The sequence below is a fragment of the Nanorana parkeri genome, unplaced genomic scaffold, assembly GCF_000935625.1.
Source record: "Nanorana parkeri isolate BGI_ZX_2015 unplaced genomic scaffold, ASM93562v1 scaffold66, whole genome shotgun sequence".
Taxonomy (NCBI): domain Eukaryota; kingdom Metazoa; phylum Chordata; class Amphibia; order Anura; family Dicroglossidae; genus Nanorana; species Nanorana parkeri.
This window is the reverse complement of record NW_017306334.1, coordinates 1,070,459-1,134,937: the sequence shown is the minus strand read 5'-3', so window position 1 is coordinate 1,134,937 and position 64,479 is coordinate 1,070,459. Positions and strand designations below refer to the sequence as shown.

The 64,479-nt window shown below is 40.9% G+C and overlaps 1 protein-coding gene across 2 annotated transcripts; it reads left to right on the top strand.

The window, feature by feature from the left end:
• The first annotated feature begins 31,764 nt into the window (after positions 1-31,764).
• Positions 31,765-58,920, top strand: CLDN16 (claudin 16). Of its 2 annotated transcripts, none has more exons than XM_018576396.1 (5): positions 31,765-32,158; positions 40,408-40,510; positions 46,280-46,444; positions 54,776-54,967; positions 58,610-58,920. In XM_018576396.1, the coding sequence occupies exons 1-5, from the start codon at positions 32,000-32,002 to the stop codon at positions 58,735-58,737; spliced, it is 747 nt and encodes a 248-aa protein (XP_018431898.1). In that variant the 5' UTR covers positions 31,765-31,999; the 3' UTR covers positions 58,738-58,920. The 2 variants fall into 2 exon arrangements, with proteins under 2 accessions (XP_018431898.1, XP_018431897.1); XM_018576395.1 differs by having other exon boundaries at positions 58,604-58,920.
• Positions 58,921-64,479: the final 5,559 nt, after the last annotated feature.

Genomic DNA, 64,479 nt, shown 5'->3' with positions numbered 1-64,479 from the left:
GGGGGGGTGGGTATCGGTGGGGGAGACTAGGATGGCATAGAAGAGCGAGATAAGTCCAGGGCTGTGCGGGTCGTCTCGGCAAATTTTTTCGAAGGGGATAGTGATCGGGTGTCCGTCTGTTTCGGGAAGGATGTAGTTATATAATTTTTGATTTGAAGATATTGCAATATCTCTGTGTTTGGTAATTGTTTGTGTTCCTGCAAGTACGGGAAGGATTTCACTCCCGAGTCAGATTGTAGTTGCCAGAAGTGGATAAGGTCTCGTTCAGTCCATGCCTTGAAACTTGATGGGGTAGTCAAGGCAGGGGTAAAGGAGGGATTGTCAAGAATGGACATGAGCGGTAGATGAGGTGAAAGAAGACCATATTGGCTTTTGATGGAGTCCCACAGTCTAAGAGAGTGTAAGGTTATGGGGTTAGTGATGGGAGGTCTGTGTCGTGGAGCCAGCCATAGTAAGTTAGCCACAGATGTTGGTTTCACTAAAGTGGTTTCTAAGGCTACCCATGCCGGGGCTTCATATTGTGAGTGGTATTTCACTAATTGACCTACTTGTGCCGCCAGGAAATATTTTGATAAATGTGGGACTGCTAGTCCACCCTTCGATTTTAGGAAATACATCGTACGTCTAGGGATTCTAGGTCTTTTATCTCCCCAGATGAATGCAAATATGTGGTTTTGAAGTTTCTTAAGCGCAGGAGCTGGGACCGCTACTGGCAGGACTCTAAATAAGTATAAAAGCTTGGGTAAAAGAGTCATCTTGACCGCTGCTATTCTACCTAGCCAGGACAAGTGGTATTGGGACCATGTTTTTAACATGGCTGATAATTTCGTTAGCACATCTGGGTAGTTCACAGAATATAGAGTTTGATAAGAGCGTCCCAGTTTGATACCCAAATATGGGAGGTGATCCGTTCGCCACGAGTATTGATAAGTATCTCGTAGGGAGTCGACTAACATTGGAGGTAAGGAGATATTTAAGGCTATTGATTTAGAGGGGTTGACACATAGGCCAGATATTGAGGCGAAGCCCGCTAGGATTTTAGTGAGGTTAGGTAGAGTCACTATGGGGTTTGTCACAAATAGTAATGCGTCATCTGCAAACATGCACAGCTTATGTGACATTCCCTCGTGTTCTATACCCGCGATATCAGGTGAGCAGCGTATTTTCTGGGCTAAGGGTTCTAACGCTAGGGCAAAGAGGAGAGGAGACAGTGGGCACCCTTGTCTGGTGCCTCTCAGGGTTGGGAACAATAATCTGCATACTTCACCTTTGCTGTTGGTTTGTTGTATAAGGAGGACACCCATGTTAGAAAGAAGTTACCAAAGCCCCAGTGACGTAGTGTATGAAAAAGGTAGGGCCATGAGACACTGTCAAATGCTTTTTTGATATCTAGGGATAGGAACACGGCTGGGATATTTTTGGTCTTGGCTATGTGGGATAATAGAGAGATTCTACGGACATTATCACTAGCCTGTCTAGTAGGGATGAATCCAACTTGGTCATTTCAGACCAGCTGGCCTATTACACAATTAAACCTGTTGGCCAACACCTTAGCTAAAATTTTAATATCTACATTAGGTAGGGAGATTGGTCGGTAGTTGGAGGGGTTAGTGTGGTCAGAGGAAGGTTTAGGTATCATGCAGATCAGAGCCTAAGGGTCTGCCTCCTCGAATGGAGTTGAATGTCTCAGTCATCAGGGGAACTAGAAGGTCCTTGAAGGCCACATAGTAGCCTGCTGTGAAACTGTCTACCCCCGGCCTCTTGCCCCTGGGCAGCGATTTGATCGCCCGGAGAACTTCTTGCTCCGTGATAGGTTCCTCGAAGGAGGCTATTTGGGATGTCGTGAGAGAGGGGAGGTTTAAGTCTGCAAAAAAGCAGTCTGCTTGGTCAGCAGAGAAAGTATCTTAGGAGGCGTATAGAGCTGAAAGGTGTTGTTGAAAGATGTCAAGGACCTTGGTCGGTGTACTTGTAGGTGGTCCTGCGGGTGTACGTAGTCGGACAGGTTTGAATGTTGAATCTAGGCGTCGAAGTCTGGTAGCTAGTAGGGAATCAGCTTTGTTGCTCTTAAGATAGAATTTGTGGGCTGTGCGGTGGAGTTGTTTGGCGGCATGGTTCGTGAGTAGTAGGTTTAAGGCTTGTCGGGCCGATTCAAGTGCAGTTTTGTGGGCCGGGGAGGGGTCTAGGGAGAAGGCTTGGGAGCTTTCATTGAATTTCCGTTCAAGAGAGTGCAAGGCACGCAGCCTTTCCCTCTTGAGCTGGGAGGATAGTTGTATGATTCGACCCCTGATGACCGGTTTATGTGCCTCCCAGAGGGTGATGGGGGAAATTTCTGGTGTACGATTAATTTGGATGTAATCAGCGATGTAAGATTCTAAGAGAATCTTAGTAGCAGGGTCTGCGAGGAGGGAATCGTTCAGTGTCCAATTTGGGGAGGTGAGGGTGGGCTGTAAGGCAGAAAGGATCATTGTGACAGCCGAGTGATATGACCATGGAACCGGTAGTATGCGGGAGTGCAGAATCTGGGATGTCAGGGTGGTAGAGGCAAAGATGTGGTCAATTCTAGAGTGTTTTAATTTCCTTTCAAGAGATTGCAAGGCACGCATCCTTTCCCTCTTGAGCTGGGAGGATAGTTGTATGATTCGACCCCTGATGACCGGTTTATGTGCCTCCCAGAGGGTGATGGGAGAAATTTCTGGTGTACGATTAATTTGGATGTAATCAGCGATGTAAGATTCTAAGAGAATCTTAGTAGCAGGGTCTGCGAGGAGGGAATCGTTCAGTGTCCAATTTGGGGAGGTGAGGGTGGGCTGTAAGGCAGAAAGGATCATTGTGACAGCCGAGTGATATGACCATGGAACCGGTAGTATGCGGGAGTGCAGAATCTGGGATGTCAGGGTGGTAGAGGCAAAGATGTGGTCAATTCTAGAGTGGACAGCATGGGGGTGGGAGTAATGGGTGTAGTCAGTTTTAGTGGGGTTAAGTTCTCTCCAGCAATCTACCAGTGAGTAGGAGGACATCAAGTCCCTAAAGGGTCTCGCCATGTTTAAGCATGCTGTTGAAGTTTTTGACTTATCTCGATGTGGGTACAGTACCATATTGGAATCCCCACACATGATTACCGGCCCCGTCGATCGGGTATGTATCTTATCCAGGAGTTCTCGAAAGAAGGCTAGCTGATCCACATTTGGGGCATAGTAGGAAATGAGTGTAATTTCCTGATCATCCAGAAGACCAGTGAGGATCAGGTAGCGACCACGAGGGTCACGGGTCTCTGAGTGACACGTAAAGTTGGCCGACTTGCGGAAACCAATAAGGACTCCCTTTCTTTTGCACGAGTCATTGGCCATGTATATTTGAGGGAATTGGGCGCTGAAGTATTTAGGACAAGATGTCCTGGAGAAGTGGGTTTCCTGCAGAAATACGATATTCGCGTGGGAGGATTGGATGAATCTAAAGGCTCGCGTCCGCTTATTAGGGGAGTTGATACCTTGCACGTTTAGACTTAATATTTTAAGGGACATACGGTAATGAGTGGTGGTCTATCTTATGGTACTCACCAAACCTGGATGAAGGACGAGCTACAGACTTCACCGTGGTCACCATTGCACTGCCCGATGCAGAAATAGACATCCAAACTAAAAAGGGGAAGAAGAGGGGGGGAAAGACGGGGAGACAAGGAGGATAAGGGCTCACAAGACATGACATACATTAGCCTAACATTGTAGAGTCTGGTCGAGAAAGATATAAAATGAAGAAATCAACAGATCCCGTGGATATGTAGAACGAGGAGCCGATGAGCAATTTCAAATCAGGAGATCAGCTGGTAGAAACTTCGAGGTGTTAAAGTTGAGCTGATCTATGTTGTGATGTGAGTGGATGTGGAGAGAGGTATTTCTTCGGGCAGTGTCAGACGTCGAAGCATCTTGCCCTGAGGGCCAAAAATGTGTCATGGTGACCCGGAAGTCCTGGACCTAGAATGCAAAGTCCCGCACTTGAAGCAGTGCTTGTATCGGTCTCCTGGAGACTAAAAGAAAGGGATCTCCACGGGGTTAACTTCTGAATAGGGTCACAACCTTCTCTTGGCTCATCTCGCGGCGAACGACAGCGGACAGCCGGGCATCAGGTACCGCAACCAGCGGTAAAGGGAAATAGAATTACCCCAACGGGGTTGTATGATAAATCAGCGTGTCGAGGGGTTTTTGGCAGACATCTTGACCGCAGGGCGGCGTGACTCTCCAGAGTGATTTTGGTCTGAGTCACTTCTGGACCGCTTGGAGGAGAGAGCGGGGGAGTGTTGGGGGTCTAGATGCATAGACTGTGGATCTTCTAGGCCTAGTTCGGCCAATTTGTGTTGAGTCTCTTCCAATGTGGTGCAGGAGTGGTGTTTACCCCCATGGGAGAATAGCAGACGGAAGGGAAATCCTCATTTGTATGGGATGTGATGTTTGGAGAGAACATCAAGGCAGGGGCGTAAGGACCTTCTTTTGGTTATAGTTGAAGGAGCCAGGTCCGCAAACACCTGGTATTCGTGGTTCTGGAATGACAGTGGGCCTTGTTGCGCTTTGGCCCTGGCAGCCGTAGCTAGGGCCTCTTTAGTACGGTAATAGTGTAGTTTGACCAGAATGTCTCTGGGTGGTCCATCTGGGCGTCTGCGTGTCAGAGTTCGGTGGGTCCTCTCTATCTCCAATCGCTCCATAGGTATGTCAGGGGCCAGCTCCTGAAAGAGCGCTGTAACTGTGGAGTGCAGATCCACTATATGTTCTGTCAGCCCGCGGATGCGAAGGTTAGAGCGTCTGGACCTGTTTTCTAAATCCTCAAGCTTGGATGTGAGTTGTAAATTTTCCTCACGGAGGGACTCTATGTCCCCATTAAATGTGGATAATTCTGTTTTAAATTCATCACACTTGTCTTCCAACGCTGCTGTGCGGTGGCCTATGTCTCTGATCTCCTTAAGCAGCCTGTCAGTGATTTGTTTTGAGGTGGATTGAAGTGCTTTCTGTAGCATAGTGTCGCATCTTTGTAAAAGGGCCGTCTGAGATCTTTTGCGGGGTCTATCCCCTTCATGTAGATCAAGATCCCCCTCGTCCATGTCACTGCTGGACACTGAGGCTGTTCGGTTTACCTCATGAGAGCGGGCCGCGGGCGCCATCTTGGCTGCAGCTCTTGCCATCGCCTCTGTTATCGGCTGTTGTTTCCCCTTCTGTGAGGATTTGGTCGCCGAGGACGACATGTTCCGATGCCGGGAGGATTCCGATCGTCAGCTGGAGTAAAATTGCGGGTGTGTAGGGCGGACTTCCGTATTACGAGCAGGATTGCCTGGGTGAGTTGCGGAGCCATCTCAGAAGGCTACCTCCGTCATCAGCCGCTCGCATGCGCCCCCTGATGAGAGTCTTCTTAAGGAAGAATCCTCCAAACAAAAGACCCCTATAGACACTTATTTATATCTCAACAGGGGCACGGTCTCACATAATTTGACTGTATGGGAGGCACACAAAGCAACTATATGGGGTCACTGTATTGCTTTAGCATCTAAACTTAGAAAAGACTGACAAGCTACCACATTACGTTTGAAAGAGGAGATAGTTGGGTTGGAACAGCGGCTGGCTACTAACCCTTCCAAATCTCTTCTTCGTCAATTGATCAAAACCAGAGCGCACCTATGCCATTTACAGCTTCATAAAGTAGAAATATCAATGACATATCTCAAACAGCGCTATTAAGAGAAGGGAGACAAGGCCACACACTCTACTAGCCCGTAAATTACAGGCAAACTCTACTATGGGGAGGTTGACTTCCTTAAGAGATAGTGGGGGTACGCTAGAAATACCACCCTTAGGTGATGGCTAATGTATTCCGAGACTATTATAAGGACCTCTATAACCTATCTGAATCTGCGTTCACTACTACCGATGGGCAGTTGGCATCCCGAATTCAAAACTATTTAGACAAAAGTGATATGCCACGTATCTCAAAGGGAGCCCTAATGGAATTGAATGCTTATATTACCCAAGAGGAAGTGCGTGACATTATTCGTGCTCTCCCGACGGGTAAATCGCCGGGTCCAGATGGTTTTACCTATCTGTACTACAAGACTTTTGTAGAGACCCTTCTTCCCCATATGACCATTTTCTACATGGTGCTACCATACCACAAACGTTTTTTGTCGTCACATATAACAGTATTCCCAAAACCGGATAAAGATAATAGGTTATGCTCAAATTATAGACCCATCGCTCTTCTCAATTCGGACATTAAGAATTTCACCAAACTTCTAGCTAACAGACTTGCCGCTCATTTAACTGCAATTGTTAAAAATGATCAAGTTGGCTTTGTTCTTAATCGTCAAGCAGGGGATAACACACGCAGAATTATAAACATAATTGATATAGTAAATGCTGAAAAAATGGAAGCCTTACTCATTAGTTTAGAAGCCGAGAAGGCATTTGATAGACTAGGCTGACCCTTTCTTCATGTGACATTGGCTCATGTAGGGATTAGCGGCCCCTTTGCACAGGCAGCGGGGGCCTTATACACCACCCCCTCGGCCTCTATGAAATTTCAATCGGCTACGTCAGCGCCCTTCCAGATACACATTATCCCCCCTCCTGTTCACCTTATGCATTGAACCTCTCACGGCCCACATACGTAAGTCACGGGACATAGCGGGGATAACGATAGGCATGCAGGAGTTTCAAATAGCACTTTTTGCAGATGATGTCATTCTTACAGTGACTAAACAGTTATTGTCATTACCAAATTTGCAGGAAGCACTCCATCGTTACTCGATGGTTTCTGGCTATAAACTAAATGCAAGCAAAACTGAAGTACTACCATTAAACATGTCCCCCGTGGCCCTGGCCTCGCTGCAGGCTTCTTTCTCGTATACCTGGAAGGGAGACACCTTGAAATATCAAGGCATCCACCTCACTACTAAATCAACATCCCTCTATGCAGCCAACAATAAGCCGCTGTTTCAATCCTTACGGTCTCAGATGAAAAGATGGCAAACACTAAAGTTGTCCTTTACGGATAGGCTTACATCGATAAAAATTACCTTATTGCCGAAGCTGTTGTACTATTTTAGCACACTACCGGTAAGAATATCGGCCTCGGATTTGAGGTATTTTCAAAGTGATGTGTTAAATTTTGTCTGGGGGGGTAAGAGACATCGGGTAGCACAGCGAATACTCTATGCTTTGACAGCAAGAGGGGGACAGGAACTACCACATCTGTTACATTATTACCACGCAGCTCAACTACGCACTATACCTGTCCTAGCTAGATATGATCCTTCTACTAGCTGGACAGAAATAGAGGGGTTATGGCTTCGGCCAATACATCCTAACGCTTTGTTATGGTCATGTCCAATACAAATACCTTGTGGTAAACTATTATCCTCCATGGCTCTCCTGATAGAAATATGGAACAAAGTTAAGATCTCCCTAGGTCTGACGACAGCCCAATCGTCCCTAACCTCCTTCTTACTGAATCCCAAATTACCGTCTGGTATGGGAATGGCTGGAGATGTGGCAAACTAAAGGCATGTTTCATATTAGGGATCTATTAGACAAGGTGTCAAACAAACTGTTACCTTTTGAACAGCTTCAGGGAAAGGCACAACCTTCCTTCACGTGCGCTCTACTCCTACTTACAGATCAAGCACTTTGTGCAATCAATCATGCCCAATCTAACATTCCTACGGCGAACACAATTTGAAGCCGTATGTTCCACTACTCACTCCTCGAAGGGGCTGATTTCATTAATTTACAGGTTATTGAATGATGGTGGTCAGAATAGTTTTACTAAATTTCCCTATATGTTAAAGTGGGAAAGAGACCTAGGGATCACGATTACCCCACAGCAATGGGAACTTATCTGGCGAACTGCAGCCAAGACCTCGATATGTTCAATATATAGAGAAAATTATAGAGAAAATTTAACGGGTGACTCGCTTCCCCTGACTCCTCTACATTATTTGTTGAATTTACCATTCCCACATGTATCGAAGTCTGATAAAAAAGCTAGCCATGCATGTATTGACAGCAGCTAGATGTATAATATCTTTACAATGGAAAAGAAAACTACCACCTTCTAGAACGGACCTATATGCCCGTATCAAAGAAGTTCAGTCAATGGAGTACCTAACAGCGAGGCTTAACAACACTTTGCTGGCGCATGAGAAGGTTTGGGGGGCCTGGACCAATAGAGAAGACCAGGTAGGAAGTACACAAATACACGACTGAGTGCATACTGGAATAATACGAGGGTCGTAGCACGACCACAGGTAGAATGGGATGCAGCAGGTTCCAACGGAAAGCAGACAGGGAACAACCGGGTCCGAATCACCACTGCGTAGGAATACTGCGGAGGAATATCTCATTTTATTCTTGTCTCTTCTTCTCCTTTTCATACTTTCCATATCTTTCCTGATATTAAGTTAAGACATGATAAGATTCCAAAGCTAGACGGATCTGGGTCCTTACAAATAATGTATGGCCATGGCAGACATGTTATTACTTGGTTTAGTCTATTAGCATTACATATGTTGATATATTAGCAGAGATTCAAGACGAAATTACCGTGATGTCATGCTTGTATACTATCAATGTTTTACCCTTTTGTTTTTAGACCCATTGCTGGTTTAGCTCTCTATATTGCTATATTGTCATAAAGATGTCTGTCTTGCTTTTATTTGAAAAACTTCAATAAAAATTGTCAATTTAAAAAAAAAAAGTATTGAATAAAAAAAAAAATTGTATCCACACAGGACCTTTTACCATTTAGAGATTGTATCGTCAGATTCTAACATGTATGTTACATACATCATTTTAGTGGCATATTTTCAGCATAATACCAAATAGATGAAATAGTATTATTTTAGTTTAATCATCTCATTTTCTGGTTTGTGTACCTTTGATATTCACTGTTTTCCATTGAATTTAGAAAGAACCTCGTTCAGCAGGGTGTGTTTGTAGCCTCCAGCTGATCATGTCATATCCTGTGTGTTTCAGCTAGACTGCAACTCAATGTGCTCATCAGACTTTCAGAAAGATCCTTTAGGGAACATAGGATTTATAATACTGTTTATAGCAAACTGGGTAAAGGCTGGAGAACCTTTGCTGTCTGGGGTAAATAGGTGCAGTGGTAATTTATCTATTCATTGTTCCATTGATCTTTTTAAACATCTATTCATTTGTATTTTGGTAGAAGAAAGGAACCTATTGAATGAGGAAATACATATCTGTAGCATGTTAATACTAAAAATTTAGGGAAATGTTGTGTCTTGAGAAAAAAATACTGTGCTGTACTGTAATATATACAGTATCTCAGTGAGTACACCCCTCACATTTTTGTAAACATTTTATTATATCATGTCATGTGACGGCACAGAAGAAAGAGGACTCCAGTGGCAACCTGTGAAGCTCTGGTGAACTCCATGCTCAAGAGGGTTAAGGCAATGCTGTAAAATAATGGTGGCCACACAAAATATTGACACTTTGGGCCCAATTTGGACATTTTCACTTAGGGGTGTACTCACCTTTGTTGCCAGCGGTTTAGACATTAATGTCTGTGTGTTGAGTTATTTTGAGGGGACAGCAAATGTACACTGATATACAAGCTGTACATTCACTACTTTACATTGTAGCAAAGTGTCGTCACATGAAATTATATAATAAACTATTTACAAAAATGTGAGGGGTGTACTCACTTCTGTGGGATACTGTATATATATATATTAGGAATGTCCCAAGGGACATGTGACATTTTTTCTAAAACAATACGGACTAATGATTTTAGGGCAGTTTCTCACCAGGCTGCATCCAGATCTCACCAGAGTGGCATCCAGATCTCACCAGGGCTGCGTACAGATCTCACCAGAGCTGAATATAGATCTCACCAGAGCTGCGTCCAGATGTCACCAGGCTGCATCCAGATGTCACCAGGCTGTGCACAGATGTCACCGGGGCTGCCTATAAGTCTCTCCAGGGCTACGTACAGATGTCACCAGGGCTGCCTATTGATCTCTCCAGGGCTGCGTACAGATGTCACCAGGGCTGTCTATGGGTCTCTCAACAGCTCTGCGGACATTTGCTAAGCTGAATAGGCACAAGGTGAGCTGAACAGGGCGGGTGCCGGTCTTATGCCCGCTCCAAGGCTGTATTTGCAGTGTGGGGCTACCTCGAGCTGTGCTTGCGCCTGTAAGGTTTAACTATTAACAAAACTGTAGTTTGTGTATCACTCGTCTGTAGATCCTCAAATCATCTCTGATACTGCGTTCTGATACTGTCCTTCCTTCTGGAGGGTGGCTACTTTTGTTCCCCATGGTCACTGTGTGTTTTGTAAAATAGTCACGGGTCCAAGCTCGCTCCTATGATGGACTACAATCTCACATTTAGTTTACTGATTGGTATTGAGATTGTAGTCCATCAAAACAGCGAGCTTGGATCGGTGGCTCCTTTTCAACACACACAGGGACCATGGGGAAAAAAGTATCCACCCTCCAGAAGGATGGCCAGGCCATTTTTCAGTATTCAGCGCTGCGGAACTTTGACTGATGTTTATTCCGTCATGCAACGCTGTACGGAAATGAATTGTATACCATTTTTGGGGGACAGATAGAGCTTTCTTTTGGTGGTATTTAATCACCACTACGAGTTTTATTTTTTACTATAATTAGGAGAAATGACTGAATTTTTTTTTACATTGTTACATTGTTAGGAAACATTTATTATTACCCAGTTTTTTGGTAAAATATAAAAGAGGGGGTCACGTTGGGTAAATAGACACCAAACATGTCAAGCTTTAAAATTGTGCGCACCCGCAAAATCGCAGAAAACTACCATACCCAAAATTGGCCATAGGCGACGCTTTAAAAGCGGGGACTTTAAAAAAAAATGTTTTTTTATTCTTTTTTATGTGTAACGTTAAAATTTTTGGGGGGGGAACTTTATTTTTTCCCCTATTTTTTGTGTTCCACTAAACTTTATTGCTATCACATACGGGGGCTAATAAAACCCCCCTATGTGATAGCAAAATATGTGACAGGTCCTCTTTATGGAGACATCAGGGGTCTCCAAGACCCCTAATGTCACCTAGGACCTCCCAAAAGAAGCTGATGAAGCACAGATCTGCCCCATCAGCTTCTTTGCAGCTTCTGAAGCTGGAGAGTGACACAAGAATGCGGAAGTGATGTAATATACAACACTTCCGCATTCTTGCAGAGGAGAGGGGACCGGAGGGAGCTCGTGTAACGATCTCCCTCTGATCCCCTGTGACACAGGCGACATGCTGATCCCTGGCTCGCACCGGGCACATCGAAGCCCAGGATCAGCGGGACAACGGCGGGGGGGACCACGGGGGGGGGGGGCACCGATCGTTACCACATACAAGCGATCCGCCAGCAGATCTCTTGTATGTTAACAGGCATTGTTGCCTGTTTTTAAATATCCGGCATTTCTCGCTCACGCGTGCCCAGCGGCGCGCGCGAGGGGGCGTGTAGTTAAAGGAATCAAGAAATAAAATGTGTGGCCAATAACATGGGTGTCACTTCACAGGGTATGGCTTGTAGTGTGAAATGTTTCTTCACTTTGCTTTCCTATGTTTTAAATAAAATAAGCCCCATCTTTGCTGACAGATATTATACCCTTGGTGTTAGTCTCAGTGTATGCAGTAACGACCCCAGCATTGTTTTCCATGATTGCAGTTGTAAACAGCAGCTTTGGTGTCAGCATAGGCGATAATACCCATCAGCATTAGTGTTCGTGGCCACATTAATAACCTACAACATTGGTGTCAGGGGACACAATAATAACACCACATTGGGAGCAAAAAAAATTGGCAGTAATATTAATCCCCCTTTCATTGGTGGACAGTATCAGTAATATTAGGTCACCTCTTCATTGGTGAACAGTGGCAGTAATATTAATCCCCCTTTCATTGGCGGCCGTTGGCAGTAATTTTAATCCCCTTTCATTGGTGCATGGTTGCAGTAATAATTTTAATCCCCTTTCATTGGTGCATGGTTGCAGTAATATTATTCCCCCATTCATTGGTAAACAGTGACAGTAATATTAATCCCCCCTTTCATTGGTGGTCAGTGGCAGTAATATTAATCCTCGTTTCATTAGTGAGCAATGGCAGTAATATTAATCCCCCATTCATTGGTGAACGGTGGCAGTAATATTAATCCCCCTTTCATTGGTGAACAATGGCAGTAATATTAGTCCCCCATTCATTGGTGAACAGTGACAGTAATATTAGTCCCCCATTCATTGGTGAACAGTGGCAGTAATATTAATCCCCCATTCATTGGTGAACAGTGGCAGTTATATTATTCCCCCATGCATTGGTGAACAGTGGCAGTAATATTAATCCTCCTTTCATTAGTGAACAATGGCAGTAATATTAATCCCCCATTCATTGGTGAACAGAGGCAGTAATATTAATCCCCCTTTGAATGGTGGACAGTGACAGTAATATTAATGCCTCTTTCCTTGGTGGACAATGGCAGTAATATTAAGTCTCCCCTTTCATTGGTGGTCAGTGGCAGTAATATTAATCCTCTTTTCATTAGTGAGCAATGGCAGTAATATTAATCCCCCATTCATTGGTGAACAGAGGCAGTAATATTAATCCCCCTTTGAATGGTGGACAGTGACAGTAATATTAATGCCTCTTTCCTTGGTGGACAATGGCAGTAATATTAAGTCTCCCCTTTCATTGGTGGTCAGTGGCAGTAATATTAATCCTCTTTTCATTAGTGAGCAATGGCAGTAATATTAATCCCCCATTCATTGGTGAACGGTGGTAGTAATATTAATCCCCCTTTCATTGGTGAACAGTGGCAGTAATATTAATCCCACTTTGATTGGTGGACAGTGGCAGTAATATTAATGCCCCTTTCCTTGGTGGACAATGGCAGTAATATTAAGTCTCCCCTTTCATTGGTGGTCAGTGGCAGTAATATTAATCCTCTTTTCATTAGTGAGCAATGGCAGTAATATTAATCCCCCATTCATTGGTGAACGGTGGTAGTAATATTAATCCCCCTTTCATTGGTGAACAGTGGCAGTAATATTAATCCCACTTTGATTGGTGGACAGTGGCAGTAATATTAATGCCCCTTTCCTTGGTGGACAATGGCAGTAATATTAAGTCTCCCCTTTCATTGGTGGTCAGTGGCAGTAATATTAATCCTCTTTTCATTAGTGAGCAATGGCAGTAATATTAATCCCCCATTCATTGGTGAACGGTGGTAGTAATATTAATCCCCCTTTCATTGGTGAACAGTGGCAGTAATATTAATCCCACTTTGATTGGTGGACAGTGGCAGTAATATTAATGCCCCTTTCCTTGGTGGACAATGGCAGTAATATTAAGTCTCCCCTTTCATTGGTGGTCAGTGGCAGTAATATTAATCCTCTTTTCATTAGTGAGCAATGGCAGTAATATTAATCCCCCATTCATTGGTGAACGGTGGTAGTAATATTAATCCCCCTTTCATTGGTGAACAGTGGCAGTAATATTAATCCCACTTTGATTGGTGGACAGTGGCAGTAATATTAATGCCCCTTTCCTTGGTGGACAATGGCAGTAATATTAAGTCTCCCCTTTCATTGGTGGTCAGTGGCAGTAATATTAATCCTCTTTTCATTAGTGAGCAATGGCAGTAATATTAATCCCCCATTCATTGGTGAACGGTGGTAGTAATATTAATCCCCCTTTCATTGGTGAACAGTGGCAGTAATATTAATCCCACTTTGATTGGTGGACAGTGGCAGTAATATTAATGCCCCTTTCCTTGGTGGACAATGGCAGTAATATTAAGTCTCCCCTTTCATTGGTGGTCAGTGGCAGTAATATTAATCCTCTTTTCATTAGTGAGCAATGGCAGTAATATTAATCCCCCATTCATTGGTGAACGGTGGTAGTAATATTAATCCCCCTTTCATTGGTGAACAGTGGCAGTAATATTAATCCCACTTTGATTGGTGGACAGTGGCAGTAATATTAATGCCCCTTTCCTTGGTGGACAATGGCAGTAATATTAAGTCTCCCCTTTCATTGGTGGTCAGTGGCAGTAATATTAATCCTCTTTTCATTAGTGAGCAATGGCAGTAATATTAATCCCCCATTCATTGGTGAACGGTGGTAGTAATATTAATCCCCCTTTCATTGGTGAACAGTGGCAGTAATATTAATCCCACTTTGATTGGTGGACAGTGGCAGTAATATTAATGCCCCTTTCCTTGGTGGACAATGGCAGTAATATTAAGTCTCCCCTTTCATTGGTGGTCAGTGGCAGTAATATTAATCCTCTTTTCATTAGTGAGCAATGGCAGTAATATTAATCCCCCATTCATTGGTGAACGGTGGTAGTAATATTAATCCCCCTTTCATTGGTGAACAGTGGCAGTAATATTAATCCCACTTTGATTGGTGGACAGTGGCAGTAATATTAATGCCCCTTTCCTTGGTGGACAATGGCAGTAATATTAAGTCTCCCCTTTCATTGGTGGTCAGTGGCAGTAATATTAATCCTCTTTTCATTAGTGAGCAATGGCAGTAATATTAATCCCCCATTCATTGGTGAACGGTGGTAGTAATATTAATCCCCCTTTCATTGGTGAACAGTGGCAGTAATATTAATCCCACTTTGATTGGTGGACAGTGGCAGTAATATTAATGCCCCTTTCCTTGGTGGACAATGGCAGTAATATTAAGTCTCCCCTTTCATTGGTGGTCAGTGGCAGTAATATTAATCCTCTTTTCATTAGTGAGCAATGGCAGTAATATTAATCCCCCATTCATTGGTGAACGGTGGTAGTAATATTAATCCCCCTTTCATTGGTGAACAGTGGCAGTAATATTAATCCCACTTTGATTGGTGGACAGTGGCAGTAATATTAATGCCCCTTTCCTTGGTGGACAATGGCAGTAATATTAAGTCTCCCCTTTCATTGGTGGTCAGTGGCAGTAATATTAATCCTCTTTTCATTAGTGAGCAATGGCAGTAATATTAATCCCCCATTCATTGGTGAACGGTGGTAGTAATATTAATCCCCCTTTCATTGGTGAACAGTGGCAGTAATATTAATCCCACTTTGATTGGTGGACAGTGGCAGTAATATTAATGCCCCTTTCCTTGGTGGACAATGGCAGTAATATTAAGTCTCCCCTTTCATTGGTGGTCAGTGGCAGTAATATTAATCCTCTTTTCATTAGTGAGCAATGGCAGTAATATTAATCCCCCATTCATTGGTGAACGGTGGTAGTAATATTAATCCCCCTTTCATTGGTGAACAGTGGCAGTAATATTAATCCCACTTTGATTGGTGGACAGTGGCAGTAATATTAATGCCCCTTTCCTTGGTGGACAATGGCAGTAATATTAAGTCTCCCCTTTCATTGGTGGTCAGTGGCAGTAATATTAATCCTCTTTTCATTAGTGAGCAATGGCAGTAATATTAATCCCCCATTCATTGGTGAACGGTGGTAGTAATATTAATCCCCCTTTCATTGGTGAACAGTGGCAGTAATATTAATCCCACTTTGATTGGTGGACAGTGGCAGTAATATTAATGCCCCTTTCCTTGGTGGACAATGGCAGTAATATTAAGTCTCCCCTTTCATTGGTGGTCAGTGGCAGTAATATTAATCCTCTTTTCATTAGTGAGCAATGGCAGTAATATTAATCCCCCATTCATTGGTGAACGGTGGTAGTAATATTAATCCCCCTTTCATTGGTGAACAGTGGCAGTAATATTAATTCCCCTTTCATTGGTGCACTGTGGCAGTAATATTAATCCCCTTTTCATTGGTGTAAAGTGGCAGTGATATTAATCCCCTTTCGTTGGTGGACAGTGGCAGCAATATTAATCCCCTTTTCATTGGTGGTCTGTTGTAGCGATATTAATCTTTGTACCTGGGTGTTGCTTTGCTAGCTATAAGAAGTGCAGGGACGTCACTGCATGTAATTCTGTAGAGGTTTGCTCTGTTCTGGAATTAGTAAAACTTCCAAAAGTTAGAAAGCGGCAGCCTCCAGTACTGAAGAGAACCTCTGTGACAAGCTGTTACAGGTAAAAGCTCTCATGACAGGCTGCCCTTACATAGCAATAGAGAGCAGAGTACTCTGAGAGTTAATACAGTCTAACAATCTGTTCTTTTGTTACCTTGTTCATAGTCTTTGCACTTTCCGTATCATCCGCTATTTTCAGAAAGTGCATCGCTGTACAAATACAGTTAGGAAAAGGTACCAGACTGATGACTTCAATAACAGGTCATGTAACTAATGTTCTTTTAGAACACGACATTCACTTGTGCATTTTCTATTGTTGCTGCTTTCAAATTTGTCATTATTCTTAAGGGCCTCGTGGAAATAGACTGTCAACTGAGTCTGATGTAAGAGCTTTGTCTAGGGACAGAAATTTAGGTATAACTGGCTTATTGGCTTTCTGTCACTAAAAAGTTATCTGGAGACTTAGCTTGGTCAGGTTCACAAGTCTTTCAACACAACTGCAAAAAAACAGTTCAGTAAAAAAATATAAATATCCCCAAAATCACCCTGAATTAGCAAAGTGACAGATTCTATTTCAGTGGCAAGATTCTAGTATTTACAACTAGTTAAATAAGCAGAGTATTACCCTAGTATATATAGACTCCAGTTTCAGGGCAAATTCACACCAGTAGCTGTGCTAAACGCACAGTGGCTGTTGTGCGTTGCCCAACACAGTGCCATTGCGCAGATCCAATGCGCATTGCACTGTGTACTTTTTTGGTAGAAGTTTATTGTCAAGTGACATTTCATTCAGTTCTTTGGGCACAGCGGGGAGCAAGGTGGTTGTATTGCGTTGCATCCTGCTGTGCTGAAAAAAAGTACAGCATGCTGTACTTTTTTTAGCACACACCACCAGGATTTTGAACTAAGGTGTGAGAGAGACTAACATTGCAACAGGGATAAAAGGAAGCCCTATAAAAAGGCAATAGGAAAGGTTTGCTCCAAAACCTTCAAATACACTGCTACCATGGGTTCAAGGTGAATCTTGCAGGTTTGAGAGCCCTGGTGAATTTTTGTGCAGGGAAAGGTTTTTTTGTTTTATTAATCATTAAGCACTGAATGAACTATGGCCATCAGGCTTAGAAGGGCCAATATGAAGGCTTTTGGATTATGCCAGCCCCATCACTGTAAAAGGGGGAAGCACAGAGCAGCCATAGTGTTAGTGAACTGGAAGCTGTTGTAGAGAAAGCATAGCAAAAGCTGATTTATCAAAAAATTTTGTTTTGCTGCAAGGCTTCCCTTAAAAAAATAGGCTTTTGTCTCGAGGGTTTTATGTTAGGGTTATCATTTATTTTGGGGGTATATTTCTTATTATTTTATGTTAATACAACCTTTTGTTTAGGTTAAACTGCTTTTGGGGTGCTTAAAACAGAGCATTTAACTTGTCGTAAACATCTGTTGTTTAAACGGCTCTCTGTTCACAGCACGCCAGTCCATCATTGGAAATGAAAAAAAGCTAAGTGCAAATCCGTGTGCACCTAAACCCTTCACATGATATCACTCACATTTATCACACCCTCTATCCCCATAGTTAAATAAAAGTTAGACATACACCAGTTAGGCCTAGTATCTCTAAATAAAATTGCCCAGCTGCTGGCCAATTTTACAATGCTATATCCTCAGTAATATCTTAATCTTATAGTAAAATCCCAGACAGTGCTCTTTGTCTCTAGTGAATTGTGCCTAGCCTTGTTCATTAAAAATGCCCTGCTGCTGGCCAGTTTTTCACTGTTGTATCATCTGTGGTCTCTTAATTCTTTGCAAGAGTTTAATACAAACTGTCCAGCAGCGGGACAATTTTACATCAGAGAGTACAATGACAGCTACACTGAACTACTGGCCAATTTCTATCTGCCAATCAAAGAGGGGCTATTTTCGTTTTTGAAAAAAAGCATGTGTCGCTTCTAAAACTAATCTTTAAATCATATTGGGGTGTTGCTGCTGTATGTAAGCTAAGGTTATTGTACAGTCAAATGTGACTTGCCAATGCTGTCTGTTAGACTGTAAGTGAAATCGTACTGTTCTATAAAACAAGGTATAACTTTAAGCCACCCCCCAAGCATTTTATTTAAAGGATTTGTATATTTTCAATGTTGCTCTTGAAGTCGCATGAAAAGACCCTCTCCCTTCTGTGCAGTCATTTTAATTTTTTGCATTGGTACATGTTCTATATGGCAGTGCACAGCTTCCCATGGATTTTCCCAGTAGTTTGCCTTCTATTAGTCCTAAAAATGAACAACAAGATGTCCCCCCTCCCTTCACACACTTCAATGGTATTTGGCTCTAAGTTTGGGTTTGCCAATTTGGACAGGATTTGCCAAACAAATTGAATCTGCGTAGATTCAGCCATCACTAATGTTCACTGGCCTTACAGGTGGAGATGATTTATTCTATCTCTACCAGAAGGTGACATAGGAGCATACTTAAGCATAGTTATAAAGCAGTAAATATGATGTTTACCAAATATTCATTGCTGCACGTGTTTTAAGTGATCGATACATCAACAGTGAATGTTTGGTGAAATATGACCTTAAGTGTATTTTGGGGCAAAAGAAAAACAAATATTTAATACATCTGTGCAATACATGCACATTTTCCCATGTTAAAAAATGCATGTCACGTGTGCACAATTTATGTAAACAGATAAGGCTTTATAACGTGCTGTAAACATCACTTTGCCAACCCCTTATGATGGCCTATTGGCTGAAATGCGTTGGTCAGGCTTGGCGACTTCACACGCTATTCATGCTGGTTGTTTGCTACTATTATGGTAACTTATTTAACTTTTTCTAGAATAAACTCCATTGATATGCACAACTGGAGTGCCTCTTTTTTTCTTTCTGGTTGTGGTGTGAGGCAAAGGTCCCGAATGTGCCTCTACTAACTAGGATAGTATGCAGTAAGAAGAGTAAAGAAAACTTAGTGAGGGAGTATTATCGGTGGGTCCTGTGATACCCTGACATACTTATAGCTCAAGCGCTAATTTACCTCATTGTTTATATTTACTTATGATCTGGTTAGCTGCACAGTGTGACATTCGATGAAGGTGAAGGCACAGGGGTTACATGATATTCCAATTAGGAGCTGAGATGCACACACTGTGTTGTGGGAGCTTTGGCTTTGAACTTACCAGGACACAATACAATATATGTTTTATATTTGTTTTATTTTGGAAGTTTGTATAATAAGTGTCTTATTAGTGTACAGTATAGTGATACTATCTTATGTTTACAGTGCAGAAAATACCCGTTAATCTGCCAGAAATCTAGTGTGGTCCTAACACCCCATTTGGGCTGATAACAGAGTGCCTTTGCTGCTGTGAAATCCCAAGCAGTGTTGTCAGCCTTGTTGGCTGGACAACAGTACCTTGCCTACCCATAACCCCACTCTGTGCCACTCTACAAGCATGCATTGATTTATTTCCCAGCAATACAATGCTGTTGCCTTGACACCCACGAGCCTGCACACACACTGTATGTAGGGAAAGGACTCTTGGGAGATGTAGTTCTGGTGGGTATGCCTACATCAATAGGAAATGTGCTTTAAGCAATTGCCCCTGCAAGAACTTTACAAGCCAGGTGATTATTTCACAAGGAGCAATAAAAGCGGTTTCTTGCTATAGTGGCAAGGTAGAAGAAAAACATAATGCTTGATGGTAACATTGTATAATGCCCAGACTTGCACTTTAAGCCTACACAGTTATAAGATTACACCTGGGTATGCTATGACAACTACAAAAACTCTGTGAGTGCTAAGATATCAGGCCAAGATGTTAGATCAGGTGGTAGGTTTTCAAGTCTCTTATCTAAAATACATTGAGGGCTCATGTCGATGATCCTTGACAAACATTTTCCATTCAAGCATTTGCATCTGCATTACAATGGAAAATACAGCATTTAACAATGACCGAATGACCTTCTTTACCTACAGTTGCAATGCACCTCAATAGGACATGCTGGATCCAAAGAAACACAGTGCAATCCAAAGCAGGTCAAATGCAGCCTCTGAATTGCCATGGGTACTGCTCCATTAAGGTCAATGGGATTTTGTTGGTTTGCATTTGACGCGTGTTCCATGTCTTGCTGTGAGTTTTTATCCACTTTGCAACCATAAATGTAGAGGTTAGACATATTTATCCTTTTACTGGCCATCACTACTTGTATTTTCACCCTTGGCTGCATCACACCTCTACAATGGTACACATAATGATATCCTCTCATGCAAATTTCATGTGAATAATTTTTACAGACCAGTATAGGCCCATTTTCCATTGTGTCTTCATTGCTGCTACTGTATTGCTAATGATTGGGAACTCTTATATTCCCTGCAAATGACCCTATTTTTCAATTTCCCTTAGTCAAAAGATGTAAGCATATGAAAAGATCAAGCAATTTGCACCCTACAAGTCCTGCTTGATACAGTAAACAATGTATTGCCCTGTTTCCCCAAAAATAAGACCTACCCCGAAATTAAGACCTAGCACCATTTTTGGGAATTGCTAAAATATTAGACCTACCCCGAAAATAAGACCTAGTTGTGACCACTTCCAGGGCCGGTGGTGGCATAAGGGGGAACTTGAAGAGCCGCGGGAGAGAATCAGCGCTGCCAATGAAGCCAGCGCTAGAGGAAGCGAGGCGGCAGCGCAGGGAGCAGAGCCGCATAAGCCGATGTTTCCTCTATAGCGCCGGCTCCTGTCACAGGCGGAGTGATACCAAATGCACCCTGCCTGTGAGGAATCTATAGGGAAAGTGAGCTATATGGTTACCAAATAGCTTTTGGAAAGGTATGACATCCCTGATCACCCTATTCTTGACTTTGCCATTTTGGCTTATTTAATTTGGATTTGCATTTCTTTTGGATTGTTATACATACAAAAAAAAAATAAGACCTACCCCAAAAATAAGAACTAGTGTGTTTTTTTTAGCTCAAAAAAATATAAGACAGTGTCTTATTTTCGGTGGGAAACACAGTATATTTCTAAATACTTTGTTCAAAATATTAAGTGTCATCATTGTACTATTAATCTATCCAAATCCATGACAATTAGAAAATGTGCATTGCATCCTTTCTAAATGTGCATGATAATGAAACCTATTGAGTCAGGTTGGGTGAAGGCCAGGGAAACTATTACTGATGAAAGTTGATGATAGATGCAGTTTATAATTATGTACAGGGATTATTAGGCCTTTATCACCTTATTCAGTAAAGAGTTCTTATTCTTAAAAGGAAGCATGTGCTAAAAGAAATATTGATATTACCAATGCTGACCTCTCCTTCCATAAATAATCATTGCCGGGTTATTATGCTAATCCGATGGCTTCAATTCCAACTCCAGCCAATACATTTACTTTTTTAGTTTTGGATTGTAAATCATTTTGTCAAGTTTTTTTTTGCTCTCTGTTACTCTGTTTGGGAAATTTTGCCTCTCTTGCTGTCCCCAAGTTGAGCAATGGACTGGTTGTCACTGGGAAAGAAAGACACTTAAAATAATAATAACCTGACAGAGGTTCTAAACCTTCCTCAGTATAATAAAAGATGTTTTTTTTCTAGACTGTCTAACCACTAGAAATATTTTCAATGGGGTCACTGCCCTCTGTAAAAACAATGAATGAGGCTCTGGATACAGATTTTCAGAGAGTCAATCAAATTGTCACTGGGCATAGCACTTGGCAGCACTCCACAAAACAGGGACACCCCCTAAAAATGTAAGGGAAACCAAGAGTTGAGAATCCATGTATATACAGTCTAATGAGAGTGCCAAAAAAATCCAGGAATCAAACGTTTTCTTGCTGCCGACTCTTTAAAAGAACCCTAATTATAGGGGACATGTAAGAACACCATATTGCCCCCCCCCCCCCTATATATGTACTGTATGTAATGCTGGTCTGCAAGTAGCTAATGATAAAATTGGTTCACAGCAGAAATGCGTTTCTGGCAGTACACAAACTCCCTTTTCATCAGGGATCAGGAATTTTGACAGTGCTTAAAAAGGACTCTGATAAGCATATGTTGGCCATAGTGGGGCTTTAAAGTGACACTTAACTCATGAATTAAATATTAAAAATACATTGAAGTACCATAACTATTTACAAAAATGTATCACTCAGCTGCAGATCCTCAAACCATCTCTGAATTCATGATGAAACTGTCCTTCCTTCTGGAGGGTGGCTACTTTTGTTTCCCATAGTCCCTGTGTGTGTTGTAAAGTAGCCACCAATCCAAGCTCCCTCCCGTGATGGACTACAATCTCAATACAAATTAGGGAACTAGATGTGAGATTGTGTCCATCACAGGAGCGAGCTTGGAGTAGTGGATGGGAAGGGGGTTTAACACCGCGGATGTCAACTGGTTAATCTGAACATATACACGGCCCTGCATGCAGTCTGTCCACGTCTGTTCTCATCACATGATTGTCTCAATTGTTGTATGCCTCATGGTTGCTTTTTATTCATTTTCTGTGTTACAAATATATGCAACGAAATACTTCAGAAATTACTCAGAAATTACTCACAGCCACAATGCTATACTAAAACTACACCCACTTCAGACAGGTGGGTCATGGGAGAGTGGGTGCTGGCAGCTAAAATGATTAGATTGTGAGTTTTACAATCCTACTATAGAACATTTTGTAGCACATGCTTTATTCTTACAAGGAAAATCTGAAAGACACCTCTTTGACATCATTGGGACCCTCTATATGCTTCAGTGTTTTTTGAAAGAGGGTGAAGCTGAAGGTGATTGTCATGAGAATGACAAAAGAACATTGAAAGGTTACATTATATAATTTGTATGGGAACCGATCATTTCTGCAGTGTTAAAATGGATTTTGATTGGGCAACAATTTCCTTGCTAGCATACTTTTCATACAGACTCTTCATAGAATTTTAATACTGGATAAAAACGGTCTCACATTGCCTTTTCCGGAAACCCAATGGCGAGAATACCTTAATTATAGCACCTTTCCCATAATAACCTTTTTCCCATAAAGGGATGATAATTATTACTTTTGTATGCATGGTAAAGTTCTGTAAAGCTCTTGCAGGAACCAGCTTCTTTATCTCTAAATATCATTATATTAGGTAGAAGAATTGTAGGAGGTTAAACATTCTACGTTATGGATTTTCAGTTGTCAATTAACTGATCTCTTCAGTGACAAGTGACACTTGTAGAAGATTTTGAATTTAATTAGCCACTTACTGTATAATAGAAGGAGAGCAAACAGTCTAATCATGGCCTTACCTCCAGCCATGCCTGATTGATATTAGAATGCAAATGAGACAGACAGACAGAGAGACGTGCAGTATCATCAGACGATCACAAGGCCAGATGCCTCTAAAAAAGCAGGCCTTCTTTAAACTGCAATTCTTAACATAAAGATGCCAGCACTTCCTGGAAATATTTGTTGAGGGATGCTTTATCACTTTATATATTGAACTTGTGAGTCATCCCTCTAGTTTTGCTTTAGTTATTCACAGATCATAGTCACAGGAAAATAAGCATCTAGGATATGTTCATGCATGTTGTGTTTTCTGAAAGGCCAACATTTTTACTTTAAAACCAGTATGTGGGTTTGGTTATATTCCCTAACAGCAGCAGGTATGTAAGCACATTCTGTATTTAGCTGTAACAGTGTTCATGAACCTTAGAGCACCGGTAGACAATCTGTTATAACATATTATAGCTGCCCACACACATAAAGTGGCAAGTTTAAAGGTCTAACAGCCCAATCATCATTTTGTGGTATAAACAAACACTATCACTGGCTAAAGGCTTATAGAGTAAACAGACACCCTTTGGCGCTTTACATTTTTTAATTGAAGCGGCTGCTGTGAGGTTCTACGTTTGCTAGGGACCTCATGTCAGCCCTCTGGGGAACCACGTGGTACCTGTTTACAGCTCTGGCCCACACATCTCCCCCCTCCTGAAACCATACGCACCCTTCCTGGGACACTCCACAGCTGTTCTGAGACCCTCCAGACCCCTCCTAAGACCCCCTGCACCCCTCCTGAGACCCTCAACAGCCCTCCTGAGATCCTCCACAGGCCTCCTAAGACCCTCCAAAGCCCTCCTGAAATCCTCTGCACGAGATATCAGGCCGGCATCCAAGAGCAGCAGCACAGATTATTTAGAAAATGTATAAACTAATATTCTGCATTGCTGTATAATGTATTGCTGGGATTTGTAGTGCTCTATAGCTGGTGGTACTCTGCATTGCTGTATAATGTATTGCTATGATTTGTAGTCCTCCATAGCTAGTGGTATTCTGCATTGCTATATAATGTATTGTTGAGATTTGTAGTCCCTCTTGGTGAGATTTGTAGTCCCCCCACTATGTCCTTTAATCTAAAGAAATAGGTTTATAGAAGCATCATATATTCTGCACGAACAGAATATTAGCATTACTTATTTGTGTGTGTGATATTAGCATGTTATTCACACACAGTGCTAAACTTATCTTAGGCATTTTTTTTTTTGTGTGGTAGACATGTGTCCGGGAGCTACAGGTGTCAACATGCAGGCGTGGCCGGCAGCCTGCACAAATTAATGACAGGTTGACAGACGCCATGGCTATATGTAGGTTACCACACTTCCAAACAGTACACGAATGGATGCATGGACTTGGACGCAGGCATTCTTTATCCAGGGCCACTCATCCATCCCTGTGTGCCTGTAATTGCTCTGTTGTGTATGTAACTGTGTACAACCACAGCATCTGTCAGCCTGTTAGTGTGGATTGGAGAATTGAGAGTTGTTTCTTATCCGGACCCGTTAGAAAAAAATAACAGTATATGGCAGGCTTAATGTAGAACTGAAGTCTAAACGTTTTTTAGTTTTGGATAGCGTAAAGGAGTGTTATAACCCATGTCAGCTTTTTTTGCCTTCTGTGTCCCTAGGATTTTTCTTCACTTCCTCTCTGATAGCCACATCAGGAAGTAAGAGAAAATCCCTTGAAAGAGAGGGAAGTTTCATGGAGGTCCATAGAGTCTCCAGAACTAGTATCCCCATTTGAACATTTCCCATCTATTCCCATTCTGGTAACAACCCTAAATTTGGGATTTTCTTTCAGTGATAAAGGCCACCAGAACAAATAGAGAGGATAAATCTCCCTAGCAGGGGCACAGACAGCAATAAAACCCTGACAGGAATTCTAATCCCTCCCCACTTTATCCCAAACTAAACAAAAGGTTTTGGCTTCAGTTGCAATTTAGGATATGCTGAACAGACAAAGGTTGTGTCCTGTGTTTTCACAGAAAAGGTTGCATTTTTGGTACAACTATATTGGAGCTATGTCATGTGGTCAGAAAACCAACACTACTATAGTCTGAAGCATTCTGTTATTGCTTGCACTAAATCAAGCATGCATTTAGGAAGTTGATTTCGAGGTTTGTTTTACCAGAGCATCTCTGATTGCTGATTTGATTGATTGCTGCTTGTTTGAATACTGACCATTAAACTGCTTAGCAATGATGAACTATGGAGTGTGTAAATAAGCAGTAAATTGAATGTCATTATGTTTCACTTCATATTTGGAGAAATGTAAACAGAAAACAAATTATGTGAAAGGAAAATGTTCCTTTTATATTATGCATATTACACATGTACAACCTTATTCAATAATGAGTTTGCATTCTCAAAGTGTATTTCCACTTTAGCAGTTAAATTGAATAACACCTATTTTAGATGTGTTACATGTTCCCATTCACATTGCATTAAAAAAAAATGTAAATTGTTGCTTACCATTTCACTTGCTCGGTTTTGGAAACGCCAAAATGGAAGCTTTGCCATGTAATGTTTGCCAAAATTAACCCTGTCTGTACTATGATGGCAGATCTCTTTATCAGTTGCAAAAAGCGTTATCACTTGTCCCGGATTCACCTGGACAGTCCGGGTTTTGAATCCTGTATGTGCAGACACAGCACATACAGGACTCAAAATCCAGACTGTCCAGGTGAATCCGGGACAGGTGGCAACCCTAGAAGAAGCTTGGCTTCTTCCATTGTATGTTAATGAGATTAAATGCCATCTATTCCCCTTTTGTCTTGGGACAGACTCACTCACAAGCTGTTCACAAAGTGTGCTGCAAAGAAACATCTTAATGGCAACAGAGTGGCTTAGTGGTTAGCACTTCTGCCTTGCAGCACTGGAGGTCCCTCGTTTGTATCCCACTCAGGACACTATCTGCAAGGAGTATGTATGTCCTCCCTGTGCTTGCATGGGTTTCCTCTCACACTCCAAAGACATGCTGGTAGGTTAATTGGCTACTGTCTAAATTATGCCTAGTATGAGTGTACAATAGGGATCTTTGATTGTAAGCTTCTTGAAGGCAAGGAGTAATGTGAATGTGCAGTATGCAAAGTGCTGTGCACATTGCCAGTCCTCTATAAATACCTGTGATAAAAAAAGGTAAGAAATATTTAAAAATGTTGTTGAGTATGCTGTGTGAATAGGAGCACATAACAAACATAGTGGTTTTTTTTTAATTGTAATTGCAGAAGTGGAAATACATTTTTGGGCTGATTTATTAACCAATCGTACACCTCCTACCTGTTCGAATGTGAAATCCACAGTACTGTATGGCCACTAGATGGAACTGAGGAGCATAGGAAAGTCATATGTTCTTTGGCTCCATGCAACTGTGCGAATGATTTATAAATCAGCCCCTTTAAGTGCAGTAGACCACAGCAACCAATCAGAATTCACTCTGCTGAAGTAGATCATTACAAGATGAATTTGCATTAGTTACTATAGGTCACTGCACTTAAGAATTAGCACAAATAACATTTCCTTACTAACTTACATAATATGTTTACTAAGCAAGGAAGTGTAATAAACAGTGATAGTAAACAATTAAAGTAGATGATAAAGAATCATCTTACATGATCTTACTCCAGTAAAGTAAAATCTGATTGGTTACTATGATTACTGGAGTTCGCATTGCACAGTGAATAGGTCTATAAGCATCAAAAGAAAACATAATTTTGATGAGACGGTCTATAAAAAAGTTGCTGTGCTTGTTATTTTGTGCTGTCTTGATAAAAGCTGGTTTACAGTGGTTCTTAACATGGAATTTGGCTGTTGGAACTTGTTCCTCATACAGACTCACCTCTCCCACTGCTGTTATGTGGGAGCTGTCACACCCAGCTATGCAATGCAGCTCCAGGGTGTGTAAAACAGCAGGAGCGTTTTCTTTGTCTAGTATCTGCATTTCTCATCACTGAACACAAGAGAGCCCCTTACATTCCAGACCCTCACTAAACACTGTTCTCTGATACAATATCGATTTGGTTACAGCTACAGTGCATATATTTGTAGAACAGTTCAAGAAAACTCCAATTGCAAGAAAACATTAATAAAACATAAACTGTTGGTCCTAAAAAAAAGTCACACACTCTAATATTTCATTGGACTGCCTTTACCTTTGATTACAGCACACATTCACTGTGACATGGTTTCAATAGCCTTATGAAATGTTACAACATTTACAGTATTCCCATTGAGAGTTTCATTCATTTTTCACCAAGATCTTGTAGTGTTGATGGGAGAGTGGGAGCAAGGCATAAAGTCATCTTCAGCAGATACCAAATATTCTATATGGGGTTATGGTCTGGACTCCGTGGTGGCCAATCCATGTGTGAAATATATGTCTTATGCTCCCTGAACCACTCTTTCAAAATGTGTGCCCCATGAATGCTGGCGTTGTCATCTTGGAGTATTCTTGTACCATTACTGTGCATTGTGGTGTGCTGCATAGAAACAAATGCTGCATTTTAAATTTTTGGTCTGTTCCTCTATGTTGGCAGACCATTCAAAATAAATCAATTGCCCCTGATGCAACGCATGTTAATGAAACACAGATGGACATAGGATGGTAAATGGGCCCAAATGAGGAATGCAGAGCATAAACCCCCAAACTAGCAGGCAGCCCCATGCATTTTCTCCATGCTGCTAAAGAACTTCTAACCATTTAAGAAGTACCATAAATAGTGTATAGGATGTGAGGATGCCGAGAGACATATCATAGCTGGAGCAGAGGAATAGACAGGCTGGAGGGAGCGCTGGTACAGTCCGTCGGCTCCGAGGTTCAGGGGAGTGTATTTGCTCCTAGACAAACACAAGCACTTCACCCTTGCAGTGTGGAGGTAGACCCACTTCAAGGGTTAAGAACATTTTTACTTTTTTTAGTTCTGCTTTAAAGGTGATGGAAGAGGCAGAAGTGTCAAAGAGGTAGCATAGCACACTTAGTGTGACGTTTCGGGATCACACAGGATCCCCTTCATCAGGCAGAACAAGTGTTCTGCCTGATGAAGGGGATTCTGTGTGACCCCTAAATGTCGCACTTAGTGTGCTGTGCTATCTTTTTGCATGTACGTCAATAATTAGACATATTATATCTGCTATTGGGGTGCCGGTGTCTATATTCTTTTGCATCACTGTGATGCTGGCAATCCGTCGACTACCGAGCACCCATGTTATTCTAATGGATATGCGGTCAGGAGTGCAATGGGTACATGGACTGTAAAGTGAGAAGTGTCAAAGGAGAATCCAGGGACAAGCAGAAGTTGGAGGCAGGCGGTAATCAGGCAAGGTCAAGGAATCCGGTCGAAGATGATATGGCAACAGGCAAGATACAGGAATACACACTAAAGCTGAAAGACCACTCAGCAAAGATCCTGGGAGTTGGGCCAGCTTAAATAGGATAATTCCCAGACAGAGCAAGTCACTTCCTGTGCGCCATGTGCCGTTTGCGCATGCGCAGTAGCTGCCGTTTGCGCATGCACAGTAGCTGCCGTATGCGCAGTAGCCGCTGCTTCCCGGGCAAGGGTCTCAGGATGCTCTAGAAAAAATTTCCGGATGAGCCGTGGGGTATGCAAATTAGACTCCGGCTCACAGGAGTTCTCTTCCGGCCCATAGCCTTACCATTTGACAAGGAATTGCAAACGCCCCCCCCTCCTTCGACACTCAAGGAGGGCCTCAACCTCGTATTCCTCACCACCATCAATGATGGTAGGGGCCGGGGGCCCAGGATCCCGATTGGGAAAAGGGTCCACCACGGCCGGTTTGAGCAGGGAAACGTGAAACACGGGGTGGATCCGGTAGGAAGCTGGTAAGGTAAGTTCATAGGCCACAGGATTGATCCTCCGCTTGACAGGAAATGGTCCCACAAACCTCGGGGCAAGCTTTTTAGAGGGGCAAGCCATTTTCATATTCAGCGTGGACAACCAGACCTTGTCTCCTGGCTGCAGATCCAAATCCCCCCATCTCTTCTTATCAAAGTAGCGCTTGTTGGAGCGCTGCGCTCTGGCAATAGAATCCTGCAGGATCTTGATATAGGACCGGAGGAACCACACCCTTTCATGTACCGCCGGAACTGGAGAGGCCAAGCCTTTCAAGGGAGGAAAGGGTGGATGGAATCCCACGTTGGCAAAGAAGGGTGATTGGCCAGTGGCAGAATGCACAGAGTTGTTATATGCAAACTCAGCAAAAGGCAGGAGGGACGCCCAATCGTCTTGCGAAAAGGAAGAAAAGCAGCGTAAGTATTGTTCCAAGGTGTGATTTTTGCGCTCTGTCTGGCCATTCGTCTGAGGATGATAAGCTGAAGAAAAATGATTGGCAATGCATGGTGCTGCACAGAGCCCTCTCCAGAAACGGGAAGTAAACTGGACTCCTCTGTCGGAAACGATACAGCTGATATCGTCCAGATACACGATCATAAACAGATCCAAAAAATCCCGGAACACGTCATTGACCAGATGTTGGAAAGTTGCCGGGGCGTTACAGAGCCCGAAGGGCATTACTGAGTACTCAAAGTGCCCAAAATGGGAACGGAACGCCGTCTTCCACTCATCTTAAAAGGCATTTAAGGAGTTCAACACGTAACTCTCTTTCTCCAGAAGATGATGTGCCCATGATTGGGGTTCTCCAGAAAGTAGCGAGATGACAAACCGCACTCTAGTCACTTCGGATGTAAATGTTCTAGGTAATAAGGCAAAATATAAACGACAGGCGTTTCTAAACGCACGGAATTTTGTGCGATCTCCCGTGAACCGCTCTGGAACGGGCACCCGGGGTTCAGGAGCTGAGGAAGTAGAGACGTCGGGTGCAGGTGCGGAGACTGCAGGTTCGGCCACCTGGGGAGTATGTATTGAAGCTGCCATGGTTGTCATGCGTCCTTCAAGTTGAAAGAATCCTTCTTGCAAACTCGTCACCACTTGAGTGAGGGAGGCTATTTGCTGGCAAAAAAGCTCAATCGGAGAGGCACTCCCCTCGGCTTCCGACATCTTGGCTGAGTGGTACTATTGTGAGGAGGCCGAGTTGTGAGGAGGCCTCCTTTGCAGCACGAGTTCCACACCCCTGAATGTGGAGACAGGAGGTGGGGAAACTACGGGCAGCACCGGTGCCGGACGATGCAGGACACTGTGCCTGGGCAGGTCCTTGAGGCCCGTCTTCAGTGAAGCAGGAAGCAGGTGCTGATGCGGCTGGAGCAGAGCGGAGTCAGGCAAGCCAGGGTCAGCAACAATCGGGCAGCAAGGTACAAAAGGAGAAGGCAAAGGAGAATCCAGGGACAAGCAGAAGTTGGAGGCAGGCGGCAATCAGGCAAGGTCAAGGAATCCGGTCGAAGATGATATGGCAACAGGCAAGATACAGGAATACACACTAAAGCTGAAAGACCACTCAGCAAAGATCCTGGGAGTTGGGCCAGCGTAAATAGGATCATTCCCAGACAGAGCAAGTCACTTCCTGTGCGCCATGTGCATGCACAATAGCATGCGCAGTAGCCACTGCTTCCCGCAAATGTGGTGAACAGGCCTATGCGCATGCGCTGTCGTAACTCTGCCGTTAGGCATGGTCTTACAGAAACACAGCATTGTGAGATGAGGAATGTTAGAGACATGGAAGGGACGAATAGGATAGCTTCCCTTTCAAATGCTTCAGAAATGTACACATTTGGTACTTACAGTCTAGCTCCGAAAAGTGTCTAGGGCCACTTCCTAGTTGGAATTAACTGTAAGAGCTTCTAAGGTCACCTTACTTGAAAGCATCCATATATAATGTCCACCCCACATGGCTCTATCCAGTTGTGATGTATTTATTTGCATGCACCTAAAGGTCACTTCGAACCCTGTGACAACAAGCACTCAGCAACACCGAATAGAAACCTTATCTCCTTAGCTTATACTTACAAAATTGCTGTTTTTTACTACCTCACATATTAGAGGACATGAGGACATGTGGATGTTGATTGATAATACTGCAAACATCATCTAACAACCCCTACTTTTGCATAAAGAAAGATTGTATTCTGATTTTTAGCCTTTAAAGAAAAGAAAGCCTGTTATATAAAAAAAAAAAAAGAGAATTAGTCATCACAGATTTCTGTGGATATTCCATGCAGAGAGAATGGCATAGATATAAGAGGTGACTTTAAAGCACTTAGCAAGAAGACAAGCATTGTCATCGTACAAAAATTACATTATTGTCATTGGTCTTATTGTTTCTATGTATTTGATGTTGTTTACTATTTAACCAGACTATTTTGCTGGTTTACTGCGAAGTTTCATTTCCGACTAATTTCTTCAGTCATGTAGATCAGCTGAACTCAACTTGTCACAGCATAAAACCAATGCACCTATAAGGCCATGCAGCAGCCAGTCAATGATTAACTGATCTCTGTAATGGGAACGTCTTTGTTTTTAATTATCCCCCATTCAACTAACCATACTTATAATGTACCTAGATTTCCTGCACAAATGCAGTACATCATGGCTGACCTTACTGAGTGGTGTTCAGGGATCTGAGGAATTATAGACTGGCTAAAGGAGAGGAACCTACAAAGCTGCCTCATTTGCCAACTTGTTTTGCCCTGGATCACATCGATCAGTATCCTTATACTGTTATACATACTGACCATAAAGAAAAGTTTCTAAGGCATTCACCGCACACATGAAGTCTGCTGAAGCATCCTCCTCAAGTGCCAATTTTGGTATATTACGGACCCTATCCCAGTATGTGGGGTTTTGCCTAGCATTTGTGTCTGCTGGCTTCCTTATTGTTGCAACTTGGACTGACTGCTGGATGGAAAATGCAGATGACTCCCTGGAGGTAAAAACGTTTTATGACCTCAAGAAATAACTATCCTATCACTATTTCCAGACCTGAGCCCTTAACCATTTTAGAAGCTTAATATAATTCAAATTGTTCCTATAAAGTGTTGTATATATACTGGGTAGTAGTAGACACAACATTGTTTATTTGGTAGTGCAAGGCTCAATGACGACACACAAATACAGTATCTCATAGGGACCATGAGTTTTGTGAAAACATGTATTTATAAGATTATTATTTTTATTATTATTATTATTTTATTATACAAGATTTATATAGTGCCCACAGTTTGCGCAACGCTTTACAACATATAGGGAGGTAGTATAATTACAATACTATGCCATACAAAAGGATTATTATATTACGATTAATTACTTTGCACATCACTCTTTAATTTATTAAATGAGCCTACATTTCTAAACAGTGTGCTTTATTTACAAAATGAACGGCCCATGATCAATTTATAAAGTGTGTTAACTTTACAAAGTAACTGTTCAATTAGCTTAGTGTGCCCCCTTCAATCTCTCCATATGTGCAAGCAAAAGCCTTTTTTTTTTTTTCTTTTTCAAACAGAACATTGCTTTTCCTTATTTACGTAGTTAACTTACTCTACTGCTTTAATAATCAACCACACAGTCTCCGAATATAATAAAGAATCACCACTGCTGGCAGTGGCATTGTATTACCCAAATCATCGCACTTAATGACAAATATCTATATATTTGTTTTTCCATATATAGGTACTCAGTGTTTATTGCTTAGCAATGGAAGTTATGCACCAATTGGGGAAGCACAGTGTCACAGTGGATAGCTAAGCCACTGTGCTTCACCCCATTGGTATATAACTTTTGGGGGCCTTGCAGCATTGGACATCCCCAGTTCAGATCCTGATCAGGACACTATTTGCAAAGAGTCTGCTTGTTCTCCCTGTGCTTGTGTGTGTTTCCTTCCACATTCCAAAAGACATGCTGAAAGGTAAAGTGGCCTTGTATGCACATGAGATTATTGTAAGCTCCACAAGGGCAGGGACTGGTGTGAATGTGCAGTATGTGAAGCACTGTGTCATTTGTCAGCGCTACATAAAACACAAAAATAAATAAATTTTTAAGGTACAAGACCCTTAGAAAAATGTAATTTTATTTTCACATTTTAAACATAATAATAAAAACAGTTTGATTTGTCATGTATGCATATTGCAAATACAACAGATATTTTGTTGACTACAGACTATGGTTTAGGATAGAAGCAGCTGGGCTACATTTTTGGGTAAATAAACACAGATCTATCCATTCTTCATTTTTTCACTACCCTGGCTTTTCTTTATTTGTCCACACAGTGTAAACATTCGTTCCAAAGAAAGCATAATAATCAAGGAATTTAGAAGTATGTTTTTGTAGTGAGAAGCCTCTCTATAATACAGGAAAAATATGAGATCCGGTTCCAAAGCAATCATGTGTCCAATCGTTTTATCCTTTAGATATACTTAGATTCAGTATTGTTAGACATATGGCTGGGCGATTTACTAACGCAAAGGTTTTACCGCTGTCATCTTTTTTCAACTCTGACATTTTTATTTTAAGCTTTACCTAAATATCAGACTTACTTAATACAGAAATGCAAAGAACAATGATGATATGCAAAGTGCAATAACCTTCCTCAGTTAGATCAGTCAGAATAATAAAATAAAACATGTTTGCTCTGGGATACAGTATTTTGGCTTATTTAGTAAGCCAATGCATAAGACATCAGACCCAGAAATTGCACTGGAATTGCACTAAGAAGTCTGCTCTTTGTTAAAGCGAACCTTCCCTCCCATGAAATCTAACTACACTTTTACAATCTACCTGATAAAACTAATTAGTTAGTAGTACTTACCTGCTTCCTTTTTTCTCCAGTCTTAGAAGTATATGTAGGGTTGCCACCTTTTCTGCAAGCCAAACCCGAACACTGTAGCGCCTAGCGTAAATTTTTTTGTAAAGTATAGACTATGCATGTATTTTGTGATTAAATAACATTGGAGTTAATCACAATGTATCACAAATCATATGAAGTTATTCACAACTTGCCGGTGTGCCACAGGTCCCCAGATATGTGCTATACAAAGCAGTATCCATATACCTTGACGCGCTCCTTACCGGATATCCCAAAAGTAACGGTCGCTCGTAATGACTGTGGATGGCGCTGCTCACAACAGAACTCCAATATAGATGTCACCAGCACCAAGATCCCATTTTAGTGCAAAATCCATTTTATTGATAGTTGTCATTCAAACTACAGACACTTTCGGGGCCACACAGGGTCCCCTTCATCAGGCTCAGAATTGACATTCTAGTATGTTTATATAAAAGTTGTGGTACTTTTATGCTATGTGATTTCTGAGCCTGATGAAGGGGACCTCGCACGGCCCCAAAAACGCTGGTCATTTGAATGACAACTATCAATAAAATGGATTTTGCACTAACATGGAATCTTAGTGCTGGTGACATCTGTATTGGATGATATGTACTATTGCACATAAAAGATGCCCCCACAAAAGATGTCACAGGTTATGTATAGCATTTTTTTATGGGGGCATGTTTTGTGTGTTATACCAACCCCCCACCCCCACCCAATTTCAATTGATAGTTAATTTAATACATACCTGTTATTAAGCAAACTGCAATCCCAGACGAAAGTGCTCCATGCCAGCTGCCAGAGGATGATTTCTCCCTCTCTGCTCTCTCCCTGATGTCACTTCCTCCCACCCAGTCCCACCCGCAGAGGTGAAGCAGAGGGAGGGAGAGTTGAGGGATTGGGGACAGCGCCGCCCGGCACCCGCCACCTGTCGCGAGGTACTAGCCACAATATAATAATGAATAATGTGTCTGGGTGTGAGGTGGGCTCACACCTGGGCACAGGATTCTAAACCCAGACTGTCCGAGTGAATACCCTACTGTGGGAGGTTAATACATTTAATGATAGTATTCAGTATATTGTTTTTCTGGGGGTTTTTTTTATTTGAGTTATGTTTTTATCTGCATTTAGATGCAGACAAAGCTGAGAAACAAGAGCAACAGAGGTTGGTAAAAATCATAAGGGCCAGTTCACACCCATTGCGGTGCGTTCCGGAGCAGTAGCTGCTGGAACGGACAGCAATCACACACTAAACTCCCCCTTCATTCTGGGGCTGGAGGAGGGGTGGCGGTGCATTGAAGTCAATGGCACCACAGCCACGGCCCCCGACTGCAGTGTGATTGAACGCATGGCAAAATATTGCCTGCATTCTGGTTCAATCCGAACACAAAAAGATAGAACATACAGAATTTGTTTGGACCGGAACGCAGGCAGTGTGTTGCCACGCATCTGATCGCACTGTGGACGGGGGGCATGGCAGCGGTGCCATTGACTTCAATACACACGCCACGACCCTCCCGCCCCACAACGAAGGGGGGAGTTTAGTGTGCGATTGCTGTGCGTTCCAGCAGCTACCACTCTGGAACGCACCACAATTGGTGTGAACTGGCCCTAACACCTCCAGGGGTGCTTGGGCAGCCAAAGCAACAGGGCCCCTATTCACAATATCACATGTCATAATGAACTGTTATACCAAATACCCACCCCCCCTTTCAATTTATATTTTAAAAAGTTAGACCTTCCACACCAGCTGATGACTTCACCCTCTCTGCTCTCTCCCTGATGTCACTTCCCCTGGCTCACCAAGTCCCAGGCGTGAAGGAGAAACAGAGGAAGGGAGTGAGGGAGATAGAGTTGAGGGACTGAAGACAGCGCCGCCGCTCATCGTCCGTCGCCTACCACCAAGTCTGGTTTAAATAATGTGCCCAAGTGTGTGAGGTGGCTCACACCCAGGTACAATATTCCAAACCCGGACTGTCTGGGGGAATCCCAGACAGGTGGCAACCCTAAGTATATGTCCCCTACAAATTGGAATTCTGTGCAGCTATTTAAAAAACAAAACACCTCATTGGCCCACTAATGACATTGCACCATCTCTTGTGTGTGTACCGTACAATCATCAGTTAAAAATAAAAGTTAAAAAAACCTTTGCTCCTGAAATCTTGGGGGAAAAGTATTGTTTTAATCAACAGATTAGTATACTGGAGCACAGAGCATGTGTGACATGATGTGCATGACTTCCCTTGCATGCGCCGTGTGCCAATACACTCATCTGTTCATAAAAAAGGATCTCCCAAGATCTCACTGAAAAAGGTCTATCAACAAACGAGTGTATTGATGCACAGTGCATGTGTGAGAGGAATGGCATTAAAAATGTTCACACAGCGTCATGCCTTTGCATGGTGTTGACAGTCTTCTAATGTGAAGGGCGGAGTCTGATGTGAAAGGGGGGATTCTGATATGAAAGGGGGGATTTGATGTAAAGGGGGAGCTCTGGTGTGAAAGGGTAGGAGAGCTCTGATGTAAATGTGGCTCCTGATTTGACAGGGGGACTCTAATGTAAAGGGGAAACCGCATTTCTGTGCGGGGTCTTCCCTTAAAATCCATACCAGACCCCTATCTGTGTCTGGTATGGAGTGGTCACACGTTTTACATAAAAAAAATTTACATTTTAGACTGGGGTGCCTCAATATTTTGCATACTTTTAAAGGGTGCCGTTAGTGAAATAAGGTTGCAAAATTCTGATCTAGAATGTCCAGGTGGTTCAGCAGTTCCTGGGCTCATGAGAATAGGGGGCCCAAGCATCACTGCTACTCCTTCTTTAACAGAGTTGATGTTACATTTTGTAAACAATAAAGTATATTCTCATTCAACTATTTGTTCTTTGCTGGTTGAGCCTCTAGTAACAAGGTTTATTATTTGGGTTGTTACCTGTTCATTCATGGTCAGCAATATATCAGTAATAATGAAGCTCAGCATCCAGGTATCCTGCACATTGTGAATACCAGCTAAAAAAGTGCACCTAAACCCAAGAACAAAAATCTGATATATTGCAGCTTACCAGTCTTTGGATGTAGTGACTTCCTTAGTTTTCAGGCTTTTTCTCCTTTGTTTCACCTGGTGATCCTGCCAGTAACACACTTCCTGTTCTATGGTGACAATACTCACAGTACTGTATCTATATAGGAGCAGTGTTCTTACCCTAGGGCAGGGAGTACAGTAGGACATTTATTACTATACAGGATTTATAGCTCCAACAGTTTGCAAAGTGCTTTAGAATATAAGACAGACATTATAGTTAAATACAGTTAACCATCTCCTCTCTCCTCATAGCCATAACATATGAGGGTGGTGTTTTGTAGTTCACAGAGGTGAACTGGTTGGGGCTAATAAAAGCGCTTCAGATTTCAGTGCAGTACAAAGTTTATGTGACGGTTTTTTTTTTGCATTTCTAGCAAGATCAACACATATTGTTTTTTGCCCTTATTGAAAAGATAACACAAAATGCTTTTGATTGTATATTTAACACACAAAAAGAGAGCAAATAAGAGCAAGTATCAGCGTTTACATGCACTTTAAAAAGCTAAAATTATTATATATCTGCACAACCTATTTGAACTCTCTTATGATCAGTTGTATAGCTATGTAGTCACCTTGCCTGCTATAGACAAAGGCACCTTTTAAGAATTGTTGGATGTAAGTGCCTCATTAGCAGGGTGCTTAGTTAATGACAGCAACTATTCTCACGTAACTGAAACTGGAATTAATGCCAGGCTCTCCAAGAACAAGCCTGGGGCATTAATGTGTGATAGAGTGGGTTTCCTTCCATGCCTAATGACCTCAGAGACTCTTTCGCTATGTAGAGGCAAGTAAATGACCCATGGCCATACAGCTCCTGCAGAGCCACAGAGAAATATAAGAAACCACAAAGGAAGTTTGTTCTCTTTTTAGCTAACATTGAATTCTGCCAGTTAGCTATTATATTTACAGCACTAATTTTATCAAGATGCTTGGATTAGAATGTGTTCATTTGCTGCAGTAAGCAATATAATTATTGATTCTGTGGAGTAGCAGGCTACACCAGAGAAGCATTATTTAACACACCTGCTGTGAAGGGATGAATAAAATGTGATGGAGTCAGCCAATGCAGTCATTATGCAGCATATCTAACAACAGGATGCATATTAAAGCATCAATATTCACTGTTTGTTGTGCAGTTTACATGATGGTATCCACTGAGCTGAAATTATTATTGCACGAAAATTTTTTTTTCTTTGCATGACTTTCTTGTTAACTATATTCATATACATTTTATACATGTGACATAGTGCTGTTTAATTGATATCCAATCATATATGATAGAAAAAAGTACAAAATTATAGATCATTATTTTGCTCTTGCAAAAAACTGCGCTCCCTCTGCATGTATGTTTTTTTCCCAATACTTTACATTAAAACATAATACTTTGCATGCACATCTCATGTAGGAACAAAACCTTGTAAAGTGTTCTATTTATAAACAATTTGCAGAGCCTTTCACCCAGTGAACGTTTGTTCTATGTGCATTGGACATAAACAAACGTTCTTCATACATTTTCTTGGCAGGTTGAATGTACCATTAGTGAAATATCACATTATAGCAACTAGATGGAACTGAGGAGCATAGAATATAAATATACATTTCCTATTGCCTCAGCTCCATCCGGTGAACATAATGTGGTATTTAACTAATGGTACATTCATAAAGAAAAGAAAATATATTAAAAACTTAGTTTTTGCCTTTATTGGCACAGAACGAACATTCACAGAGATTAACGGGGAGAAGGGCCCTGTAGATTATTTATAAATAGACCCATTAGTGTGTGCTAGTGGCCCTAGAATAATTTCTTTCATTTTGGTGAATGCGGCGATATGTAACGTGCGATGCAATTGTTATTTTTGCATGTAGGCCCATCCGACAAACACATTTAGGTATGTATGCACATGTACATAAGGGCAAGGAGCTTTAAAACTTTTAACTAGTTTTTTTACTTAAGTTTATTGTTATCCCATAATGGGATAGCAGCCCTCTGTATCATAGCATATTATAGGTGGCAGGTTCTTTTTAAGGTGGCATTAGGGGTCTGTTAGACCCCTAATGCCACCTTAAAATGGACCTGTTGCCTATAATGAACCTGTCACCTATGACATCTGATAACCCGGAAGTGACAAATTAATTCATATACAAGGTTCATAAACAGGAGAGACCATGTTCACTGATCTCCCTCTCATATTGACACCAACACCCGCTATGGCGGTCCAAGGCCTGCAAGAAGAGTAAACAAGCCCAGGATACATGGCGGTAGGGGGTGCACGTCCAAGAGCCCATGCAAATTATCAGATGGCTGTACAGCTGCTGTAATCACTTCCAATACAAAGCCAACAGTTGGCATTTATGGGCTGAACACAGTGCTGTCTGTTATAGCAGCCACAAGTGTGTTGAGAAACCTGTGCTGCTATCAACATAAGCCTTAGTTGGCCAGCAGTGAAAGGGCCACAGGAGATCTACAAGAGATCTAAAGTCACAGCTTACAGTTTAATTTTATAATATCACCATTGTAAAAGAGATACAAACAAAAGTTACTTTTGATAATCCAATATAAACGTATTTTTAAAAAATCCCCTTTCACGCAAATTCTACCTACCTGCTGGACATCTCTTTCAACAACTTCCTGGAAACCCTGCATGCTTTGTGGATCTTCCTCTGCTCATTATTTTGGTTTACTTTCAATTTCGAAAGACTACATATCCCACGGTACCTTGGTGCCTGCAAACAGTCATGATGTGGTTACTAAAACTCCTCCTCTTCAGCACCTCTGTAGTTCAGCAGCAGACTCTATGAAATGGGTGACACAACAATACATACTCACATAGCATAGCAAACAGGTGTCACTGCATTTATTAAGTAAATGGGTAGAATTCTTCAGAAAGTATGTTTCCAGACTTTAAGATCGTTTAGAGTAATAGGCGTAGGCTAGAAATAACGAAAAATTAATGTGAAAAAGGAATACATCATGAATATATGAGTTTACATTTTGACCATGGGTACAATTAAACCAATTAGTTTACTTCAGTGTCATGACTATGAATTTTGAAAAATTGTGGTTGTGTTACAATATTAGGTTTCCCCATTAACTGGGATGGCAGAACAAGTAAAATGTAAAATCTACTTCTATTTAATCAATTCAAAATCTAACTGGTTCCTTTTGGTTACATCAGATTTTATAACTATCTGCTATGTACACTTCAAAGAAGTAAATACCTACTGCTGATCTGTACAGAATAATTGCTTAACCTTTGTTTTTCTAAATAAAGGTGAGTACTAAATGCCGTGGACTGTGGTGGGAATGTGTAACTAATGTGTTTGATGGCATTCGGACCTGTGATGAGTACGACTCCTTATACGCAGAGCACCCAGGTAAGTTGGTACGCATGATAATACTGGCCGGCAGTTGAGAGGACTTAATGCAGTTATCATATTGTTTTGTAATTGAAATATTACATGTCCACATATTTTGTCCCCGTAAATGATTTATAGTGTTAACAAATAACTCCACCTTGTGGATTTGGATGGGAATTAGTATTGTATGTATGTTTAGCTTTTTTTCCTCCTTTGCCTTATAAATGTAAGAAGTATTGCATGAATTACTACTTGCATCTGGACAACAGTATCCCAGTGGACAAAACACTAGTGGGTTTTAAAGATTTTGTTTCTGCATATTCACTGTACATTTGCTGTATATTTGCCAAGTAACAATTACCTATTTTTAGGCATGCTGACAGATTTCCCAGGTAAAAAAATATTTGCTGACATTTGCAAGCCCCAATTCTTCACTAGGAAGAGGTAGTATTGTAACATTTATTCTATTTATTAGAGGAAAAATGTTAAACTCATTGTGCAATCACCAAAGTTCACTGGACACTATTCTTTGTACATTCACAGCTTGAGATAGTAGATTACTTATGCAAAAACCATTGTCCACTGCAACCCTCTGCCATGCTGATACCAGCCCACACTTCGTTCACTGCTTTGAGAGGGGTCCCCAAAAAAGGGAGCCTCTCCCAAATCACTGGACTCAATGCTAATGAATCCATGCTCCTTGACACCCCCAGTACTCAGGAGAAGGTGTCATTAAGGATTAGAAATGCCTAAAAATGTGTTAACTTTCCAAGTGCTGAAACTGTTAAATCTACATCATTAATTCCATTAAAGGTTTGCCATATGTACCTAGAGAATCTACAGATTAGAAGTAAATGTACAATGAATGTGCAGTAAATGTCACATTCAGCCTAATATTAATGGGAAAGGTGTTACAGTAAGTAATTTTTCCCATTATTCTATTGTAGAACAAAAGCTGGTGAATATGTTTTGCATATACAGTATGTGTGGCAAATGAGATTTAGAAATAGGGCATTTGTTATCTTCCAATGTACGTCAAATGCCTTTTTATATATATATATATATATATATATATATATATAATTTTAGGGCTGATCTATAAAGGCTTCACCCAGCGTATAGATGGGAGAGTGCTGTTTGCATGGCATTACAGCAGCTAGTTGGCACCGAGGAGCATAGGGAATTCCTATGATCATCTAGCTCCATCTAGCAGCTATAATGCCATGTGAGTAGTGTTTATAGCTAGGTGAAGCCTTTATACCTCAACCCTTCATGTTTATGGAGATCCCCATGGCGCTACAGTCATACACAAGTGAAAGTGAAAGAATACAAAAAAATAAGGACATGTGACCCCGCAGCATATTATAACTGTTTTCTCTTTCTGTTTTCGGTGTCTGATGTCAGTAGTGATGATGAGGAGGGCACAGACACAGATTACCTTCTACTGACATGATAAATGCTGGCCTCAGACTCAGATAAAAGACTCAGAGCAAGTATGCAACAAATGAAAGTCAGAAAATTACTATACTTATTTGAAGCAAGTGACTCAGAAAATACTGAATCCAAAGCATCATTATGACCAGCAGACAACTTGCATTTTAAGAAAGGAGCAGTCAGCCATTGATGGCTATTTCTTCTAAACATGCTACGGAGAGTGGCAAGACAACAGAAGGGCAACAGTGCAGTGTTTATATATATATATATATATATATATATATATACACAGTATATTTATACACAGTGTTTTTTCTGATAGTTACACTTTTTCCTTTTTTTCTTCAGACCCCCCCATGCAGTTGTGCAACAACAGATCACACACGATCAGCCACCAATAGATCAGTAAAGTGGTGGCCTATTGCTGCAGGGAGAGTCCGGACAGAGCTACAACAGCTCGGTCCTGACCTCTGTACTAACTGGAAATGCCGTAACATCACTTGTGATATCACGACATTCCCAATGTAAACACAATGCAGAAGTATTGTGTTTACGTTCTCTTTTACAGCATGCTCCTATGGAGTAATCTGTAGAAGTATCGTGAACCCAATTGATGATCGTTGTTGCTCATGGGCTCAGTGCTGGGCCCTGGCTGTCTCTGACAGCCAGCGGTTCCGACCTTACATGTCGAAGGGACTTGCAGGACCATCTGACACTGGGTGCTGTTTTAAAACAGCGCTGGGACAAATATCCTCTGTCATTCCTGTTTTAAAATGGCAGCCAGGACTAAAGTGGTTAATGTAAAAAAGAAGATAACGGAATATGTTTGCCTTGCTATTTTAAATTCATACATTTATATTCACCAACTGTCTGTATGCTATCTTGTAAATATACATTTACTTACTTAATTGTATTGATTTTTATATCTATAAACCTCAGTAACACCCTGAGTTAAAATTAAATTTGCCTTGAGTTTGATTAATCAGGTAATGCATTAGTAAAGGTATGCGGTACTTGAATTAAAGCTGTCACCTTTGTATTTGTATTATGTGTATGTCACATCTAAAGAGATCAGGTTTCAAGATTTATTAAACCAGCAACAAAAAACCACAAATCACTTTGTGGATTGGAAGAGAAGGTCTCAGACAATTTCATTTACATCCCCTCAAATTGTAGTACTTCAAATTAGTGTGGTGCAGTGGATTGGATTGAACTGAATAAAGGTTCCCAAGTGCAAAGCCACTCTATCATAATCAGTGGTGACAAATTTTATTTGTATCAGACATCTAATTTCAGTGAATGCCAGACCTGCTGATTGGCAGATCAATGAATTAAGCCTGCCGCTTCGAGCAATACAGTGAATATCTCTGATGTTCTGAGCTACAGCCAAAATTGTCCTTTAGGGTTGGAAAATAGGTGCAGTGGTAAGCTATGTGTTTGCTGTCAAAGTTATTTCTAAAATTCAGAACTTCAAGGAGGAATCCACATATCCTATCCTAAGATGTATACATTTATTTTCCCATTTTCCCTCTAAATTGTAAGATTAATGTTAGTTAGGAAGTTTTATTGCTGCATCCTACTTAATTGAAAAAACATCAAATAAATACAAGGGTTAATACAGTGCTTCCGATGGTCATAGGAAATTTCCTACTATACTTTTTAAATACAGGAAGTTATCTGTAATATCAATATCCTCTCATAGGTTTCTTATAATGGTTAATCCTTATCTCTCAGGTATTACTTGATTTTTTTATCATTAATTTCTCTTTTCTCTATGTCAGAGCAGAAGTATCAGGCTTTAAGGCTGTCCTATCTACTACTTTAGCTCAACGTTGATAACGCACACTCAATAAACTGTCACATTACAAAGAAGTAAAACTTTAAACTGATAGTTTTACCCTCCTACAGCAGCACAGCTGAAATCCTGTCACTTCTCAGCCTTGAGCTCAAGTAGGAAGCAGGTCGATTTCCACTGGGGCCTAACAGTCTGATGCTGAGATGACACTTCTGCTATGACAGGAAGAGAATGCACGCAAATAATAAAAACACACACATACCCATGAAAGAGCAAAGCTATGTTATTACAGCAACTTAAAAGTAGTTGGGGTGTTATTCACAAAAAGGTTAAGAGTTTGGAGAAGGCAGGAGAAGTGAACAATCTAGGACAACATAAGTGAACTAGAATGTGAGCTGAATTGAATAATTGTTCCAAATCGGCTATTTTGGCCTAGATTGTTCACTTCTCCTGCCTTCTCCAAACTCTTCACTCTTTAGTGAATAACCCCCTCAGTTTCTCACTAATGCCATCTATGACTGGTTCTCTTTAAGCATAGCACACATTTGACACTCACCATAGTGAGAAGAAGGCTGTAAATTAGGAAGCAGCCACATCTTGTGAGAAAGAGACCGAGATTTATTTTCTGAGGAACCTCTTCAAAAAGCAGCCTGTTTCATTCTTTAACATGCCATACAAAAAGTTTAGGATTTGCGCTATTAACCTTTATTACTATGGTCTCAAACAGGTAAGTGAATAGGTAGTGGCTTTTTTATAGACCTCTGCTTATGTCCACATATACCAATATGGCCAATAATCAAGATTTTCTTAATACCACATGCGAAGCAGGATAGAAAACCTGTTGCTCAGAACATTTCTATTTCGATTTAGGTTTGGTAGATCTTTTAGCAGTTTGACTGCTAAACTTAATAAAAAAAGTGAAATATGTTTTATTTTCAAAGCAAAATAAAACAAAATAAGTTTTACAATGACAACAAGTGTTTACTGTGCAAAAGGTTATTGATAATACAAGTATTATTCATATAGCAAGTAACAATATTAAGTTAATTTAGGTGAGCTAAGTTGAAGCTTTATTCTGATGGTTTGGTATTTTTGTTTTTTTCTGTATAATCTTACTGAACAAACCAACAGTGATACTTGTTTTAAGGGTCATTCCACTTAGAAGTGATATTTATTTAGAGATGCAGTCTGGTGGGTTGTTATATCCTTTAGCTTTATATGTATTGGATATTCCACCACAGAAATCTCTAACTCTCTGCAATAATTCCCCACTGTGTTTCTGTGCACCTGGGAATTTTAGATGTCCCATCCACCTTTGTGTGTTTCACTACCTCTATTTGCATTCTCCATGATAAAAAATAAATATAAAATACAACAGAGATAAAGGGCTCATCTTCATAATGGCCACAGCAGTTACACAACCTAGGAACTGAAGTGCAGATATCTCAAAAACAGACTACCCAAGAGCTACAAGAAACAATCAGGTTTGTTAACTTTCCAGTATCTACCAAAAACAGAAATATGACTTTTGTTTGAACTGACCTTTTAAGGTGATGCAAACCGAACTGAGATGATATCATGTAATTTAACTTAGATGAACCATCAGTTTTCTGTATTTATAGTAACTCTTTGTGTGAAGTTGACTATTGCGCTGAATGATGGGTGTTCACATTATTTGAGAGGCCATATCAATCAGCTATTCACTGAACTCTAGGTCATTTCAGAATCATTTTCACAGCACAACACTTGTTCTCTTTCTGGAAAGAAGACGTTGAATTCCTTAGATTCTGCGCCTTTGACCCTGTTTCCTTTTAATAACCACCATCAACTCAAGCTAAAAGCTTTATTTTAGCCACTGACACTCCTGTGTAACAATTCAAAGTCATTGCATCTCCAAAAGTACAAGCCATAATCCCATTCCATCCTCCTCTTGCTCAGTCTACTGGCCCACTTCCAGCCTATTCCTCTAACCATCCTTCTGTAAACGCACTTCAAATTTACTGTAATTTTCTAAAGTGCAATATATCAGTAGCGAAGAACAGAGTGTAGAGGTTGCAGTTTGTATTATTTACCCCTTAGTATCCAAAGATGGATTTATGCCCAGATGAGGTGGGCCTTCCCGCATCATAGAGTTCTATGTCGTCTGCCTGTGCACCCTCCTGTGTAACTACATACAGTGCATGTATGTACAACAATAATGCCATCAACTAATGAATCTAATTTAGAAGAGTTGCTTTAGCACTTCTTTGTCATAAATATATGCTGTTACAACAGTGGTTAAAAACAGTCAGTCTATCTGAGTGGAATTAGCTCAAGGAGGACACCACAGAAAACCTTCCTGAATGGTAACTGCTTAGCTATAAAATTTGTTTTCTTAGTTTTTTTTAAAAACCCAGTCAAACTGAAGGTGATACTGAAAGCCTCACAGGTCACAAAGGGGTTAGTCACATTCAATGTAATTATTGTGTTTGGTTGTTGCTTACTTGTAACATTTTGCTATTTAATGAACGGTTTTATACTATTTGGTAATGTGTTTTCCCTTTGTCTTTGTTTTTCAGTGAAATTAGTGGCAACTCGTGGCTTCATGATAACTGCAGATATTCTGGCAGCATTTGGCTTCATATTCCTCCTCCTGGGGCTTGATTGTGTAAAATTCCTGACAGATGAATCACAAATGAAGTTAAAAATCTGTTATATAGCTGGAGTTACACTCATTGTAGGAGGTAAGCTTAGGAAGCATTCAGAATGTGTATTGGCATATCAGTGCCTCAGTGAATGGCCAGCTTGTTAAAACCAGGTGTCACCTTCATCACCATCAGTGTATGATGTGCGTACATGGCAGGTGTGTTGACTGCTGACATTTAAAAAATATAGATTTTTGTAAGTGAACTTAAAGCATTCAGCAAAATGTGTGCCTGTACCCATCAGCTGACCATATAATTGACTTTTAGCCCATAATTCCCACCCTTGGTGAAAGCACATGGGATTCCAAAAGTAAAGTTTTTGTCAAGTCTTAGAATTTACAAATCATGATCAGTCATATGCCCCTTTCATAATTCTGCATAGGATAATATGGAAAAAGCAGTACAGGCTGAATGACCTATTTAAAGTAACACTGTTTGCTCATGGCCAAAGTCAGTATAAGCTGTCAGTACAGCAGGAACCTAGTCATCCAGTTTATGTGGCTCCACCATCACCTGAAATCTCTGCGCCTTTGAACTGCAGATATTGGATACAACCCTCACCCCCTCCTATCCCACAATACAATGTAGGGAGCCTCACAACCACACTCCATCTGTGTATCGTGGTATGGGGCATGCCAAAGTAAATGCAAAAATGACTTTTAGAAAGCTTTTTAAAGTGACACTAAACTCAGGAGTTAAATCTTAAAAATGCATTCAGGTAACCTAACTATTAACAAAACTGTATCTTATTTGTGTATCAGTTGGCTGGAGATCCTGAAATCATCTCTGAATTCATGCTGACACTTTCCTTCCTTCTGGAGGGTGGCTACTTTTTTCCACATGGTCTCTGTGTCCCTGTGAAGCCACTGCTTCTAATTCGCGTCCGTGATGGTCTATGATCTCACGTTTAGTTTACTAATTTGTGTTGAGATTGTAGTCCATGACAGGAGTGAGCTTGGAGCAGTGACTACTTTACAACACACACAAGGACCATGAGTAACAAAAATATCCACCCTCCAGAAGGAAGGAAAGTGTCAGCATGAATTCAGAGATAATTTGAGAATCTACAGCTTAGTGATACACAAATAAGATACATTTTTGTTAATAGTTAAGGCACCTGAATGCATTTTTAATATTTAACTCCTGAATGTCACTTTTATAGGAGGACCCTGTGATTACAGAAATATAGGAGTGGCTGTTGCTCACTTGTTTTTAAAGGTGCAGGTTCTGGGGCTATAAAAATTATTCTCACCTCACCATCTAATAAATAATTGACCTTGAACAGGCATTCAACTAATGGAGTGTGAAAAGTCTAAACTAGATGTCTTCACTACTGTTCCAAATCACTGACTCCCAGGTAGCAAAGCTAGATTCAGGATGGCATATCTGGACCTTGCATTATTAAAACACAGAGTTCACAAAAGAAACTTCCATATTTCTATTGTTACAGAATCAATTTAGGTGTATAATGGCAAATGCCACTTGCTGAGCAGTATATATAGTTGTACAAGTTGTACAGTTTAAGAAGCAGTCATCACTAAAAGGCTATCGTGCAAAAAAGATGACAATAAAGCCTCTGACCTTCAATACTGAAAAATAGTAGAAATCCTTTTCTAGGTTGTCTGTTTCTTTCATGTATCTTTTATTAGAGCCATTAAAAAAGCAGCTGAACAGTTTTGTATGGAACACCTCATATCTTCATCCATGTAAAAATGTGGCACTTCTCAAAAAGATGGTCACATATTGTGAAACTTTTTGCTTCTGCTGGATACTTTGTAATAACTCTAATGAAAGATAAGGCTTGAACATAAACTTTGGTTTGGTTTGTGACCATTTTATTTTAACATTTTTTAAACTATTTAAACTTTTTTATACATTTGTTTTTACTATATTTTTGATGCATCACAAATGAGTCTTAGAAGACCATGGGTTAATTAAAGACACAGTACAGCAAATATATACTCTTTTTTTACCTTTTTCGAATTTGACCATAAAAAGTAAATAAAGAAAACATTTTTTACAAGTCCAGTATACATTCCTATAAAAAAAACAACAACATCCTAGAGCTGAATTTTCATTGGATTCTGCCAGGACTGGAAGAGTGTTTCTTTATTGTCAACCTCCCAATTTTACTAAATAATACATTTTTGGTCAACCTTATCCTGCCAAGAGTAGTTTTTTCTCCTTGCTTTGGCATTTCCAAGAGTTTAACTATTTTCCTGATATGTTTCAATTAATATGTTAAATTACATTAGTATTGAGGGTCCAAATTCTTATTAAAGTGAACCTGTACAGTACTTGGCCTATAGGTAACATACGCAGCATTGTACTTACTCTACCATCACTTCCCCACCTCCCCATAATTTTGCTGGAGTCCTGGGAAATACGCAGAGCTTCTAGATATAGTGGGACCATGCACAGCCTCCTGAGACCCCACACAGCACGGGTGAGCAACACAGAGTATGTAGCTTCATATTATTCTGCATTGCTGTATAATGTATTGCTGGGATTGTAGTCCTCTATAGCCAGATGCCATTCTCCATTGCTGTTAAAATGTATTGCTGGGATTTGTAGCCTTCTATAGCCAGATGCCATTCTTCATTGCTGTATAATGTATTGCTGGGATTGTAGTCCTCTATAGCCAGATGCCATTCTCCATTGCTGTTAAAATGTATTGCTGGGATTTGTAGCCTTCTATAGCCAGATGCCATTCTTCATTGCTGTATAATGTATTGCTGGGATTGTAGTCCTCTATAGCCAGATGCCATTCTCCATTGCTGTTAAAATGTATTGCTGGGATTTGTAGCCTTCTATAGCCAGATGCCATTCTTCATTGCTGTATAATGTATTGCTGGGTTTTGTAGTCCTTTTGTATTGTAGCCATGTGCCATTCTCCATTACTGTATAATGCATAGCTGGTATTTGTAGTCCTCTATAGTCAGTTGACATTCTGCATTGCTGCATAGTGTATTGCTGGGATGTGTAGTCCTATAGCTGGAGCCATTCTGCATTACTGTACAGTATATTGTATTGAATTATCCTTAGAACCAGAGGGACAGGATGGCAGACATCCCAACTATCCCAGACGTTCCGGGAGTCTCCCACTATTAGATTAGTTCTCCATCAGGTCCACCTCTGCTGACTGACAGCAGCAGAGGGCGGGTGCAATAGCTAATCTGCTATTTAATAGCCGCTGGACATGGCGGCGCTCAGACGTGCCTAGCTAGAGCTCTGAACACGCTACCTGCAATATAGAGATCCGACTCGGATGATACTACAACTCCAGGCCAGTTCACAGGCCACACACTCAACGCACTCGTCACCACGAGGACCAGACCCTGAGTCGCCTTACCATCGGTCGGAGACCGGAGATGAGCGGGAGCCCCAACATACCGTACCGATGAACGAATAAGTATGCACTCTTCCAACTAAACATGACCTGGGAGATATGTTTCGTACTCTTGACAACTCCCTGAAGGCCGACATACTGTCGGTCAGAGGTGAGGTCACGCACCTCCTCCACAGAGTGGAGGATACTGAAAGCCAATTGGACAGACACGCCACTGCCATAACAGCCCTGCAGTCCCATCTTCAGTCCGCAGCCAAGATGCAGAGTGACCTCTCATACCGCCTTGAAGACCAAGACAACCGGTGACGCCATAACAACCTAAGGGTGAGGAGCCTCCCTGAGCCGATCTTGGACCCCGACCTGGCGGACACCCTGCGGGGCATCTTTAACTCCATACTGGGTAAGGCCTCCGCTACTCCCCTCTTGTTCGATAGGGTGCATAGAACCCTTTGTCCACGGGGCCTACAGACCGAAACACCCAGAGATGTGATATGCCGCCTACACTATCACACAGACAAAGAAGCTATCTTGATGAAGCTCCAGGAGACTCCGTTCACATATCTTGATGGCGCCCACCTACAAATCTTCCCTGATTTGGCTAGGGAAAACCTTTTCAGACGCAGGGCTTTGCGTCTGCTGCTGGAGCTTCTCCGCTCTAACAACATCCAATACCTTTGGCGCTTCCCGGCCTGCCTAATCGCCCGAAGACAAGGCAAGACGTCAGTCCTCCGCTTCCCTCAAGACTTAGAAGCCTTCTGTGAATTTCTACATATCACCGTACCGAAGCTACCGGGATGGGGTGACATCTTACCTTCCTTACCATCGCTGCCTGATCAACAGTGGAGGTTAGTGGGCACTACCTCACTGTCTGCTCGACGCAATACTTGAAAGAACACTGCTCGCCCTCTTAACTTTACTCATTTTATGGTTCTTTTGCCAAAATCTAGTTTTACTGCTTATTCAACTGAACTTGTGCCGAAGAACCCATATGTTTTTTCGTTCTGAGTCACAACGGCCCCTTTCATCAGGCTGATACCGGGATGTACTACCATTGAGACGTTGGTGAATATATCTGTTTATAAATAAATTGTGTTAATGCAATGCTAGCGATACAAACTTTGCGGGTGCGTGTCGGCCCTGGTGACTGCGGAAGTGATTAAGTACCTCGGCTTCCCTGGCTGCCTAGGGTCAGGTTTGACCGGCGGCGCCGTCCTTGGTCCTGCCACGTACCCCGAAAATTGCGTATATGGTTCCAAGAGAACACGTTTTGGTACCTCAGTGTTTTTGTCTTGTAACACGGAGGATCATGATTGGGGGCTCCTTCCCCGATCTTTTTCTTTTCTTTTTATGTCTCTCTCCCTCTACTTTCCATGTATACTACTCTCCCTTGTCTGCCCTCTCCCCCCTTCTCCCATTCTCCTCTCCTCCATCAATATCAATCTACCCACTTCCTTCGTGTGGAGACCCCTAAATGAAACAGTGAGGAGGAGAGTGGCTGTGCAACCCGATGGCGGACAAATAATTAGCTATAATGTCCGTGGTCTTAATACAGCGTTTAAACGACACATCCTATATAGGGAATTGAAAGCGCTAGACGGGGGATATAGTATTTCTTCAAGACGTCACAGCTAATGCGGAAGTGAGCACAGGAGCTCGTGGGATACCGGCCGCTCTTATATGTACATGTGAGTTTTTACTTTTGTTTTATCAATAAACATTTGGGATATACTGAACTATGAGGAGTTCCTTTTGATTCTTTTTACAACATGTGAAACATCATTCGTTAAAACATTTGGGAGAAACACTGAGAACTTTTTGATCCAATACTGACTTCAGGTTACCTGCAAAGTGTAAAATGATACACATGCGCTGAGTGTGTGACACTGGGAGGATCTCCAAGCACTAGCACTTTATATGTTTTGGATTTGAAGGACTATTTATGAATTTATATTGATACTATCACGTTTATCACTCTATGAAGTTTTTTTACTGGTTATGTAAAAAAGTCACTATTTTTGTTAGTTAGGCAGGAACGGTCTTTCCTGAACCCGTGCTGATTGTCATTAACTAATGTAAAATCATATCTGGATTTTTATATATCCAGTCTTTGGTCACATAAATTATAATTATCTATAGTGTATGTGTTGGTTGTGTTACACTATTCTTCACCACTATTTGCACAATTTTATTAAGATGTTTTGAAAATTATATAGTTTGCAATTAATATTAATTACACTAGGGTTATTTAGCGCCGCATAATCGTTATTTATACTCTTGGGACTTATATGTCTGTATTGTGGCAGCACCTCACTGAAATTACTTATATCAGGTTAGTATCCCTGGGATGGATGGGGTGATGATATAATGGTTGTGGGGGGGCGCCCCATTCTGCCCCGGGCGCCCGTAACTTTGGTTACGCCACTGCTGCCTATTATGAGCAATATGCAGGAATATAATCAATAATCCATATACTGTAAGTACTGAAAGCTGAGCATGTCTTTACTGAGCTGGCTTTTTCTGTGTTGTCATGTAACAACCTGCTGCTCTTCACAGAATTCTTTGCACATTTTTTTTTAACAATATATTTTTATTTAGTATATAGAGCAGGAGCATACATACAGAGTCCAAAACAGTTGAATACACATGTTAACATAACAGTAAGATTGGTAGTTTCAGAGGACTTATCAGCCTGTGTACAAACAGTCATCTCAATACACTAGTCAGCAGAAAGAAACCACCCTATACCTCTGTATAAGTAGGGAATGCAACATAACATAAAAAATTTTTAAAAAAAAGAGAGGAAGAGAGAGGGCAAGGCATAGAGTACCATGCCTATCCCTCAACACTGCCTGAGGTATGAACTGCGCTTATATATTTTAATTATCTGGTAGGGGATAAGGATAGGGAGATAAACATGTAGGTGCACATTTTTTAATGTCTCAGAATAGTTGTTTTACTTTTTTTTGTATTTAATATCTTTTAACTTACACATTATCGTCTAAAGGGAGTGCTGGGTGTGCTCTATGTATATTACAAGTGCTCAACACACTAATACCTGCTGCACATACAGTATCTATGTAGCCTAAGACAACTCATGTATTTTTCATGATAAACATGGCTTATTTCTTACATTGCAATACATATGCACACATTACACTGCATTGTAATAGTTAAATAATGCTGAACTTAATAGTTTGTTATAAACAAGTTCTTTCTTCATTCAGAGCTGGTTAGAAAAGTAAATGTAGAAAGAGATATATTTTTTCATACCTTTCTCTAGAGAATTGCAGTTGAGAAAGAATTCATTTTACTTGGAACTTTAAATAGGCTCTTTTTATAGCCCCTTTAAACAAATATATTCGAGGAATGTATTGCCAACCCTTTCATATTTTGCATATGTAGATTTTATTCTTCAAAACATCACAGATTGTTCTACAGGGATTCTATTAAACTGTTATGAAAGCTCATAGAAAGTGTGAACACTTTGTTTTTGGTTTCTGATGAGTTTCATTGAAACATGCAACATATTTATGTTACTTTAAAATGGGAAACTATGCTTATTTATAATTTGGAGATCAAAGGTTCTACGTTTAGACAGGAATTACACATCAGCTCTGGCACATAAAGCTCACCAGGAGCCATTTGATTACTTGACCAAACTTTGTTAAAGAGACCATGTCACATTAGAAAATGTTCTAATCCAAGCATATAGCTGTAAAGAAGAGGATACATACTAATCTTTTCTGCCACATGCGTTGCTCAACACGGTTCTGTTGCAAAGAAATGTTCTCCTCAAGTCTGCTGGGAAAGTGACACTTTGAGAGTGATCTCCCACTGACATCACATCTCTCCTCTCTCTTAGAGTGACATAAGGTCAGAGTGAGGAACCAGCAAGAGCTGCACAGGACCATGGTAATAGACATTTCCGGAAGTGTAGTTTCCCCATAGACTTGGGGGGACCAGTCTTTGCAATGGAGTTGAGTGGCACAGGCAGCAGGAAAGCTAGGTATGCACCCTCTTCTTTATAGGTATATACTTGGATTAGAATATTTTGGAAAGTGACAGGGTCTCTCTAAACAAAGATTTTAAATACTGACATCTCTGTCCACTAATAAAAGTGCTAAACTGACTCCTGAAGATTGTCATGGTTGTTTTTTGGTAAAAGGTTAAAGGTGCAAACATTTTACATGAGAAGTTTTGGTGCAGCAATAATCACATCTGAAAACCTAAATCTCAGTAATACACCCAATCCATAATCGTCAACTTCTGGAAATGCAAAGGATTTGTGTTTTTGTCTGCAGGAGACCTGATTTTCTTTTGCTGCAGTAAACCCCTTACTCCAGGCGGATATTAAAGATTCAAATTATTCCAGCTCTGTAATCCATACATCATTAAACGCTTACCTTATTGTGCCAATGACAGTTGAGGTGCTCCTCTGCTACTTGTATGTGGTTGAGCCCTTGAGGAAGAGGGAAATAGAGATCATCTGCTGGTGGAGAAGGGGGTAATAGGTATAATATGATGGTGTGGAAAGGGGTAATAAGGATAATGTGATAGTGGGGTAGGGGAGTAATAAGCATAATATGATTGGTGGGGAAGAGGGTTAAAGGATAATCTGATGGTGTGGAAGGGGGTAATAAGGATTAAATGGTGGTTTAGAAGGGGCTAATAAGGATAATCAGAGGGCAGCGAAAATCCTAACTTAATTTTATTTAATAACAAACTAGATACGTTTATCACTTTCTTGTTCAGGTTGGTTTACATTAGTATTCAAGCACATTCACCAAGCTATAGGCAACTTCCCTTGCAAGGTGCAAATTCACTTGAAAATGTAACATCCTATTTACCTTTGGTAGATAAAACCCACAATATCAGATTGACACATTAATATGAAAAGAGAATATTGCTCACAAACCTGTCATCTTTATCAAAAATATGAGCTATAAAATGATAAATGATCAGTATAACAGCATGTCTTAGGTTCCTATTAATAGAAATGATCATTGTGCTTGCTCCATCAGGTGTCCCTGGGATCATTGGCTCAGTATGGTATGCGATTGATGTATATGTGGAGCGCTCAAGTTTAGTAATGCACAATGTTTTCCTTGGAATCCAGTACAAGTTTGGTTGGTCTTGTTGGCTTGGAATGATTGGATCTCTGGGATGTTTTTTATGTGGCGCTCTACTCATATCCTGCCATTATCTCTTTCAAGGTAAACATAATTTTAAATTACATTTGTATACATGCTTGAGTACTTTATGTTAATGGTAATTTATTAAGCTCAGCTATTTTATAATTATATTGTATATGCGTTTTTTGTTAGTATTAAAAGGACCTACCTTTTGGAAATAGTTTAGTGTAATGTATTCCATTTTAAAACATATTTTGTTTGCCAAAAAAGGCTTTTTCAGAGCTATAAAGTTTTAAATATAAGACTTAAAGGAGAACTATGAGGTGAGTGCTTTCCACTCACCTCATAGTTCTAGCCGACCTGTGACAATGAGACTGTCACATGTCGGCTCAGTAGATCAGGAGGTGAGCGAACACATACCGGCGTTCGCTCACCTCTCGATCCTGTCACGGCTCTCTGCCATGACAGGGGAGGGGCTGGATTCCCCCCTCCCCGCTCCGATCCGCCTGCGCGGGTACAGCTGGCTCTGCCTTTAGATAGGCAGAGCCAGCTGTCAGTCACGCAGCTGCGCGGATCCAGGCACAATTGTCGGGATCTGCTTCAGCTGCGGCGTCTCAGTATACCGCGAGCAGCAGCTCGCTGTATACTGCGGCATCTCAGTATATCGAGGGCTACAGCTTGCGGTATACTGAGCCTAGGGTGACGTGAGGGCGTTAGTTTGTGTCCTCAAGTTACCCTAAGGAGAACTATGGGAAAAGACTTAACCCTATAGTTCTCCTTTAATTCTAGGTGATAATCTAGACTATGATGTACATTTGGGGACTTTTCTGTATGTCAAATATCTCTGTTCTTTATCCATGAATGCCATCTGAAATTAACTTTATTCCTTGCTACAAACTCCCAGATGTTGTTCTTCCCCTGCATGATATCACTACAGTGGCCAAAAGAGAGAAAAGTATGATGAGGGAAAGATGTGCTAAATTGGACACCATTTGCCTGACACTCTGACACGAGAGGGGCAACTGTTTTTAGAGAAAGATAGTTAAAAAAATTGCCATTTGGAAGGGCTTGTGTGCCACTTGTTACAGTACACAACTCACAAAGAAAACCTTTTATGGGATAAATATGGAGGCTGCTAATCCTATTCTTCTGCTAACATTGCTAGTTGCCTGGCTGCCATGCTACTTCTTTGTCTTTTTTCCTTGAATCAATTACCCAGAGCAAGTATGCAGAGAAGGACTTCTAGCTCTTCTTTGATCCTCCTTATCTACATACATACATACGTGCTTCAGGTCAGTGATTCAGAATATATTAAAGCTAGGGGATCAGCAGAATAGGCAAGCAACTAAAATTTTCAGAATGAGGTTATCAATTGAGACCCTTATATAAAGTTGTGTTTTACATTTACTGATAGCTAAGAATTCCATCACTATGCATTATGTGATTCTTTTTAAAGCAACCTCATCACTATTGTAAAATCCTGAAATAAAGCCATACTTGTAAAACAACAGTGTAAATACTTACCTTTGCTATTGTCTTCCAGGAGTGTCAGTCTCCTTGGTCGTCTGCAACTCTCACTGGTTCCTCCTTCGGAACTCTAAATCTTTGCCGCAATGTGTCTAGGTCAGCCAGAGGAACCAGTCACAACTGCAGGGGGCCCAGGAAATTGTCACAATAAGTGTTGGTTTCCCTTTAGTCTTAAAGGGGACCTTCACTCTCTCTTTTGACTTAATCTGTCTGTTACCAGCAAATGGGCTCTCTAGGTCGTAAATCTGAAAATACTTTTTTTAGGGGGGAAACGGCTTTACATTTTTTAGTGATTTTTGTTTTATTTTGGTGAGAATGCAGAGAATAACATGCCCCTGTTCACACAAACCCCTGGGATATCTACTTTACATATCACTGAAGTCTGCAGAAGCACGAAAGCATAGAAGCTGAAGTGCAGACCCAGAGACAGGTCATAGGAGGTGGGCTGCTTAAACCCGGAAGAGTGAGTCAGTGCAGGACCCAACCTATGTCAGCAGAGCAGTGGCTCCTAGCAGGACAATGCAGGATTTGCTGGGCGGGTGAGTATGTTTTTTTCACAGTTAAGAGAGCATACAAAAATGAAAGAATAGGAGGAGTGAAAATTTCTCAGGATCAGGGTGACTTTTGGTGGTGTAGGCCAAAGACAAGGGGAGTAGTTACACTTCTTTTCCAGGTATGGTTTTATTTCAAAATTTTACCATAGCAACAGAGTTGCTTTAAGCTTGTAAGCTTAAAGAAACATCAACACTTTCCAAATATATATTTCTAATTTCCAGATTTAAATGATGACATCATTACTTACCAAATAAATATTTTAATGTGATTTACATCTATACAAATACAACTTCATGTATGAGTTATGCTGAAACATATTTTTACATACAAGCTGTGCTGAAATATATATTTATATACAAGTCATGTTGGAGTTCATACTTCTGTAATATTACCTACTAGTACTGCCAGGTGCCTTGATAAATGTCGGACTGAACTTGATGTACAGCTTGCTGATAACTTGTACCCATGCATTATTCACACCATTTCTCTGTAACTGTTCAGCAAAGTGTTTCCTGTCAATATTTAGAGACTTGTTTACTAAGGTTATTTTTCAAAAATCCATATAACATTACCAAGATAAATATCTTTCAGCATGATCGTTGTATTTGACAAGCGGTAGGAAGCAGCAAAGGTAGATTTGGTATCAATGATTTTACATTTTGTCAGGTTTTAGAATCTCTCATGTTTTAGCAATGCATAAATATTCTATTAATTTGTAGGTAGCAATTATGCCTGTGCCTTAAAAAATGTGGAGGGATCTAATTACAAATGACTGCACAAAATATAGTACATTTTAAATAATAGATCTAAAATATATTACCACAAGACAGCCAGTTTTAATTGTTGGGACATTTAGGTAGGTTTAGGCAGGTCGTTACTGTTGTCTCTGCCCCATTTCCCCCCTCCTGCACTGCACATCAGGCATGTGACAAAATATGGTTGTTTCTAATAAAATGGGTGTGGTGTGATGGCGTTAATGGCTTGTAGTGTGGCCCCTTTCCCTAGTGGTGTATGTCCTATGAGTGTCCTCAGCTCTATGTGAGCGGCAAGTTAAGACTTCAAGATTTAAGTGTATATTCAGCTAAAACATTTTTATTTTTGTTTTGATAGAGTTGGGAAGGGTTGGAACCCCTGTCCATTTATCACTGCTTTCCAGGGCTCCGTTAGAGAAATTAACCCTCACTTCCTGTTCTGCTGACAATGGTTTCACCAGACAGGCATGTTCTCACCAACAACATATACAGAAATAAAAATGATTTTCTTTAGCAGAATAGGGAAAGACATGTTGCAGATTTTTGCTCACTTCCTGTCTGGTGTCATTGTCAGCATAACAGAAACTGAGGGTACATTTCTAGCAGAGCCCTGCAGTGTAAGCGGTACCACCATCTGCCCATAATACTGTATATATGAACTGTCACTTCAATAAACATAAATAAATGTGACATTTCAATAAAGTTTGAACAAAAAATCAATAGTAAATAGTGCAAAGTGTCAAGATGAAGCACATCAGCACTGGGCTGCTGGTGTGAATGGGCCCTAATGCAGTTATTCCTTACTTTTGCATGGACAAGCACAGGTTCACTTTTCAACTGTAAGCAAATTATTTATATTGTTAATATCTATTTTTTATTTCAGAAGGAAGATACAACAGAAACCAATCATATTATTCTAGAAAGAGTTATTTTCCTGCAAGAAATTCAACGGGCAAGCTTTACTCTCCTCCACAGACAGAAACTGCTAAGATGTATGCTATGGGTACACGAGTATAAATGACAGCCGGGTTCACTAGTCATGTATTTGTCTCGCAGCATGCTGCTCAGTCAGGTCACGGTACAGCAGTAAGGTACCAGTCTACTGCATCTGGAAAGCAGTCAGAACCAGAGAGAAGATTATAGTCTGCTACTGACTTTTACAACTATGATTTTTTTGTTAATATGATTCCACTGTGTTGTGAAAAAAAAATTACTTGAAAAGTGGAATGCAGTTATAGGAAATTACAATCTAATGATAAAAGCATCCACATGACCCCCCTTCCTCCCCTGCACTGGAAGGACATGGATGTAATCATTATTCCCTATGATTGGTGCTGGTGAAGCCGCAATACTGCAGATGCTAAAACCCCCCCTTTATTATGAAAATGAATGTGTCCTTTAAATATTTTGAAGAGCACATTTTTGACAGGAGGTTTTATGATGATAAATTTCGCAGAATATGTTCTATTTTTAAAATATAATTTGTCATGTCACTAATCATGTTGTACACAGTTACACCCTGATAGAATCTTAATAAAGCCTGTCAGTATTACAGTGCTCCTTTGCTCTACGTGGCCAGTCTTTCTGACTTTTTTCCACAGATAATTTGGTAAACACATTATTAATCCAGTAACTTTAAAGTTTTCATAATTCTCTGCACACTTCAGACATATTGTTTAACACAGCAATAATTTTCGAACTGACTGCTTAAAGGAGAACTATGAGGTGAGTGTTTTTCACTCACCTCATAGTTCTAGCCGACCTGTGACAATGAGACTGTCACAGGTCGGCTCAGTAGATCGGTAGGTGAGCGAACACATACCGGCGTTCGCTCACCTCTCGAACCTGTCACGGCTCTCTGCCGTGACAGGGGAGGGGCTGGATACCCCCCGCTCCGATCTGCCAGCGCTCACTGGCGGGACGGACGGGGGAGGGGGCAGGTACAGCTGGCTCTGCCTCTAGATAGGCAGAGCCAGCTGTCTGTCACGCAGCTGGGCGGATCCCGGCACAATTGTCGGGATCCGCTTCAGCTGCGGCGTCTCAGTATACCGCGAGCTGTACCGCCAGCTACAGCTTGCGGTATACTGAGCCTAGGGTGACGGGAGGACACTAGTTTGTGTGCTCCCGTTACCCTAAGAAGAACTATGGGGGAAAGCCTTAACTCCATAGTTCTCCTTTAATGAAGAACTTCAGCCAAATGCAAAACTTACCCTTGCAATGGCACTACCATGGCATTAAAAGTCTTTAGTGTTTATTTTGGTCTAGGGATGGAATAAAACAGAATTACTTACTGGGTCCTGGCTTCCTCTAGGTTGCTAGACCGGTCCCCACAGCCTCTTCTCCACTGGGCTCTAAGGACCACTGACATCATTACATCTTTTGCAGATTAACTGATGCCTGCATTAAATGTAGGGATGGTGAGGGACATTCCATTGCCACAGTCTAGAAGAGAGGGGAGTGCTGACTGTTATGATAATGGGATCAGGTAAGTAAATCTACTTTATTTTAATCCTCTAGAGCCTTGGTTCTTAACTGGTGGGTTGTGAGAACCAAGTTCAGTGGGTCGCAGCATGCCTTCCACTTTTCTAGGCGAGAGGCTCTGGACCCCAGGCTGAGGATTCAATCCTGTTCTTATAAGTTAGGGAGACTGGATGGACCTTAAAAAAATATAAAATGAAACATTTCTTTGGAGTGTGTATAAGTGTGAGATTGCGTCTGTTGTTGTATATGTATGTCAGTGTTTTTGAGGGCCCGTTCACACTAGTACAGTGTGTTAATCGCATAGTACTGTGCGATTAACACACTGTACCAAGCAATCGCACCTAACGTGAATTCAGATGTGGAAGGTGTGTTGCGTTGCCATTCATTTAAATTGTACCTCAAACGGACCTCCCACCCACAGTTTGTACGCCTGCATTGGAACGCCGGTACCCTAAAGCCTTGTGTTCCATTGCGATGCAGACATTGCAGACTTAGGTCGCAACTTAATGACCAAGGAGAAATGTGTTTGTTACACAGTTTGGCAACTACTGCTCTATACAAAACAAGCACTTAGCTCTTGCAGAGTTCTTTATTATATAAGATTAAAAGTAGTTAGTTGCTATGTATAAATCCTTTCTTCTCTGTGCAGTGGCTTCTGTAGTTTAAAAAATTAAAGTGGAGGAAGAGTTTATCAGAACACAAATCTCAGGCACAAAATGCACACACGCGCACACACACACACGTTAGGAAAACTCTTCACTCTGACCAGTTACATTGGGACAACCAATGTAACTGAATTAAACCAATGGGCCTTAATTATTAAAGGAGAATGCTTGGTGGCGAAGCAGTGCTCACGTTAATCATCCGATCATGTGCAAGGGGATTTAAAAACAGGATTTTACCTTGCAGATGATTGGATGATTGAGTGGACACATCTTCACTTTGCTAAATGAAGATTCTCTTTCCTTTCATAACTCAACCCCAATAAATGTCTGCAGCTAAGAACAACTTTTACAAATGAGTAGTGAACATATAGGGATTCATTTACTAAGGGGAAATAGGCTGTTCACTTTGCAGGGTTATTTTCGCACTAATTTCTATTTCAAGATTAACCATTTTTTTTCTCTCTCTTATATTTATATTGTGGCCTACCAAGCTGCATACATACTGTGCAGCCACTGAACAGCATGTGTGGCTATTGATGATACACTCTAATTTCTATTTCAAGATAAAACTTGCCTTGTCTCCCCATCTTGTATTGTGGCCTAATCTTGCATGCATACATAGGAGGACTGATTTAGACAGGAGCCAATTAACCTACCAGCATGTCTTTGGAGTGTGGGAGGACACCAGAGTACCTGGAGGAAACCCATGCAAGCACAGGGAGAGCATGCAAACCTATATAATAGCTACGTTTTTCTGACACACAGAATTTTGAGGCGCACACATTCACACACAATTGTTTCAAGAACAACAAATTCCAAAGAAACATCTCTACAGTTAAAATTAAAACTTGCTGTGCTGTATTTTCAAGCTCTGGAAAAATGGTGCATGTGTACCATTTGCTAAGACAATACACATTATTCAGCCATCCTCACCATTTAGAGGAACTATCCTGGACCCTTAGCTGCTATGGTAATAAGAATTAAGAACGTTTGACCATTTGACTGCTGTCCTATGACATTCATGGTACTGTGCTGCCATCTAGAGTTTGCAAGCAGAAATGTTTCACTCATAGAAACTGATGGAAGACCTGAAAGTGATATAAGTGGGCAGAAATGCAAACTTTCTAAGATGAAAAGGTTTGTAATTTAAGCTCAAGAGAACTCCATCATGGGACAACACTACATCTGCACCCTGCGAATTAAGCTTCCAAGACCAAAAACCCATGTCCTCCTGTTCAACCCCTTAGTGACACAGCCTCAGAATTATTATTTTTTTGCTTTTTTGCTTCTGGGGAACGGAGCAATTTTGCCATTTTTGCTATGTGTTTGTTTAACCACAATTTCCATCTTTCTCATTCATTGCACCTACATATATAGGACAAAATGGGCTTTAATTTGATGTGACATATAAAGTCTTATTTTTTTTATAAAAAACATGAAAAAAAAACATTAACAGCTTTGGCAATATTAATGTGTACATAATTAGTGTAGTCAACAGAAAGCAATTCTTAATAAATTCTATAATGTGTCCTTATTTGTAGGGTTTATTATATTTCTGGGATTTCAGTTTATTTTGGGAGTTATAGGTCACAAAATACAAGGACTGAAATACAATTTTAGTCTGGAGCAATTTTATGATGTGGTATATTTGTCTCCTATCTTAATAGCCTCCTCGGCACTATATTTTCCTATTATTTTTATATTAAACATATTTTTTTAAAACTGTTTTTCCTTTTTCTTGAATGCTTTAAATTTGTAAAAACTTTTTTTTTTTTTTTTTAACTAGGGGCACTAAGAGGTTATTCTTTTATGTACAGGGGCTTTGATACTTACTTGTCTAACAATTAGACAAATTTAAAGGCAGGATTTGGCAAACTATAGACTTCAATAGAATTTGCCACAAAATTTGGGTTTGGATTCTGGGGAGGGGGTCCAGAGTTCAGCTATAGAATGGCTGACAGGTTCACTTAAATACTTAAAATAAGCAAGGCTAGGCCTTGTCTTTGTAAGACTAATTGTAGGTCATCACAATAATCACTTAGTTTTGCTAAAGTGTTTTCCGTGAGAGGTGCTATAGAAGGTATCCATGCAATTTTTATTTGTCCATAGCACAATGATCTAGTTCGTTCCATTCATATTGCAGTTTATTTTCCTTCCATAAGCTTCAGGCTACAGCCTATTCAATGAAGTTTAATAGGGATAGAAGATTAATCACTCATTGCAAAAGATCAAAGCAAATAACAGCTATTAGAGAGGATATTGTTTTAGTCGAGAAAAGATCTCAATAAATCACATATTAGGTAGTAAGGTAGTGTGCTGAGCTACCTCAGAACTTGTACCCCTCCCAGATATATTGTTTTGTCAATGATGAAAAATGAATCATAGGCAAGTTAAATCATTCGTCATAGCTGAAAGATGAATGATCATCATAACTTTTGCTCGACACTTTTAATGAATAATCCAGTCAAATCTGTAAAAGGGAAACTTAAAATTGTTGGGCTCACACTGTTGCATAGTAACATGTGTGTAAGCGTGCGCGCTATGCATGCTTGGTGTTGTGTCATTTATCCTTAATGGTTCACCAAAGCACTTTACCAATGAACGTGCGTTGCAGTGTGCCACATCACAACACACAGTAAAGCACTACTGTGCATTCTGTTATAAAAAATACTGCATGCACCATTTTGATACGTTAAGCAGCCCATTCAAATTAATGGGCTGTCGTAACGTAAGATACGTTAACGTTCAGCATAACACAGTCTTTGTGCAGCATAATGCACATGCCTAAACACATCATAGCAGTATGAACCCATTTTATACCATATATATGCATTATTTGTTTAATCCCTTAACCTCCCTGGCGGTATGCAGGATTTTAGCATGCCAAAGTGGTACATTGTTTTTCATGGAAATTTGTTGTTTTATATTGTAGGCCTGTAATTCTTAGTAAATCTTAGGAATAACTCACCTAAATATATCCAAAGAAGAGTCTAGAAGACATCCCGGATATGATAAAGTTTGAAACACGAAATAAAAAAATTATAATATAATAAACAATTATAAGAAATTATAATATAATAAATAATTATTCAAAAAAAATTATAATATAATAATAAAAAATGGTCCAGTAAATGGGAATTCTGGGGGCACTGCTTGATCCGTACCACAGTCAATAGAGTACCAAGTTGGCACATCACTGAGCTCGGTCGCAGAATCGTCGCTGTCGTCACTTTCAGTGTCTGATGACGAATTTCCCAAGGAATCGCTATCGCTCAATTCTGCAAGTGATTCTAATTCACTATCGCTGTTTTCTACCTAGTCTAAAACCGCTTTTGACCTAAAGGGACGCTTTTTGGATGCCATGGACGTTCTCGAGTTTCCAGGCAGGAAGAATAGTAAAAGTGCAGGCAGGACACTGGCAAATCTCTAGGGACAAAACTGAAGTTAAATGGTTTGATACAGAATTGTAATCATAGCAGATTACATTGTATTGTGTGTATTCTGTGTATATTGCATGTTTTCACTTTTGAATTTCCCACTGGCTCCGCCCCCCACTGTGACACGGAAAATGAAACTAAAAGTCAGATGCCGGGGTTGGCCGGGCGCACACAGC

Coding starts and splice junctions, on each gene's coding strand:
- CLDN16 (XM_018576395.1), top strand. CDS start 32,000: ATGAAGTCTGCTGAAGCATCCTCCTCAAGTGCCAATTTTGGTATATTA. Junction 32,159..40,407: donor ATGCAGATGACTCCCTGGAG/GTAAAAACGTTT, acceptor TTCTAAATAAAG/GTGAGTACTAAATGCCGTGG. Junction 40,511..46,279: donor CTTATACGCAGAGCACCCAG/GTAAGTTGGTAC, acceptor TTTGTTTTTCAG/TGAAATTAGTGGCAACTCGT.